Source organism: Anguilla rostrata, chromosome 3 (assembly GCF_018555375.3).
Source record: "Anguilla rostrata isolate EN2019 chromosome 3, ASM1855537v3, whole genome shotgun sequence".
Taxonomy (NCBI): Eukaryota; Metazoa; Chordata; class Actinopteri; order Anguilliformes; family Anguillidae; genus Anguilla; species Anguilla rostrata.
Genome location: NC_057935.1, coordinates 19033435 through 19105523, shown reverse-complemented (window position 1 = coordinate 19105523; position 72089 = coordinate 19033435). Strand labels below are relative to the sequence as shown.

The window sequence follows — 72089 nt, the reverse complement described above, 5'->3', positions numbered from 1 at the left end:
GCTGGCTGCACGTGGTAGGTGGTGGAAGGGGTGAGCTCCTGAAGCGCCAACTGCTTTTCAATGTCAGCCACGGGAAGGGACTTAGGTAGATCCTGCTTATTGGCAATCACCAAAAGTGGAGTCCCTTGGTTTTCAGCGAATTTGGTGACTTTGTGAAGTTCTGTTTTGGCCTCCTCTAGCCTGTCCACGTCCACAGAGTCCACCACATAAATGATACCATCCGTGCACCTGCTATAGGATTTCCACAAAGGCCTTAATTTCTCTTGTCCGCCGACGTCCCAGAAGTGACAGCTGATCCCCTTTGCAGTGCCATTGCTCAGTTTGATCTTCTCCGTGTTGAACCCAATCGTGGGCACGGTATTGACAAACTCGTTGAATTTCAGTCGGTAAAGAACGGTCGTTTTACCGGCAGAGTCCAAACCCAACATGACAATATGAAGGGACTGAAATGCGGATATATTAGAGAAACTGTTACCCATTTTGTACCGACTGCTGACAAAGATAGTTTGCAAGCTAAATACTAAAATGTTTACAGCACATATACGGTCTTTACCCGTTTAAAAAACATTTGATGTCGTCAGCTTACAGTACTGGATGCACGTTTGATTCAATCAAGTTCAACGGTGCCTTGTATTGTTTACAAACCAGAACAGAAGAAATGCTCCACACCCGTGAAAACCGTGGTATGACTGAAACCATCAGAGTCACAGGCGCGATCCCATGGTGAACATTTGCCTACTGAGCACTCTCACTCTGCAGCAGTGAACGAGGTTGCTTCGTATCGGCGTGAGCGCAGTGTCGTGGCGTTCAATTACATTCCCCACACAAACACAAATTAAAATCCAATTTCGCCGCGCTTGAATTCCACGAGATTGTTGGAACGACGGGAAAATGTGCTTCAGTTGTAGAGGTTTGTTCTCCTTCGCTTGCCCTTAGCTTCGAAGAGAGGCGCAACGCTTCCCATTCGCCCTCAGTCAACACGTTGATATCCACGCGGAGTCGCCTGCGCCAAACAGAGGAGAAATAAAACTGGTAGTGTAGCTCCAATCCACTGCTCGACTGGTGTGGACGCGAGCTCTACTTCGCGAATAATCCAGGAATTGGCAACCTTTTATCGAGGCACGTCGCCACTTGCTACAGCGTTATCCAAATCACACAAAATAAGGAGACAACGGGGACAATGTCCTTCCCCCACCGCAGCCTAATTCAAACTAGAGTAGCAAGTCCAGCAGCTGACTAAACCAAACCTACGAGCACAACATTCAGTAACTCCACCCATAGTGGGCCAGGCTAAACCTGCCGCGGATTTAAAGCACAACTGCGCTTAAATGCAATTAAGATGCAGTCTCAGAATATACATTATGTGATAATATCACAAAGACAGACAGCAGTTTAACTGCATCTTTTTCATCAGTTAAACGAGTGTGATTATATCTGCGTACTTTTCCCTTGGGTGGAATGTGGAGGCCTGTTCTGTTATCTGATAAAGCCGGCGATCAATAATAAAGACCCATTGGATCAGCTGTCAACAACTAGATTTAGCCGCAAAACCTGATCTCGCTGATGCAGTCAGGCACAAGAGATTTCCTTAATCAAAAGGTAGCGTTTAGTCTGTTTATAGGGTGTATTCGCCCACTTATAAGCACAATTAAACAATGTACAAAGTAACTAGTTTATTTCTCAATTAATTGCTATGTTGATAGTTGCACTTTGCGTAAAATACATTGTTAAATTTCCCAGGTGAAAACATTCTGAGGTAACAAACCGATACTGCAGTTCGCGTGTTTTTAGTGTTTAACATTTTACACTTTTGGTTACAGCCCCAGTGAAACGCATTTTATGAACCATGGTTCCACCTGCCGTCAGCAAATGGTAGGGCACGAATTGTGAATGAAAGAATGTTATTGGAGGTGAGCAATACCCCTACCATACTACTGTTACTATTGTAGCAGTTGCATTGGTGAATGGCCTTGGTCCGGTAGTTAAAAAGTATATAATCTAGCCTGAGCACATGGTATTATGGTAAATAAACCTTAGCATTCAAGGTAAAATTTGGCAGGTTTTCATTTCACCTTCCATTCGAGGGTTCGCTCACCCCTGATAACTTGCATATTTGAATACTCGCATAGATTCGGCCCCTAATTTAGCTACTGTAATGCTTTAATTTTTTTCAAGATTTTTCATAACAGTTTATCCGAGGAACACAATAAGAATTAATAATTTTGTCTATACAGTTAACTGACTGCTTTTGTTAAAAAAAAAAAAGTGCATTGCATGGATTTGTTTCATATAAGGTTGTGTTTGAGTGCTGTGAACAGGAGATTAGCTGTTGATCTTGAAATAGAGGCTGCATAGATGGCAGTAATTCACAACTTGTATGACAACACAGGTATTGGAAACTCAACTGATTCAGGATCCAGATGGCCAGGGAAACTAATTTCATCACACTTTTGATTAAAGTGTTTGACATGGACTCGACTGAGAGGGACAGTATGTCTACCAGGCGAAAGTATAGAGCAGGTGCTGTGGAGCTGCTGAGCTCCACAGTATCTCATGAATAACTGATGCAAAATGCAAGTTGCAAGTGCACCTAAATCTAAATTATCTGATTGTTAACAACATAATAAAGGGTGTGCAAGCACATTCAAATAATAATGAGCTGGGTTGACAACACAGCAAAGACAAAAATAAGAAACGCTGAACACATGAAGTTCCCAGTGTTAGAAATGCAACACGCAGCTACCCAACATTTTGACCCAAAATGAGGCTTTGTCTGGACTAACGTAGGCTAAGAAACACCTGAGATAAATAGACCTACAATATAATTTCAAAGTGCAACCAGGTGTGCTTCTGCTATCTGAAATACCAGCACCACCTGGAACATTCCAAATCAAAGCCATTAAAGGACTATCAACTACAAAAATGAAAGTCCCTAAACCTTAGAACATAGGTGACAAACTCAGGCCCTGTAGGTCTCCAGTGTCTGCTGGTTTTTTGTGTGTTTTAGCACCAATGACTAATTTAAGTCATTGATTGGCTAAAGAGTCCCCAGACCTTGTTCTAAAGGCCTTCATTGCCTGCTTATTGAAAGGAAACCAGAAATACCTGCAGATACTCCGTGACTAGAGGTTGACCCTCTGCCCTAGAAATTCCAATGTATCAATTGACATTAATAACACTTAACGCCAAACACTATGCACCATTCAGATATTATTTTATTTTTTTGGTGTAAAGTGTCATTGATGTTGATTAGTATACTGAGAAATGTAGAGTTGATAAGTTGGCTCAATGACAGACCAGGGGAGAAATATGATGGATCATTTGAGATCCATCTCAAATGAGCTGTCTATGTATGTTAGTATGAGATACATACTAACTTGAATTGGAACAATATGAGATGAGGAGTATAATACATTCCCTTTTCAGCATTTGTAGGAAGTGCCAAAAAGCCACTGTAAATGTTCCCTAGGATCCACTGAGTTGATTTAGTGTGTATAGAAGGGTTTGGTTTCAGAAAAAGGGTTAATTATGGGTTCACAAGCAAACCATTTTCTATCTCCGCGGACTATGGAGCGTTTTATTACATTCTGGCAGAGGCCCAACTGGTGCCTTTCTACGGCTGAATATTTCACAGTAAAAAAGTGCCGCTTGGCCTCAGGGCTTCCTGTGATGATTATTGTAGGCATTTAGCAGACGCTCTTGTCCTGCAACTTACATTCTTTTACATAAAATCATTTTTATAAACCTGGATATTCAGGTTCAAGTATTTGATTGATTTTTATTGATAGATTTTTTTGCTTTTCAGTTAATGTCATGCATCATAAAAATTCCCAGCCTGAATGGGCTGAATAAGACACTAATATTTTGAAGAAAAGTAAATTAAAGGTATGCACAATGCAAGTAAGCATCTTGCTCAAGGGTACAACAGCAGCGCTTTACCTAAGAATTGAACCTACAGCCTCAAAGTTATAAACCCTGTTCCCAAACCATTATTCTACAATCTGGAAGACCACTAAGAGTACAAAATGGGCATGTACGGTGATGAGAGTGTGATTTAAAATTTACAGTAAAATCAACTTGCTGCATGGGGTAAAATCAACTTGACAAAGCAGATTTGACCTTTTTTGTATTACTCCTTGTGTGCTTATAATGTCCACTAGAGGGCAGGAACATACAGGAAACAAGTTATTTGTTAGTATGAGTAATCATAAATTGCAAGGACACCTCGGTGCCCAAGCACTAGTGTGGATTCATAAATTAAACATTTAATTCTGTGCATGTTTCAATAAATGAATCACCAGGTTATTGTATGTGGACATAGTGTTGTAGACTCAGTGAGAAACAATAATTTGTTACGTTTATTTCAGCGTGATGATCTCTTACAGATCATATTTTGTAATGACTCTGTGTGACATTAAAGTTTTTAGAAAATGTATTAATGTATTTGTTTATTTATTTTTATTTTTTTATAATGGTAAGCACAAGCGGACAAAGGTTTCTTCTTGCATACTGTACTAAAAGACCAAAGCCACAATTTGTACCACTTTTCATTAAAACAGTAGCACCATACTAACTGCCTAGGAAAGCAGTTGCATTAGGAAATAGCTAGTTGAGTACAATGACTAATGTCTGCACATAGATAAAATGAATTACAGGAATGCATCGCTTTAATTTCTGGATTTAATACTGGACCATGGGTTCCATCCACGCCCTAGAACAGTGCCTTAACGGTATGAGTGACTTCGCAGTCACCTGAAATCACTGCATTACTGAACTACCTCACATCCCTCTGCCCTCCAACACACCCAGATCATTCAACCCCAACAGTTGCCCGCTACTTTTAAGGCATCATTCAACACAGCGCTGCTTGGAAAGCTGTGATTTAGCATATCTTATCCACTTTACTCCCTCATCAGCAGCAATATAAACCCCCTGACACATTCCAACTGGCTAACACATTGAGATATGACACCTGTGTGTGTGTGTTTGTACGTGTGTGCGTGTGTGTGTGTGTGTGTATGCATGTGTGGAGGAGGAGATTAGACAGCTTGACCTTGGATGTATCTGAACTGGCAGAGTGAATCACTCCTTGCGGTACCAGTCACCACAGCTTCAGTAGTTTGCGGTTTCTGAGCCCACGCCTTCGTACCAGGGTGAGAGGGACCCAGCCTCACTTTCAATATTCAGCTATAGGAATGGATACTGTTATATGTGTAGCATCTGGTAATGTCTTACATGTGATCTATTCTTAAAGCTGGATATTTGAAGTAATGCAGGTTGCAAAAAAAGTAAAAAAATAATAATAATAACACCAATTCTGACAGTTGCCTGGATTAGTTTTCAACAGTGACACACCTGACCAATTAAAATGACAAACCCAGTTTAGCCCAGATTAATTGCTGGATTAATAATGGGCATGACAGTGACAGTAGTGACTCAGTTAAGCCCATCTGTGAACACAAGTGTTATTGGTGGCCTGAAACAGATTACAGCTATTATCACTACAGCCTCCCACTTCCTGTGCTTTCAGAGACGTGATGCTTGAAAGAGGAGACCCTACTCCCGGTCTAATGCTGTATGTAAGTGTTTCCGCATGGCAGTAGCACTGAGAATCTCATACGTACCAGTGGGGACATTCCAGGTCAAGCTCAAGGGAACCGGGTCCACTTCTTAGCCTGTTACAACTTAATTAAACTTCAGTGTCCTGTGAATATCCCATCGGTCCGGATTTTGCTCAGCCAAAAACTTTTAAATAAATAAAAAATGGTTCTTGGCTGAATCCTGCTAGGGGGCCCCTTGAGGCTAAGCCAGGTGGATTGTGGGAAATTGTGCTGGACTTTAAGAGGGGGCAGGTGCGCAACAAGCACAGGTGCGTGGAACAGAGTGATGGAGGAGATCACTCATCTCCCCGGGCGTACGTTCCCATAATTACAGCAAGATGAGTCTCCTCATGTCTGATCTAGAGAGGGATGGGAATATGTCAAAAAACACAAATTATGGCTCAGTTTTCAGGCTGCCTAACACGCACTCAAAAATACATTCCGTATGGAATAGGTTTTCGGAAACCTCTCAGAAATACCATTACCAATTTTCCCCCTTATCAGGCTAAGAAGAGGACATTTGTAGTCTTTGAGGCAAAATAAATTTAGACATTACACACAAGGAGTAAAAGGTTCCGGGGCTGTTTGAAATTTGCTATGTAAAGCAGATTCCCAGATTCTGCTTTCATTTTCTGTCGTGTCTCACGGTGAGCCCATGTACCTTGTATAAAAGAGAAAGGTTAATATCTATCTGAAAGCCCCCATTTCAAAATCACATCCACCTAGAAACAGTCAACAGACACATTTTAGATGGAGCTGCAGGATAAGACAGGAATGCAGATAAGAGCCTCTCTGAGGGTCAATAATAAAACATAAAAGGGAAATCGTTGCCAGGGCTGTGTTCCTCTTTCGAGACCAGAGTTTTAAGGCAATTAAGGTGCTTTTCTCTTTTCAAAACTGCGCAAATTTTGATGTTTTCATCTCAGCCCGCTTCTGGGGATAAAACAGTTGTCCCTGCGTGACTGGTGATCCAAACCTCTCAACGGACCAAAGAAAAGTGTGATGATGCTGATTTAATTAGCAAGCAAGGCCATGTTTGGAGAAGAGACTGAAGTATGGGCTTAATAGGATTCGCTTCAGGCAAAAAATAAATAAATAAATAAAATAAACAAGAGGGGGGGTCTGGTAGGGCTAGTCCTGTTACATGCGACATCATCACATTGTTTTTAGTCTGAAAGGTTGATGTAAATGGGAGCAATGCATTATATGAGACATTTTTTTAAATTTAACTGAGAGAACGACTTACTTAGCTCAGTTTCCTTATGCTGTCCATGTAAACAGCTGGAAATGGACTGAAACTATGCTAGTTAGCTGCTTGGCTCAATGATACAATAGAGCCCCATTCAAGACTGAGGCAACTTCCTGTTTACAACTGTTATTGTCTTACTAATATATATTATCATTCGATGGGGCCAGAGGGGAACATTGGAACACACAGGCTTTGCTCCCAGTCTTCACTTTGTAAAGATTTATATTAAATTTCAGTGAGCTGCATGGCAGATATTAGCTGGAGAACAGTCACCTCGTAATGCACAAGTGCTGTGAGAATTTCACAGCAACATGGATGGCCTACTGCAAGGCATGACGGGAAAACTTAGTTGAGCATAAGGGATCTGAGGGTCTGAAGGGGGGTGTGATGCGTGATCGTCAAGACGTCCTGGAAACGTGAACAAAAGCCATGGTTCCGGTCATTGTGAGAGCCAGGGAGGGGAGGGCAGGAAACCGGGGAATTGGGGGAGGGGGTAGCAAAGGCAATTCTCCTCCAGCACCATGATCCCAGTTATAATTTTCATCTGTAGACTGTCTGCTGCAGTATCATTTCGATTTTCCTAGTGTTTCTTGTTCGGACCAGAAATATTAACAGCTAAATTTGTACATGGCCATATCACGAGACTGGATGAAAAATAATGAAACTGGCTCATACAGGACTATAACTCAGTTCATTGGTAACTCAGGCTCCAGCTCACCCTGGCAATCACAGCATTCATGGTGTTCCCCCTTTCTTTCTTGGAGAAGATCAGGAAAGAGGGGCTTCATAATGTAATACAAAGCGTGATCAAAGGAAGTTTTAGAAAGGGTCAGAAAAGGCAGAAACTGAAACCCCCCACACCCCTCTGACCCTCTGTTTGTATGACAGGTTGCTCATCCTCCCTCAAACTCCTTAGGGGACACTAAAATGTCCACAGAAGTTTTGAATTAGGAGAAGGAGGAGTCCTGTCTCAACCACACATTGAAAAAGGACCCTACAGAAGGAGTGTGTAGAAAGCCGTGTGTCGAGAAACATGTCCTTTGGGAGACTGTGTACTACAGTCCTTTGAGAAACTGTCTCAGCCCCAAATATCAGTCCTCCCATTCTGCCATGCTTTAGTTCACCACTTTGGTAGCCTCCATACTGTGATCCCATTTCTATCTGTAACCCTCTTTGCTTTTCCCTTGTCTAAATAAAGTGAAAAAAGCACAATGAGTGTGGACTGCCTGCTCTCCTTTAAAAAAAGTTTATTCCTTCCTGTCAAGAAAAACTTTGATTCCAGAGTTTTCCTTTGTGGGTGCTCATTTGTTTTACCACAATTGCTCTGTAGCAGTTCACAGCTCCTGATAAACTTTGGGCAGGGAAAGTTTTACCCCTCGCCCAGCCTGCAGAATAAACTGTTTTTTTTTTTTTTTTAGATTAGATTAGAATTACTTTATTGGTTACATCTGTGGAATAGTTTCTTAAGCCTCACGTGCATACATTACTCTACACAATTTCCGACAATATATCTAAAAATGCATGTGATGGCATGTGACTTACGATGGGCACAGGTGTTAAACAGGCCAATGAAATGGTTTTGTTTTGCTATCTTCCGAAGATGCTCATAACCTGACAGCGTTTCTATTTTTGATACTTAAATTGCCATGTGATAACACATCATATTGAAGGACAGGGTGATTTCCATAATACATAGAGTGAGGGGCTGCAGGGTGGCTCATCCTGTCAATGTGTTAATGCGCTGTTACAGTGTATGGATGAGCCCTATGGTGCTGTCAGCGGTGCCGTCAGGGAATTTGGGCCAAATAGAAAGATCTCACAATGGGACCCACCACCCTGGGCCACTCCATCCCTGAACAATTACGACTCAATTTTTTGAGGGCCCCTGTCAGTAAGGGCCCTTGGAACCATCCTAACCTCCCACCCCCTCCAAACGGTGCTACCGGGTGCAATATTGAATCTGACCTGTGCCAGTGCCAACTGTGTCCAACAGCACTGCAAGGTAACACACAGTCGATGATGGGCCAAGGGTTTCAGCTGGCTGGGACTACCATGTTTCATCACGCATCAGCAACCCCCACACAGTAAAATGTACGTTTACACAACTTTACAGTACATACTCCATTGACTTATACATCCGTGATTGATACTGAACAATTCTTTATGTGACGCTGCACTGAAGCATCTTCCACGAGGCGACTTCACTGCGTAAAGAAGTGAACACGACCATTGTGTGTGTCTGGAATCAACGAGGTTTCGAAGGCTACCACTGTAGCACAATGGCTTTACCATGGGGTTCATACGAATCAGCAATGTCACACAGTTAAAATGCTGTGTTTTCATTCTTGCAGGATTACATAAGCTCACAGTTGGACTTATACATACTCTGTTGGAGTTGAATTAACAATGAACATTTTACTGTGCACCGGACCTGCACCTGAAGCATCTTCCTTATCTCTGTATGAGCTTGACTTTTTCAACTGCGGTGTGATAAGAAGTGACAACGACATCAAGTGCATGTGTGTGCTCTCCGGAATCGAGAACGGAGGTTTGCGAAGAGCATCGCAACGTAAGCACAAATGGGCTTTCCAAACTAGGGGGAATCAAATAGAGAGGAATGCAAGCAATGTCACACTTTATGGCATTGAATCTTATCCCATAAGCTGGTGTCTTTCTTTCTGCGCAGGATTCACAACAGGAAAGAGTTCAACTGAAACCAAAAAGTTATTTTTCTGAGGATGCGTTTTATTCTGTGCACAAAATCAATATTCATGTCCCAGTCAGTCGGTCACACTCATCTCAATTTTACCATCATCCTCAAAATGTAATCTGTCATTCTGCCAAAACGAAAATAAATCTCTCATTGATCGCACCTTGTCGGTGTGTCAGAGCAGTAATGGGCACAGAGCAATTCTGCAAAAAAAAAATGCTTGTTTGCCAGCCAATCTAAAATGCCCACTCCATTAATTTCCTGGTTTCAGTCTAATTTGGTTATAAACATGTACACGGAATGGCAGTAAATGGCAATGCATTAACATTTCGATAACATATCCCAGCAAATGAAACCCATAAAAGTAATTATTTTCTGTTGAAATAATGAGCTGGTTGTCAATTGCGAAAATGAGGTGGCCACCTGATATAGCAGCTTTGTATACTCTCTGTAAGTTTATTGTCTTTGTGCTGCAAGGTCATTGTCTTGTTGGCCTGCATACATGAGATCTGTTATTGGTGGGGGACTGGTTATTGGCATGACCTGGTTCAATGGGGCCACAATAGTGTTTCCTTTATTTATTTAATGTGCTAAAATCGCTTTCTCTTCCTGTGCGGGCCATTGATTTTGCATGCACTGTGAGCCGGGTCGATAGAGCAGAATAAGAAGAAGAGGCAGGAGCTGTTCTCAGATAAGCACCATGCTAATGACCCTCCTCTCACCCAAGGTCCTGCTCTGTCTTGCGCTTCAAAGAGCTCATGATCTTATAGGATGTGTTAGCACCGTGCTAATGACCCTCCTCACACCCAAAAACCTGTAACTGCATGAAATACACTGTCAGCTTTAACATATCATTCTCTTGTCATCATTCAAAAGGGGTGCAAGTGCATCATGGGTATGGTTTTTGTACACACACACGCACGCACACACAGCACTCCTGCAATGCAACAGTTCCACTGCAGAATGAGATCAGCCGTTTTCAGTGAGCTGTCAAATAGCATTAGCATGTCTGCTGTTGTGCGTGTTGTTCTTGCCAATAGCTCAATTATGAGATTGAAGCCTATTGTTTATAGCCTTTAATTTGCCAATACTGATTTAAAGGTTCTGTGGTGGGGGGGGTTATTATTGTAACAAATTAATTGATAATTCCAGGTGGCTGACCAACAGTGAATGAATCCAGATAGATTTTTTATCTAAATAGTCTTAATAGTAATAGAGATTATGTTGTACATTTTGTTCATCGGTTAAATATTATTTGTTATTCAATTCAGACAAAACAGAACTAGCTTCACAGTTTGACATGAGGTAAAATGTCGGAGATGTAGTCTGATACAAAATCCTGACCACTCTCTGGAACTCCATGCAAAAATTAATGTTCACAGCAGTCTGGTTATGAAAAGATACCGAGAGACTTCTTGTTCTCTCAAGCTTGGTTTATTACAGAGTGTCACTGTCTAGCAGTCAAAGTAATGTTTTTCCACTTTGCAACTAGCCCTAAAAATTGCTGTAAGGATTTTATTTATTTATTTACTTACTTATTTTTAAATATCATATTTCACCCAACTTCTTTAAAATATGCCCATTAAATATTAAAAAGGCTTCCTTTTAGTTATTTGTAAGCAAGGAGTTCTGCTCCTTAGTTACAAATCTCCAAAGGATTAGCACTGCAATACCCAAGCAACTTCATCCACATAAACCTACTTTAGTAGCTGACTGCTTGCTCGTCATCAGAATTTTAACAGTTGAAAGAAAGCGGGGCTTTAAGCTACAGAACCGCTGAAATAAAAATTACATTCTCTCATCTTGTGGGTCAATTAGAGTCCTTCTCCACATTTACTCCAAAACTTAGATTAGTTTGTATAGAAACTTAGGTTAGAGTCCCTACCACAAAATGCAGTGTTTTTCCTCATAGCTACGTGCCTGTAGTTCAACAGCTGCCATGTTTAGACGTGCCTCCTAAGTGCTGGGTGATGTATTGCCTTGCTCTTATTTGACACGCTGAGAGGTGGTTTGAAAAGGGTAGTTTTGTATTTGTGTTGCATTTACACAGGTGTATCTGACTCATCCGTCAATGTCAGAGGTCAGCTGCCCTTAATCTACCCCCACTTGCAATAATAGCGCAAGACAGATGGGTAAGGAAAGGAGAGGAAAAGGAAATCAGCTCTGTTGGCCGGCTCAATTTCTACCGTTTGACAGCATAGTTTTGGCTGACCTGTGGCAACTTCCATCTGTTGCATCTGTTACTGATAACCCTGTTGCATGTTTGCATCTGTTACTGGTTAGCTTCTTTTGTAGGTTAGTCGAACAGCTTATGTTTTATTGTTTCACTGCTTTCAATATTAATTTGCTGTAATTTTGTCTCTGTTGCCAATGTTTAGTTTCCTTTTCTTGTGTCACGTGGTTTATGTTATTATTACTCCCGCTTGCATTTTTTTGTCCTTGCAGTGCGCTCTGTTAGATCATTTGTAAAGAGCAGTCTAATAATGGGTCGGCTGACACACACATAAACATGCACTCACGCGCACACAAACACGCACTCTGGCACACACGCGCACGCACACAACAAGCCCTATTCTCTTGATGTAGCACTGGGGGTGGAGATAAGTCGCTGTCTGCTCCAGCTGTTGCCATGGTTTCAGTGTGTACAAGGCACACCGTGTTCTGTTTACTAGGAGTGAACTGCTTTTCAAAAGGTGCTTCAGTCCTGTTGTCACAAAAAAGAGAGAGACCTACTACATTTTCCATCATCTTCCTACTTACTCGGTCCTTCCTGCTGAACACTTGAATAAATAGTGTTGGGCCATCACCATTATTATGAATTAATTGAACTTACATGACTGTGTATGTATCTCTTTCCCAATTGAATCCTGTTAAATTCAATTTATCAGTACTGGCTTGATAATAACAGTATTGCATTTTGAAATGCAAAGTAACAAAACAAAAAAATAATAATATTCTCTCACTCACTAATCCCAGGATGATTTTAGTCTCTCTTTTGGAGTTTATTGTGTGTTTTTCTTTCTTAAGGATCTCTAGGAAATGTTTAAATTATTTATAAAATCCTTTAAAGGTATAAAGAGAAATCCTTTCTCATATAAATGAAAGCAATCCAGCAATAGACCTGTTTGCATAAAGATGTTGTTTTTACTTTTTTTAACCTCCCCGGCCCAGAATTAATGTCGACTTACAAAGAAAATGGCCCCTGATGAAAAGGATGTCGGCAGAAGAAAGACAACATCTGCCATTCGCTCAACGGTAAGCCGGGAGAGCTGCATCCGGTCCCCACTGGGCGTGGCCCCAGGGGGGCTCGAGTTCCAGTGGCTGGAGCCAGATACTGAAAACCACCCCCCGCTTCCCTGACAACCAGCTGTGTCACAGTAATCTTCAATCTCTGATCCCTGAACCTTTGATCAGAATGTTACATGGTCGGAGTATGGATATCACACAGCTCATTTAAGATGGAGGGCTTCAGGGTTTATTTTCCTATTTGTGTGATGACCTTTTTCCCACCACCACAGATTGAAATGTAAATATTGTTAAAGTAATAATTTCACCATTAGACCCAATGTGCACAACAAGAATGTGAATAAGAGGCAATTCAATGTTTTATTATTATTAATAATAATAATAATAATAATAAAATGTATTAGTTAGATATTTTAGTATAGATTATTATTATAATAAATAAAACATTGAATTGCTCTTTGTATTCAGTCTAGTTGTCATCAATAATCCTATAAATGTTGAAAGATCTAATTAAACAATATTTACATTTTTAGCCAGATCAAATAATTAGATCAAAATGAGTTTATTTACATAGAGTTGGAAACCACCCTTTAAATGGAATGGTTCTCCCTATTGCATCTGTAGATAACGGCCAGATGCTCCAGAAAATGTACTGGACAGGTTCCACTTCAGGTGCAGTAAAATCAAATTGCAGAAGGTTTCATGTAATGTAGCTCTTCTCATATGACATTGGAATGAACCTCCAGTGAGCAGAAGAATGCTCACGGTAGTAATAGTACAGTAGAAGCAGTTCAGATGGGCTGATGCATTTTTTAAACAATAGCAGGTTTCTTTTTCTGTAAACACAGTCAAAGGAGTGCTCTGTTCAGGTCATTAATGGAGGGGCCTTTTACGAGCGCTAAATTAGCTGCATCTGGCCCGGAGACATGACATAGACCATTACTCCTCCGCCCCTAAGGCTAACAGCAGAATTAGCAAACCTTTCGGTCAGTTAATCTAAAATGCCCGTCGTCCATCTCCCGAGATCATCGCTGCTTTTGCGCTGTCGAGGAGGGCCGCGGTCTCTTGAGCTTGGCCAGATCAGGAAGCGAGCTCTGTTGTTTTGCCTCGGGTGAAGCAGCAAAACACCCCGCTGTGCGCCACGAGAGAGCCGCTTTACACCCCCGACTTCCTCGGCCCTCGATCCTTTGAAACAATCCGGCCCTTACGGGGTATAAAAAGACAGACCGCAGCCCATTCCAACGAACGCAGCCGAGGTCAGCGCCACTTCTCAAAGACGGTTAGAAGCATCCGGCTAATAGGAAAGGGATACACGGCCGGTTTTAAAAAACGGAACGGAGTTCTACAGAATGGCATATCTTCCTCGTTAAGTTGCTAGGTGATGGCTGCTTCAAGGACCTTGAAGTCTTCCTAGGCACAGAGACTGGAATTATGGAAATGTGCTGGGGGTAATTAGGCCAGAGGGAGAAGCTCTGCTGGGATATGCTCTGTAAATCTTTACATTGCACACCGGGCACCTCTTTCAGGCTAGAATATACAATATAAATGTAGCGCAGCATAGATACAACCCCACAGATTCAAATAAAAAAGAAAATACCTCACTTATCTCCGATGGAGGAATAAGTCTGTGTCAAAGTGCAGAACCACATTCGTGATTAAAAATAACAGTCATTGTTGCTGTGGAAATACTGCGCTTTCAGCTTGGTGGTCAGCGTAATCAGCTTGGTCAGGGCATATATTTTCACCTTCGTTGTGTGACCTGTTTTCCCCTTAGAAGGCCGTGGGTGTCCTGAACGTGCCTGTTAAAGAAAGCATTGTTTTTTTTTGGTTTTTTTTTGCTTGATCTGAAATGGTCCAACGCCTCCTTCGCTTCTTGGTGCTTTTTGTGTCTCAGATGATGGAGACTGCACTCTCATGACACCCCTTGGCAAGTCTGCGTATGCCGAGGTTACCAAGGACATGAGTAATTGTCACAGTAGTCCATTCAGCAAGCTGCTCTTTCTCGCTCTAGTACTTTCTCTATCTCTGCCTACCTCACTTTCCAAGTACAGAAGGACAACCACTCCCACCATCCCTCAGGAGGTGATGCACACTACATAGGAAGACTGTCAAACAGGAAGTGAAATTGACTGAGCCGTATCCCTGCAACCATAGACGTTGGGGAAACAGAGCAGAGTGCCACAGTGACATCTTAAAAGCTTTCCACCACCACCCAAAGTGTGATAATAGTGTCGAACAGCTAAAACGATTCCATTCACAGAGCAGCCCTCGACATTAGCCATGACATTGCCAATGTCACCCTGAACTTCCTAATGGACATTGCTGTCCCATTCGTGGCTGACCCCAAACGGACAGGCTCTGTGGTGCAGTAATAACTCATTTCCCAAAGGACCAGAAAAAGCGTCACACAATACACAGGTCTCGCTGAGACAAACGGGAGTTTATAAAAACCCTAGGGGGGCAAATATTATCTTTTCGCATCTATTCAATGGTATGTATGGTGTACTTTTTAATTTTGTTAAAATGGTATATATTGCAAAAAAAAGAATACATAAATCTATTCAAGATATGCAGTTTTATGTAATGTTATGGACACATTTTTGGATAAAATTCTATCACTAGTTGATGCCAAAACATATTAGATTTGAATGAACAGAATACATAATGCAGTCCAAGCATGTGCAAAAATAATACAGCCATCTGCCTATACAAGCATTCCAATTATTTTAAGACACTGAGAGACAGTACTGATTTAGTACATGGTTCATTCATTTTTACAGTTACAGTACATTTTGGTCATTTAGCAGATATTCTTATCCCAAGTGACTTACACAGCTTACATTCTTTACAGAGAATTTGTTTATATAGATGGATGTTTATTGAAGCAACTGAGGTTAAGTACCTTGCTCAAGGGTACAATGGCAGTGACCCACCTGGGAAATGAACAGCCTTGGAGTTATATTTCCCAACCCTTCTCTTGGAGTTACAAAGAATATATTCTGGACTCCAGTTTCATTGGCTTGGTGGTGGTCAGTGCCATTTCTTACATCTGTCTACCCCTGGACATGTTAATGCCAGTCAGCCAACTAGTCCACTTCAGTCTACAGCCAACTAGTCTACTAGATAGGTTAGGAGCTAAGTTACGCCACGAGTAGGTTATAAACATGTTTAAACTCTGCTAGGGTGGGCAGCAATACCAAGGTTTACAAGTAGGTGCTGATATTGTTATAGGTGCCTATATTATTATTATTATTATTATTATTATTATTATTATTATATTATTATCATCATCAACAGGATAGTAGTTTACCTCTTTTAGGCAAGTCTATTGTGTAAATGTGACATGACTGAAGGTTATAATCTGTGATGATTAGTCTTAAAAAATAGACAGGGATGGGTTAAGGTAGTTGAATGACACCTGCCTAAGAAATTAAGATTTTCAATCCAGGATTTCAATTAATGGTCACAGATTGCATTCAAACTTAAAAGGAAGATGACATTTTTAGCATTCTTTAGCCAACTGCATCTCTATGCTAATAGTTTGAGTGTCCTGTATCTCTTCCGGAGGGTGGTAAAGTCATAAAATTCTGAAAGGAGAGGAAACTCTCCAGGACAACAACCTCCAGCATGGTCCTAATTGCCCCAAAGGCATTACTTTGGCGTTTGTAATGCGGAGGGGGGGCAGATAAACAGTGAGGGAATTGACAACATTACTGTAGTCACACAGAGCAAGTTTGCCTGATCAATTTACACCGCCTGTTTCTTAAAGGTGGTAATCTAAAAATTTGATATCTGACAAACCCACTATTATGTTCAAAATAATGAAATTCATTAATCATGGTCACTCATTTTGTGGTAGTAATATTAGTTCTAGCTATCCAGCTAGCTACGTTAAGTGGGGTAACTTAGTCTGAATGAGTGGGTGGTGTTGAAGACAGAGGCAAAGACTTATTTTGATTCTAAACACAGGCTAAGAAATCCTGCATAGTATGCCTTTAAGGTAAAATCCTTTCAGTTACAAGGAAGCTTGAGTGTTATCCCAGATCCCCGCCTGGTCTCTAAATGAAGTAGATCACTATATTATTTTAAGTAAACTGAACTGAAGGAGCAACATTTCAAACAGAGGGTTCAATGTATGCTTTTGTACTCTCATAGAACTGGCTATGGTAGCTACCAATGTCCTTCTCACGTCTATAAGATGTGAACGTCTCTGGATGTGCTTTGACAAACTTGACATTGTCAGAATGAAAAGGTATTCATACTGGCTTCACTATCGTGATAACAATAAAAAATAGTTAGAAAAATAAATCTAATCATTTAAAACTGCCCTCTGAGTCTAGGAAGGTAGCTTTTAAATTGTTTTTAAATGTCAGCGTTTCCATGGACAGCTGGAATGCAGTGAAGGAATCTGAAATTAAAACTGGTGAACAAAATAAATGGTGCATAATGATGAATATGACACGCCTGGTTTTGAAACATTTAATATATACCATTGTTGTCGTAGTTAATAATGAGTTCCGATCATATCCTCATTCTGTCTCATGTTCAACTGTCTTTTTGCACTTCTCAGCCAATTCTGGATTGGAATCACATTTTTTATTTAATTTTTTTTACAAAAAGCTTGGAATCACTTTTTTTTCAAGCACTTAGCATGACACCAGCCAGCCAAAGTAAGACACACAGTTCAAGAGATCAATGATGTGAACCTTTTATTGAAGAGGAACAGGGATGTAACTAATCACAGGGATGGGGGGATTTCTGCCTCATCCATGAAGGAAACCCAAGGATGGAGACAAATGAATTAGCATTCTGGGGATAAACAGGACACCTTCTCAGCCCACGACTGGAACACATGCACTCACAATCACCTTGTGTGCAGCCAGCAAGTGGCAGCCAATTCAATTTTCAGAACAATGCCCACTGGCACAGGAACTGGGCATCTTTTTGTGCAGAATCAGCACCTCACCACCACAGCTACACTGCTACCCAAAATATTCACATAATTTCATACAGTATGCAGTTATAATTCAAGCAAGATAACTGCCATTTACATTCAGTGTGTACTGTATACAGTATACAGGCTAAGGGCCAATAACATTTTGCATGCAAGCATAATGCCAAAATCAGTCTTAATTAGTTTGACTAATCATGAACATCAAGTCTATGAAGACTCTAACAATCTATATAGGTCGTTTAGTTTTACTACTGAAAATGGCACTCAACTTTCCAAAGTTATAGAAGCGTGACTGTCACACGCCAGCGTGATACCCCTGGGAGGGAGATGCCCAGTTCCAGGAATGCACAGTTGGTTGCCGCATGGAGAGAGAGAGACCGCACGTACACAAAATACAAAATTAAATAAACGGACGCCTTCATCCTTCCCCCTCACGGGTTCCAGGCAAAAACAATGAACTAAAACAACAGACTAAAATAACAAAGACAAAAGGAAGCAAAACAGAGTGGCAACTTTTCAGTTCCCCGCTCATAGCTGGCCAGATTTTCACCTGACCAGCTCCTCTTTTACTTTCTTGATCTTGTGTGCTCAAACAAAAACTCCAAAATAAAATGAACTGAAAATCATAAACTTGATCCCAGTCTTGGCCCCGAACGGTGGAGAGAAACACACCTTTAAGCACCTGGGCTAATTAGTCAATGCAACTCAGGTGCGTGTGCTCTCTCCACCAGCCGGTGTGACCGAGACCAATGCGCTTCTCTGACAGACTAAATTCCACAATGACATTTTGCATATACATTTTCTACAGTTGTATCACTCAATATTTTTTAAATACAGCTTTTATGTTTTACTTGAAATGTGTGTTATTACAGTTATTAACATTACTTTGAATAGATATTTGCTGGATGTGTGGTCAGTACATCCCTCTGTGTTAATTTATGCTTATTTTAACTATTTTCAGCCCCTTTGCACTCACTTGAATGTATTGCAAGCATCACATTTCTTGTAGATCGATCCAGGCATTTTTTTAAAACTGTGAATAGGGGCAACATTGTTAAATATAATGTTGATGCGCTTCAACAAAATGTTTTAACACCTAACCTATAGACATTGCTACAAATTGGCAAACATCTATTCATGAATAGGCTATAATCAGTGAAAATGTTAAACAAAGTTAACTCACATTAACTCTAATCATTTAAAGCCACCCTCTGAGTCTAGGAAGGTAGCTTTTTAAATTGCTTTTAAATGTCAGCATTTTTCAGAACTGCTGAAATGTGTAGAAGGAATTTGAAATTAAAACAAAATAAACTGGGCATTATGATGAAAAAAAAACATGCCTGGTTTTGAAACATTTAATATATGCCATTGTTGTTGTTAATGATATTGAGTTCCAATCACTTCCTCATTGCGTCTCATGCTGATCTGTCCTTTTGCACATATCCGCTGATCCTGGATTGGCATCACATTTAATTTTTTTTTTTTTTTTACAAGAAATGGAATGATATCAAAACCTAGGACAGAGAGGGGTGGGTTAACTCAGAAATATAATTTCCAAGCACTTCTGAGACAGCCAGCCAATTTGAGGTACACAGGCCAAACAATCAATGATGTGAAACCTTCTATTGAAGATGAACAGAGATGCAACCAATCAGGGAGGTGAGGGATTTCTCTTTCATCAAAGAAGAAAAGACAAGCATGGAGGCAAATAAATTAGCATTCTTAGAGGAACAGAATTCTAAACAGGGCACCCTTTCAGTCCTCCACTGGAATGCATGCTCTAGCTTCAACTTTGTTTTTAGCCAGCAAGTGGCAGCCAGTTCAATTTTCAGAACAATACGCGGTGGCACAGGAATTGGACATCTTTTGTGCAGAACTGGCCTTTCTCACCACCACAGAATAAAGACAGTAGAGCCATCTGTGCAAAACTTCAAGTGTCCAAGATAATCCCTCACGTATCAAGATTCAATTCCTCTGTATTTGTGAGGCTTTTAACAGCTCAGTGGGACAGTAAATCAATGAATAGGTACCCCTGTCTGACCTTCCCACACCAGTCACTGTGGCAGTGGCTGGCAAGAAGAAAGAAATAAGTACTGGAGCAAATCTGGATTCTGTGGTGTGTCTGAGCCACAGAAAAGCGGGACAGTGGGGACGTTGGGGGTGGGGGTGGGGGTGGGGGGGGGGGGTGTAGTTTTTGGGCTCCCCCCCCATCTGTACTTGTGGAACTTGGGTCTGGTAGGATAAAACAATAACCATGGCAACTGACAGCCTCCTGCGTCCAACTGAAGAATCCAAATGGGAGACATTAAATTAAATTAAATGAAGAATAAACAAGAAATATTTTGATTCTCTGTTTTTGTCTTTATTATTCTTATGCTCTTGAGGAAGTCTTTTTCAAAAAGCCCACATTTTAAGAAAGTCTGTTCTACACTAATACCACTGGGCCTTTTGGCTGTGGCAAGAGCTGCTTTCAATACAATATAACGATTCAGAAATTTCTGACTTACCATAGTATCCTATGGCTATTCATATATATGTGCAAGATTACAAAAATAAAACAGCGACAGTAGGGTGTGTGTGCGTGTGTGTGTGTTTCTGTGTTAAACCTCTATTCTCTTCATAAATGTGTCAATAACTGTTACATACACAGAACACATGGGAGACTGACAATTAGATGAGGTTGGTTTCAGGGAAGCTAGTTGTCTTGAGGCTAACTTTGGAGATGAGTTGTAGAGAAGCTAATTGTCTATTCAGTTCTGATTCCCACAGGCATGACTTACAGACTCAGATAAAAATGTCCTGAACTGATATAAATGCTGACTTTCGCAGCAACGATGGTTGGTCAAAGAGTAATGAACAAATAGAACATTTTTTGTGAAAAAAATCAATCATAAGAACATTATAAAATATGATTCATGCAGCAAATCCTACAATACCCTATTAAGTTTTCTGAGTGATCAATCCTTGTATCCTTTGTCATTTAACTGGGGAAAATGCACATGCAGCTATCCATTCTGAATGACTGGGAGCATTCCATCTGCATACACTTCATACATATACAAGTTTAGTTTAAGGTTCAAACCAAGACTGAACTAAGTGCAGATAGAACACTGTCACTGTCGCCGTTGTTGCCATTGTCATAGTCGTAGTCGTTGTCATTGCTGCTGTTGCTGTTGTGGCTCTTGTACTTGACCCTGTGCATCTCAGGTCACCCGGTTTCAATGCAGGCAGCACATATCAAGGTTAGCACTAATCACGTAACTGCCCACAGCTGCGACTGCCGCCCGACTAATCCACTCCCCCATCTCTCCGCCTGCAGCCAGCACCACGACCACGCCGCCCCCCTCACAAAGTGTTAAACACACAGTTGGGTTAAAGGCCATTCAGATTTAAGGGGAAAACAGGGTCAGCCAGTCTTTTCTGAAAGGGTGAAAAACAGGCCACTTCAGTACACTAGTCATACATATATCAGTCAGTTAGATGCTTCTATTGAAGGGCAACTTGTTAGAATTTGTAAGCAAACTATCCATTTAGTTTTTTTTTGTTTTTTTCAAATCTGTAAAGTGACACAACAGTTCACATTTCAAATGGGTAGGCTATTAACAAGTATTTTAACCAATATTATTTTTTAAAAATATAGGTAAATATTGATTTTGCTCTTATTTCAGGCTTTTGGGTGAGGCTTAGTTGATCCAAATAATTCAGTAGCTACTTTTAAGGAAATAGTCACAATTATGTTTTTATAGTAAAGGTGAGGCTAAATGACATGAATGTTTCAACATTCATCAGTGAAATGGTGTGTGCTGATAGTATTTATACATCTTAAGTGGAAATGGATTGCGCTTTAGTCTTAGCCCCGGGGTGCACAACTCCTGTCCGGGAGGGCCGATCTGCATGCTGGTTTCTGTTCCAACCAATTACCGTAGTTTTAGTTTTCTAACAGATCATAAACTACAATGAACTTCACTCCTGAACTTAAGCATGGTTAAAATCTTTAGGGGAGTCTGTGGCTGTACCTTGCACATATACCAAAGTCAGATGCAAATATGAGTGAACTAATGAAATAATATAGAGCAGAATTTGGCACGCAATCCTAAACGGATCAGTTCTTTTGCATTCTTGATTGTACACCTGGCTCCTTTAGCACGAGGCTACGCACCGCTGACCTGTACAAACCTTGCAGCATTCATTATTTCTCAAATTTGGTTTCATTGCATGTCCGAGACTGTCCACTGTGCCTGAGACCACAATTTAGACCCTAAGCCCTGGAAATGAAATACAGAAGAATTGAAGAGTCTATGTTGCTTTACACAAGCATTCTTTTTCCCTTTAGACATTTATGGCTTTGCAATAAAGAATGTTCATTTCATCAGGCAACAAATACTTTTTCTTTCTCACCACAATATAAAATGCTTGTTCAGTTTGATTCCAGTTATTGACTTTGAAAAACTTCTTTGTTGTTCTAGCAGTATGTTTGAGATCATTGTCTTGCTGTAGAATGAAACAACATACCCTTTAATAAAAGCTGAAAACCTGCACTTCAACCAAATGTGAATTGTTTGATTTAAAAAGAAAAATCTAAAATTGTGGAATAGAGCCAAAAAAAAAAAAAAAAAAATTGAAATAATCTATTTGTCACATGTAGTAACATCAAGGATCTGGCAAGGCTTGAGCTTGGGTCACCAGGGGTGAGAAACGGCTGTGCTAACCATGGCACTAAAGTTTAATTCACTGTTTACAGAGCAGTTAGGCAGCCTCGGCAGTGGATCGCTACGCTACATACAATAAACACACATTTGTATGGAATTGTTAAATCCATCCTGTCTCATTAAAAAATGATGTTTCATGTTTAAAGGACAATAATAATAATGAAAAATTTCTTGCAAAATAAAATAATGGTAGAGAAAGCGAGTTATACACTCCTGAGCCCTGTTCCATAAAAGGTAATGGTCCCCGTCTGCATCAAGGGGTTTACATCTGATTAAAAGAGACGATTAAACAGTGACTAGCAAAACAACAGAGATGAAGACTCTGAGGAAATGGACATTGTGATGTAAAGATCGTGATGCAAACGGTTCAGCATCAGTTGGCGTCCACAGGGTTGCTCACCCCAATGTGATACGTGACATATGGCTGCCTGCATTCTACTTTATGCCTTTGCAATTAATTCCAACTTTATTTTAATTTGAATTCCTTATTTCTCCCGCAGTCATCCGTATATTAACTGCAGAATCGTGAAAAACATGCCCTTGGAACCATTGCTCCAGTTAAAATACTGCATGTGACTGATTTTCAGCATAAGAATGAATAAAGTGCTGGGGAAAGCATAAACAAGTTAAATAAACAAACGGATAGAACCCAGGAGCACTGAAACACATCACTCCCCTTCCATTGCTTTTCCCTCTGAATTGGTCTGCACTTTCAGTCAAGCACTGTAAATTTGCAGAACTGTCAGCGTTTTGCCTGTTCATAGTCTTTTTGTGGATCCTGAGGTGTCTGACCGCAAACACACAGGAGCTCTCTGCACAGTAAACCTATTCAGATTTAATTTTGCTCTATTGGAGTACGATCCCTCTTGGACTCACAAACACTCAGTTTGAGTTAAGATAATACTGAAAATTTCAAAACAGTAAAATTTTTAATACTGATGCTTTGTCAAAACATTGCATCAGTGAAAAGGGGTAAGTGCATAAGCTCTGGAAGCTTTTACACAATGCTCTGGAATACATCACAAGACCATAATTCAGAAAGTTGCACCGCCAAGTAAAAAAAAGAAATCTGTGGAATATTTATCCATCAATTAAAAGGAAAGAAAAATATTAAAACTATACAGACAGTCCAATTTCAGTGATTACAGGAGTAATCGGCAGTAGTAGTCCATTACATAATGTAATGTAATGTAATGTAATGTAGTAGTCTTCCACACAGACCAGACCAGGAGTCATAATCCAGTCCCGGAGGGCCGCAGTACCCGGAGGTTTAATTTCAGTCCTGGATGGCCACTACATCTGCAAGTTTAACTCTAGCCCTGGAGGGCTGCAGTGCCTGCAGGTTTAACTCCTGTTCTGGAGGGTCACGGGGTCTTCAGGTTTAATTCCAGTTCTGGTGGGATGCGGTGTCTCTGTGTCTGCTAGGTTTCAGCACCAGCGAATCATTCAAGTAATTGAATGACCAAATAACACAACTTGTTCTAAAGCAGTTGACTGACAGCTGACCATTAAAGAGGACACTGCAGCCCTCCAGTACAAATTTGACATCCCTGGCTTGGACCGTGCTAAACCGTTTCAGCTGTTGTTCAGTAGCAATGTTTTCTAAATGTGGAAGTAGCATTCTTAAGTAAGTACCTCTTTAGCACAGGGGAAATGAAATCAAGCAGAAATGTTCTGCTAGATATAGCAAGTGTTTATTAATCTGGCCTGCAGGGTCATTAACTTTGTTTTTGCTTGATACATCCAACATCTAACACTTGATTTTCAAACCCATAAGCTTTTCCAAATAAATTTATTCATCATTTATTGTTGACATGAAGTCAGAACTCTTAAAAATGATCTCTCACATACAGTATCTGCATGTTTATTTTAATGAAATTTAGAATCCAGGGGGAAGAAACTTCTCCAAATAAAGGCCTTGATCAGGTGTTTGAGTTCAGAGGAGGAATACATTTAGGAGAGGAACAACCTCTCCCGGAACTGCTCTCCCTGAGGGGCGAAGAAATGTAAGGATTGTTAGAGTGGTTTTTTGCACCACACTTATTTTTCATGCGTCATTACAGAGGCTCCTGAAATCACAACAAGTCAAAGAGATGTTGGTGAAGATGGACCTTGGGCTTTTTTTCCCAAATGAAGTGTTTAACAGTAGCGTGACATGATGGAACTGGGCTTGTAACTTCAAGGTTGTGCGTTCAGTTCCCAGGCTGGGAAACTCTGAGCAAAGTAATCGTTCCTTGACAATAATGGAAAAACTGGAGACAGGCTGGTTCACTCACTCAAGTTCTGGCTGATTATCCATTTCTTTTTGTGTGTCACACTTACATGTTAGCCAAGACGGATGGCGATGATGCGCTGGCCTACTTTCAAGCTACAAAGCTGTTTCATCGGATACTGTCGGCATTAAAATCAAAGTGTCAAAACCATGAAAGAAGGAAAGAAGCATACTACTATGGCTGACCACAGCAAACGATCAGAGAAAGCCAGAAGCGGAAGCTTGATTTAAAAAATAAATAATAATAATAATAATAATAATATGAATTCACCAGACTAAATTCAGGAAGATAAATGTGGTTCCAGCTCGCCAGTGCAGAAGAGATATTAATGTGAATTTTCCTCGTAAGAATTATGATCAGGATACAACGATGTAGCAAGAAATATTTCCAAATGTATCCACTTTATTGAATTAATGGGGGAAAAAACTGACAGATGGCTTTAAATGACTTGTCTTTTCATCAAACATTTTTGGCAGCAAATTAACAAAAATAATGTTGACTCGGGTCATGAGCGCATCCAATGTTATGCCTCAGTGGACTACAAAATAACCACACAAACACAAATGACTGAAAATATCTTGCACTCTTCCACCAGAAAGATGTACACATTTTTTCATCCAGACACCATGGAGACGTGCTTGCGAGACTTTTCAGAATATAAACAATAAGTCCAACATTAAAATATCCCTGTAACCATGTGTACAAATATTTACATTCATTTTTTTTTATTTCCCTCGAAAACAGATGCAGTCATAAAATAATACAACCCCACCCCCCCACCCCCCAGCACTAAACATTGATACAGTACTCTGCACTGAATACACCACAGAAAACAGCTGAAAGCCTTCAAATGAAGGGCAAATTCTTGAAATAAAGGTAGTTGGCATTGATGACAGACACTTGTTTTCAAAGCATATAGGCTACACGTGTCAAAAAGCCTTATTCACTTGTTTGATAAGCTTCCATACAAAATGTACAAAATCATGTTTGTAAAAAGTGGATAAACCGGTAGAAATGTCTTCTGGAATATTCTATAAAGAGCTGCAGCAGGAGCAAAGGTATGTGGAAAAGCTTTAAAGTAATAAAAAATACGGAGGTCGCTCTTCAGAAGAATCAGAAGGTCTCACTTACACGCTGTTTTTCATCTTCGCGTTTAAGGTTAAGCAAGTAAGAATGAAATGTAAAAAGACCAAAAGTGAGCAGAAATCCGACAGTTGAACACGGTCATTGTGTTTTCAACATAAAAATTTGAACGTATATAAATATACATATATATTTCCCATTTAAGACATGACAGGGTTAACATTTAGTTAAACTCCACCCCCCCATAATTAGCATTCAGTCTCTACGTAAATGATGTTGGATAGTGTCACAGTGGTTCTAAAAAACTGGTGCTGTGCCATTTTAAGAGTAAAAAAATATATACTGTGAAGGACATCAATAAAAATACCCTTTTACAAATTAGCAAAAAACCAAATACTGAGACCACAACAGTGATTGGCTAGGGAGGCTACCCACAATTGCTTCTGAGTTAGGGGGGAAAGGAAGGGGCAGGGCAAAGATGCCAAATTCTCCCATAGGAGCAGGGCAGAAGGCAAGAGCCTACTGGGGATTGGGCGGGAACAAACAGCCATTTTGACGGTCGATGATGAAAGGCGGGCGTCAGGAAGAGGCGGGGCTACAGTCACAAAGACCCCGCCCCCCTCCCTGGTGAAGTGGGGGCTGGGGGCGGAGTCTCAGGCATTGGGCGTGGTTCAGATGGCGAAGTCATCCTGAGCGGCGGGGCTGAAGGCGGAGCTCCGGAGGACGTCCAGGCAGTTGACGAGGATGAGCGTGCCCGTCAGGTGCTTCCAGCGCTTGGTTATGGGGCTCTTCATCTTGTCCAGACCCATGTGGAGCTCCTGGATCACGTCCCTGTAGCTGTCCCCGATCTGGGCCGCCCACGTCAGCAGGAAGTCGTACGCTGGCTTCCACATAGCCTGTGGCGAGAGGGCAGAGGATGGGATCAAAGGCGAGACAATACCCTGGGCTTAATATCGTCCTTTGATCTGCTCCCTATTAAATTCCTCCCTCAATATTCCTAGCTTTTCTTATCTTTTCCATCATTTCAGTCCCCATTCTGTTCATTCTGCCTCAGTGCCTGTAACTGTACTGTGTAATACTGTCATTGTCAGACTTATTATTCTTATGGTTGTATCCATCCGTAATAACTCCTGGTCTGCTATCTTATGAAAATTATATAATACCTACACAAATTCATCCTAATTTGTTTCTAGCCTTGATGTGCCTGCATTGTTACATCCTAGGCTGAGGAAATTTGGTTGATGTAAATAAAAATGTGAGCTCACATGGTCTCCACAGAAACACAGTGAATATTAGCAAAATAAAGCAAATAAAGAAAACTATCAGTCAATACGTAACAATAAATTATCTATCTCGTTATGCTGTGCAAGGTCATTATGAATAAAATAAGCAAATAAGTAAATAAATAAATAAATAAATTCAGTGATGAAACTAGAAAACTAAGCCATTAATGCAAACCAATGCCATCTCTACAGAGAGAACTGCCTGCAGAGAGAAATTCATTTGGATTTTGGTAATAATTACTGTTTTTAAAAATGAAACCCACTGTTTACTGTAACATTGTTCATTTTAATGAGAGGCGGAATGCTGGCTCGGCCTCCATGGGGCGATATTGACCCCCCCCAACCCGCCCGCCCCCTCCCCGACGCGGGGTCCCACTGCCCTCACCTCGCCGTCCACCACCCCATTCTTGTCCCGGTGGGGCGCCTCGTAGGCATCCATCTGCTGCCGGGACACTTTGGCCAGCTTGTCGGCCAGCTCCCTCCAGCGGGCCGCCACCTCCACGGCCGTGGTCAGCAGGACGAAGTCCATGACCAGCCGCGCCACCAGCCCCTGGCAGTCCATCTTAAGCAGGGCCTGCGGGAGAACGAGCCGGGCGCGGGGACGCGTTAATCGCCATGGTCACCGCACATTAAGTAATCCAAAAATTATTACCTAATATTACATTTACATTACCGTACTTATTCCCTTACAATTCACATTTTAGCCATTTAGCTGACACAGCTTAATTTATTTACATACCGTACATTTATACAGCTGGACACTTTTGGTAATTCAGGTCAAGTACCTTGCTCAAGGGTACAAAGGCAGTGCCCCACCTGGGAATCAATTCTACAACCGTGCAGTCACAAACCGAGTTTTCTAACTATAATGCTACTCTACTGCCTCTTGCAACATTAAGCAGCTTTACATTGATTTAGACACACACAGTTTTATTAGGCTACATTCTATTTGACATCACAGTTTTATCCACAGCGAATTGAAAGGGCACATTTCTATTCAAGCGCTACCATCTCAGTTACATGAGCCACAGTGGCAGGCCTGGCTAACACCCTTCCCAGACCTTCCCAGACTAATACAGATTATATTATACCGACCCTTATCTATCTGGATGGTAACAGTAGCAATGCAGATTTAAGCACCTTAAGGCTAAATATCTCATTCCTGGGCACAATAGCTTTGGTTCTGCCTGGGAATCCAACTACCATCTCTCTGGCAGTCTCCCTTTCAGATCCCCAATAAAGCATCTGGGATATGCCATTAACTCTGTGAACTTACTTAATGTTGACACAGGCTTCCAGTAATCTAAATGGTGCAGCAGAAATCTTATAATGGATCTGGTTGGCTGGGGCTGCTAAGTTGAATCCACACATTTTGTCTACCTAATGATGGGATATGGAAAAGTTTGATTTATCAAGCCTGGCCTATGCTATGCAGTTTATAGCAGTTTGTTACTGAAGAATTACCGAGCAGTGACCAAACAATACTATCATTTGGCAGTATGCCCTTTATTTTCAATCACGGAGGAACATGTGACATGTTTGAAGGTAAGAGTTCAAGGGGTCATTGCTAATGGACAGTATTGCATTGTTTTTGGGCTGTCAAAGTGACTGATTTGAGTCTAATTAATAAATCGAGGAAAGCGTTTCAGACTCTGGAGCTTTGCCAGATGTGTACACAGTGGTTCGATTTTAAGTCTCACTTGATTAATAGTCAGCTGACATTCTTTCACCTAGTGCAGTGACCCCACTGGCTTTTTTGGGGTCAGATATGGAAGATGTTAGCATATATATGGCTAAATGTACATCACTTATTGATGCACCACCCACAGAGTGGCCCCGCTTCGGATTGCTACCTGAATATGGCACGCTGCCTGCACAAGATCACAGTTTATAAAAAACAGAAGCCGACCATTGGGTCAGTAGCAAAGCAGAGCTGCAAAGCTGAACATATTCATGAGCCTGACAAGTGAGGTAAGCTCTCGGGTTACGAGTAGAATTCTTGCCCTGGTAACTTCAGAAATAGGCCTCACCAACCGTGATAAGAACAGCCCGGAGCACACACATCTTTTGTGTCTTTCCACACAGTCAAACACTGCAACAGTCAAACACCGGAACTGCTCTGAGAGATACTGCTTGTCTTGTCTGCCGAGCGCCAATCTTCTCTTCGCCACAGCTGGGCTGAAGTCTGCTTTTCACACTGGCTGAAGTCCCTAATGGCCGTGCCGCACCGGCAGCTGGATTTGCTAGCGAAGGTGCGGCGGGAAATCAAACCGCGGGCTGCCCACTCCGGCTTCAGAAAACCAGCCGCCGCCGACGAGCCATTCGGACACCTGACAGGAAAGCTCTTCCCCGTCGCGCGGTGTGATCCCATCCAATTCAGGCTCTTGCGAGGTGGGTTACTCCACACCGCACCTCGCCGGGCACGCTCACTGGGTTCATTACCGAATTCCACACAGGGGTAAGGGGGGGGGGGCAGCAAGGCGGCGCGCTGCCAAGCGCATTACTGAGGGGGATAAATGAATCCGGAGCGATTTGGGATGCAATTAGTTTGCTCTTGCGGTAGAAAACAAGCGCCAGTGATTACGCAGAGATAAGGTGGAAAAGGAGCCGAGTGCGGGCAATTACAATGCTGGGGCAGCGCCGCGGGGAACACACGCTTTTCTGTCCAGGGAATTATAAAGAGGACGTTGCCGGGGTCAAACTGACCCCCGTTTCCATCGCCTTGGTTTGTTTGCGCCCACTTCACCCCCCTCTGTACCCCTTGGCCTGAACAAAGCAGAGGCTCTACTGTCTGTTGACAAAAAAGATTTGTGTTTCATTCACAAATATGTTTGCTGGGCGGAAACCAGCGAAGAGAGCAAACACACGCACCCTCACACACATACACACTCACTTGCTCACACACACACACACTCACCCACTCACGCACTTGCACATGTGGACACACACGTACGCGCGCGCGCGCACACACACACACCCATCTCTTGGCGGAAGCGGAGAGTTAAAGCGGGGCAGAGCGGCCCAGTCACGGACAGCTCTGACTGGGGCAGGAATGCGTGGAATGACAGGAAGCGGTAATCCCCGTCGGCCTCCAGGGCCTGACTGGCAGCCCCATTATCATCCCGCTTCAACGGCCGTCTCAACGCCGTCCCTCACACACACTTTCACTCGCGTCTTCCAAATGACCATGTTATTCATCACTGCCAACTTTAACAGCTGCCCTTTGCCAAGGGTATCAACCTTGGCAGAGGAGCGAATAGAGCCTGTCTCATCTCTAGTGTGCCTCCATTTTAATCATCCTTAGGGAATGGCCAAGACACGTCTCCTCAGTGGACAACCGGAACTGGTCTTTAAAATAAGGACTCTGGCCCTCTTTTGCAGCAATGAAGTACAATGCACAACTGCAGACCTCCTGCAATGTCTACAAAATCGTACCATATTTGTGTAGTGCTGGGTTATCAAACTAAAATCCTGTAGGATTGTAGCATCTGTTGATTTTCATTGTGTTCCGGCAAAAAGTCTGCACACCCAAATTGTCTACTTTGCTGCTCACTAAAAGCATACCACAGAAACCAGCAGACACGGAGACCATCTAGGACTGGAGTTTGACATCCCTGGTTGTGTGTCATTGGTCTGTAGGCTTTGCGCTAGGAACTAAAAATCCAAGTCCAAATCTCAAGATTGACTTTGAGCTCCAATGGGGATAAGCCTGGTGGCTGAATGACTGAGGTGATGCGGGAATGTCTGACCACGCCTCCAGGATCCATGAAAGGGTGAGGCTCTCTCTTGCCTGGCTTTAGAATAACAGTTATATTAATTAATATTCATATATGCAAATATTGGACCACCAAGGCAAATCATAATTAAAAGTACATGTGCATATATTTCAAGATAAGAGGAAGAGGTTAAAGTAGAGAAAAAAAAAATGTACACTGTGGATTTTATTTCCAAATCCAAAGGAAATGACCGAAACAAATTGTAATGCTTTAGTTCTGGGGAGAAATAAGACCGTTACTCAGCAAACTGTAACGGATTAAGGAGGCGAGGAAAATGTTTTGTAAAATTGTCTTTATAAGCCCTTCCTCCTCATTTGGCTGGAGTCATTTCTGCTGAGTAATTATTAACAGCATGGAAAAAAGTTTGCTCATCAAAAAATAAAAAAGCCAGTTCATTACTCCAACTCTGGTGCACAAACATTTGTTTGATCGGATACACTGTCTGTATTTTAAAATTGTTCATTGGTTTTTTAATGAATTTTGTAAAATGATCCTCTCCTGAATCTGGAAGCTATAATGTAGCTAATCCCTAATTGATCTGTGCTTTGTCTTCCTGATATAGGGTGACTGAGGGCAGCTCTCAGAGATTTGGAAAGCTCTGGAAATTGTAAAACATTGAAGCAGAGACACTGGCATTGCTGACCTTCAGTGAATCCAACATTCACAGTGAGGTCATCATTCTCCTGAAATGAGCAACAGCCTTATGGGACACAGGAAGAGGAAGTGGGTACGTTAGAGAGGGATCCTGCATCACATGACCTGCGTTGGGATGGCAGTGTAGTAGAATGGGTATGAAACTGGCTAGGCTATACCTCAGAGGATGCGAGTTTGACCCCCAGTTGGGGCACTGTCAGTTGTCCCCTTTAACAAAATACTTAAACCAAATTGCTTCAGCAGATATCCAGCTGTGTAAATGGACTGTATTAAATATAAGCTGTGTGCATTGCTCTGGATAAGAGCATGTGCTAAATGTAATTATATTCTTTTAATTAGGCTACCAGGCAGGCACCCTAATTCAGTTTTTGTGCACTTACGGGCCTAGCTCTTCTTGAAACAAAAACATTAGAGAGACGGTCACTACTTGGGGCACAGTTCCAGTACTATCTCATTTAACTAAAGCCAGGAAGAAAAAAAAAATCAGTCTTCATTATTTTCTTTCCATCAATATTCATGAAATACAGAAATAAGATAGTATTCATTAATATGATATATTCTTCCTGAAAATGTGAGTGAATGTCATGAATGCAGATCACTTTGCAGTAGGTTATTACAAACACTGACAAACTGCAGTGCTTCAAGGGGCAGCGTTGATTATTTGTGTATTCAATCTTGGGAGCCTTGGAATACAGGCTAAGGATATTAAATCCACAGCGAGTATTTCTCATTTCTACATGTGCGCGGGTAAGTGTAAAAGTCATTTTGGCGGGGGACCCCTACTGCTTGCCTGTTCTGCTCTGGTACTGAAAGCATGTCAGCAATCCAAGCACAGCTCCACCCTGTGGTTTGCCTTCAAGTGTTGGCAAACTTTCTGCCAACCGCACAACAGGAAGCTGCAGTTGTGATGACACATTTACAGTACACACAGGTATGCATGACATCACTGACCCAGATACGCTGAGTCTGGTCAGACCTCTGGAGAAAACAAACTGGAGACAGGTTCCTTTGAAGGAAGGCTCAGCCAAACTGCATACATGTTTTTAACACCAAAGCCCCGTCGCAAGACTTCAGAGCAAAGTTCTCCTCAAAGTTGAAGCTCCCTGGAGGTGGATAGGGTGTGTTCACAGCGCATCTGGAGACACTTCCTCCTCTTCCACTGAAAGACAGCTTTCAGGGTGGAGGCGACTAACAGTATCTCTCAACCCCACCTCTCAGTACCCCCCCCCCCCGTCTTTGCACAACCTATCTGTATTTTTCCACCAGGACGCTTGCACAACAAAGTAAAACAGGATCTTTATTGCCCGTCACAATGGACCATCATATCCTGTGCTAATGCATGACTGGTTAATGCAGTCAAATTTAATTGAGTTCAATGTAAATAGGCTACACGAAGGGAAATCAACACCATTAAAGCCACACCCCCTGAATAAAGAGAACTGGAAAAAGCTTCCTCAAACAGTTCAAAAAGGCATATGCTGCCGAAGAGGCAATGATCACAGCTGACAGCAAAAAAAAAAAAAACTAGACTAAAAAAATAATGTACAACTGGCGGCTCAGCTGTTTCTTAGCCAGCTGTGCGTCGCTGCATCATTAGTTCATGCAGGAGAAAGTTAACAGAAGGTCTATAGTTGATTCAAGCGCGCCATTAGCATTTGGAGTCGATTGCTGTGGTCTCTCATCTTAAGGACCAAAGACGTGTCAACGCCAGCAAAACAGGCCATCATGGGGCCTACAAATCCAAATAAATCGATCGATCAGAGACAGCCAAAACATTGTTTGTGTCAACATAAACTATTTGGGGCACTGTTCAGAAGCAAAAATGCTCTGGTGAGCTAAGCAGTTGCAAACGACCTGGTAGGCCACGGCTCAGATTAAAGTCAGAAGAGGCAGAATTTCGGTTAACACATCTCCTAATGAAATCCTGCCAATAGTTACCTTATTTAATTACATCTGCTTTGCAAATTCCCTTACAGAGCCCTACCAAAAGCAGAAAGCACAATTTACATGTTGTGTATATATATATATGTATATATGGCATTAAACGTACTGAGTTCCCCACCTGGGAATCAAACAATAGCCGCCATCCCACACTGCCTCTGCATCATTCAGAGCCCCGCCCACCTCGCCCCCGGAGAGACGAACGGACGAAAAGAATGGCAGCGGAAAACAGGGAAGTGTAAACAAACGGAGCCGGACAGACGGGAGAAATGACACGTAATTGTCGCGAAAAAGCCGCTCGACCTTTGAGAGCCGTGTTCCTGAAATAAAGTCCATTATAGGTCAGAAATGCTAGCCGGCGCGGCCGTCCATTTGAGGGCTACGCAGAGGAAGTTTGACGCGACGCTGACGCGGTTCGGGGTACAGCGTACTCGCTTGCAGACCGGCGGCTGTGTCCTCTCACTCCACCATATGGCTATCCCAGCTTTCAGTAAAGACAAACTTGCTGAGCAGGGAAACAACGCCCGCAGCTCCTTAAGCAGTCGCCGGACTGTTTTCCCATCACGAGGAGGGACCTTCCAGACACCACGACGCCTGTTTGTGTTTCGCGGCTAACAATGCGCAGGAACCAACTGCGGGGCTGAGATTCCCCGCGTCGGCCTGGGGCCCCCGCGGCGGCCCAACCCCTCGGTATTCCGCTGAGACTTTCCAGCGGCGTTAGGGTCCACAATTCAGTTACATGAGAAGCTGCGATTTCATCCCGGCCTTTGTGAGTAGCAGTACGGCTGCTGGTGACAAACCTTGACCGCCCTGGATCTGAACTACAATCATGCGCGCGTGTGTGTGTGTGTGTGTGTTTGTGTGTCTGTAAGCATGCAAGTGCATGCACATGTGTGTATGCATAAGCATGTGTGTGTCACCTTCCATTTTTTTAAATTATTATTATTGTGATAATCATCAGTGCGTAGCGTAATGACACAATCAATGAGACAAGTAGAATATGAACAAAAATGGAATGCTTGACCGCTGTGTGGTGGTGTGTGTGTGTGTATGTGTGTGTGGGTATGTGTCTCTGTGCATGTAATTGTGTGCACATGCATCTATGAGTGCTTTAATGGGCTTTTACTGTTGAATCAGACTTCCTATTAACAGTCCATTTCTAAAAATAGCACGCGCCTGACCATCTGGACCAGCTCATTTCTCACCATCTGTCCCTACATCTACGCAAGAAAACCTGCTACAAACCCCGGCACACACATACACACATGCACACACACGCACTCTGCTAACCAGCTACACACACCAGCACACACTCTGCAAACCTGCCACACACACCAGCACACGCACACTCACTCTGCAAATCAGCTACACACCCCAGCACACATACCAACACACACTCACTCACTCTCGTCAGCTACACACTGCAGCACACACAATGACCCTGCAAATGGGCCACACACCACAGCACACGCAATCACCCTGTCCCCACTGTTACCCAGCAAATCTGCAACCTACTATTCTTTGGAGTGTGGTTGTTTGTTTTTGAAAGCTGTGGAGGGGCTCTCTGTAAAATGCCTAAGCTAAGAACTATTATCAAAAAAAATAACAACACACAAAAAAATAACAATAACTCCACTCATGCAGCTTTCACTTTCATTTCACATAGGCCTATGCATTAATGATCTGCAGAAACGCGCTTCGTAAATGCTTTGTAGGCTACATCCAATTAAACTCTTTCTATGGCTCCTAATTTTTGTAGATTCATCTAAACTAAACTTAAGAGAACTTCAATTACACTAAAACCCTCAGAAGAGATGGTAGCATTTCTTGACTTTCAATGAGAAAACTTGGATTATCCTAAATAGAACTATTCTTGGTCTCTAGCACAAGTTACCTCGACAGTCAAAAAACAGTTAAAGTTGTACTCTCATCTATATTTAAGTTGTGTGTGTGTGTGTGTGTGTAACAAATCATCACATGTGAACACAGCCTCAGATTAACAAACAGCGCTGTGCTTGAACACCTGGACAGAATAGATTGTTTGAAATGTGTCCCTTTCATGTTGCACGTAGCCCCGTACCTGAAGTTCTTGTGATCTAGCCTATACATTTTTTTCACGATAAATGTTCCAGGGATAACTGGAACAACTTTTCTATGTTTTAGAACAAAGTAGGGAGGACAGAGCTTTGCAGCTTTTCATCCTTAAGATTTATTGCACTTAAAAGCTTGTGAATATTGTGCAAATTAATCTGACTTCTGTAGATTTCAGATTCCGCTTCTTTTTAAAACCCTCTACGCCTGTTTCTTATCAAAGATTGCAGGCGGCAAGGAACATTCCACAAAAAGCGTTGACCGCGCACAGAAAGTGGGCCTATATTTCTTTTACCGTAAACACATCATGTTCACCGCTGACAAGATAAACCCTTTCTTTCACAGAAGCAAAAGCTTGCAGGTACGTGGTATTTATCTTTGGAACCAACACGCATTATTTAAGTCCCGTTGACTAAAAGACCATGTTTAGAATCTGGTTTAAGCCTCTGCTAAGGACGTTATTATGAATGCACCGAGTGAACAGTGTATGGAGAGGCTTTGATTTTATATTTCTTTAAAAAGGCTGTCCATAGACCTATTTTATTCATGAATAAAAATGTGCATTGAAGCCTGTACTGCAGAAGCCAGCTCATTCTGTCTGGCAGCCATTTCCTATGTTTTTCCACGTGTCTCAGAAAATGCAGGAGGAGAAGTGTCAGCCTTGATTGATTGACAGGCACAGCCCTCCTAAGGGTGTGGTTCCTAAAATGCCAGTGTAGCGCAAAAGTTAGGGAACTGCGCTTGTAAAGCTGGGTGAAAACGAAGGTGAATCCAGCCGAAATCAAACCACAGCTGAACACGGGCCGCATACAAATGGGTACATTTGTACACTCAATGAGGCTTCAAACTGTTCGTTTAGTGACACTCCACGCCAGTGGAGAGCGCAGATTCAAATTTTTTGAATGGTTTTGATAACCAGGCGAAGCATGGAAACAATGTTTTTTTTCTGTACCAAGTAAGGAAAACAACAATGACTGCGGGGAAGGAGCATACACTTCAGCATATGGAAGAGGATGATCGCTTTAGATTATTTAGCGGTGAAAAAAAAGTATGCAATTGTCATGAAACATATGAGATGAGTTTTTCCACATGGCAATGCGGCCACCCGCATGATATTTTAAACCAACTGTGGGCGATCTCTACATTGACATCATCATGTGATCACTTCGGCTAGTTCGGTCAGAAGGGATGTACACACTGCGGTGGCCAAAGTCAATGAGGAAGGGTCTGTCTGTAGGCCATATGGCGGACTATGCGAGCCGCCATGACACCTGATCTCTGGCGCCCTCATGACTGGGGCCTGGAAGTGACATAATTTCAACAACGGGGCCCGCAAATGAAGAATGAGAACGCGGAACCAAAGATGCCACAGGTGTCTTTTAGATGCATGATTCTACGATTAATAAGTAGCCTATACTTTCCCTGCACTTTATGTTCCAGAGCATGCACCCATTCATACTACAAGATGACTTTATCAATGCTCCCTGTGCCCTGCTCTGAAGACAACAAAGCTTTACAAGATTCAGAAGCAAATGGATGCTCATCCAAAAAATACACTGCATTTCAAAGGTAGCCTAATCGGATGTCATTTAATTTATACAAACAAGCCAAAGTTTCTTTCCGCAGCAAATAGGCTATGCACAGGTGGAGCACTGCGATTGTACCCTTGAGCACTTAATCCAAGTTGCTTCAGCAAATATTCCAGCTGTCTAAAGGGGTCATATGTAAAAGAGCTGTGTTAGTCACTCTGCATAAGAGCATCTGCTAAATGCCTAAATGTAATGTGATAGTGCCTAGGTTCAATTCAGACAGCTACGCACAGCCAATAGTGCTACCGAATACATTCTATTGTTCGCACAACAAAAGTTCAAATGTATTTGGATGTGCGTACCCCCGACCACAACATCAATGCCGGAAGCGCCATCATTTGTGATGATTTTTAACATCAATAACTAAGCCAACTCTTAGTTCCTGCCAAACCTGAGTCAAATTATACTACATTTATTGAGCAAAGCCTTTTGTTCGGCCATGAACCAAACAAGGAAAAGAAAAGAACAAGAAAAGGCCCCACAATTTTCAAGATACAAAGCATTTCAATTCAATCCGGAGATAGGCTACTTTGTTCATATGCTCACTTTCATTTAGCTAATTTTAGGAGGTAGCAGGGAATCGGAGGTCTTTGCTGTGGAAACACATCCACTGTTTTCAGGGGAAACTGTTGTTTTTAAGAGTTTGATGGTGGATGACAACATAATTCCTGAAATAAACAGCCCTAAACCAATGATGAATTACATTTATTTTGACAAGTAAAATAAAATGTAGGCTACATGACCATGCATTTTTTTCAAAATATAGCCTACTTTTAACTTTTTCCAAGACAACCCAATTTCATACTTTATTGCTTCATTTATTGAGATGGGGGCTGTCCGAGTGCATGTTTTTTGAGATTCCCCAGACATCACAAAAGGGCTACTTAAATATTAATACAACATTCCCTCCATCACTGAGGGCCAAGTTATATCAGGATAAAACCCCCCGGAGGGGGGGGGGGGGTCGCAGGAGGGATTTTGTTTTGCAGTTAAACAGACATAAATATGGCTGAGGTGAAGGTTGGCTATGTAACACTCTATAGTGGGGGCTGGCTGTGTAGTACTCTATAGTGGGGGCTGACTGCGTAGCTCTCTATGGTACGAGCTGGATGTGTAGCATTTTATGATGGGGGCCAGCTGTGGAGCACTCTATGGTAAATGGTAAATGGACTGCATTTATATAGCGCTTTTATCCAAAGCGCTTTACAATTGATGCCTCTCATTTGCCAGAGCAGTTAGGGTTTAGGTGTCTTGCTCAAGGACACTTCAACACGCCCAGGGCGGGGTTTGAACCGGCAACCCTCCGACTGCCAGACAATCGGTCTTACCTCCTGAGCTATGTCGCCCCATGGTGGCTGTGTAGCACTCTATGGTGGGTGCTGACTGCATAGCACTCTATGGTAGGAGCTGCCTGTGTAGCACTCTATGGTGGGGGCTGGCTATAGAGCATTCTATGGTGAGGGTAGCACTCTATGATCGTGGCAGTGCTATGGTAGAGGCAGCTATTGTGCCATAGCAGGAAAGGCACAATGCTATTATCTTCTGAAAGTTTGTTTTGCAAAAGATGACCCTGTGTGACACCATTCTCCCCCTGCCCCTCTGTGAAGCAGTGTGCATTTAGTTATGAAGTTTTATTCACATTGCAGAAAACCCTGATAAAATACAACGCTCCAGGATTTAGCAGCGAGTCAGCATTACACTGCATTAAATTACTGTCATTTAGCAGACACTTTTATCCATGATGACTTACAATGCAAGCATGTGCAAAGATCAGGGAGTGAGGTTCAGTAATTCCCTGGAGGGGAGGAAATAAACTGAAATATTGTCCCAAGAAAGACAGCCAGTGCAAGAAGTGCATACTCCATTAACAATTCATATCAGATGGTCCACATAGGATTAGGCTACTTTATAAAACATGCGGTAAATAAAATGTAAGTTAATGTATGAGCTATATATTCACCAATGTCAATAAGGTACATTTTCATTGAAAAAAATTCACCAATCAAAAGCTTGTAAAAACTACATTAAAAACTACGAATATCCACCCTGCTTGTATGCTTTCAATATCCAAGTCTAACCCTACACTAACCTTCTTATGTGGGGTTTCCTGGTCCTTTGGGCCCTCTTGAGTATAACCTCATCATTTTCCATTTGTCCACCATGATTACTACAGTAATGGCCTGACAGCACAACCAATGGCTTGACAGTGTGGCCAGTAGCATGGCCTATCAGCCTGACAGCATGACAGTGTGGCTGATGGCCTGACAGCATAGCCAATGGCATGATAGCATGGCCAATGACCTGACAGTATGGCTGGTCATAATCAGTGTCAGGTGGCATGAGAAGGAAGAGTAAGACTAAAAGATGGAAAGAGAGTGCACCACACAGCACAGCCATTTGAGGACATGTAGCCCATAGCCAGAGATACCACAAACTCAGTCCAATTAAATACGGAATTTTAAGAGCAGATGTTTAATTGAGATTCCTTACATGTTTCAAATACAACCGGGACCCAACAGTGGTAATTACCAGCATGGCATTCCAAAGTTCATCTCAGTACTTTTTTTATCATTAGATCAGCCATGACTATGTTACACCCACATCACCGCTCCTCCACACCACCTAAGCGCACCAGAAACTAAATTTTCATTTTAATAAGAAATTCCTTTATGGAACACAACCCAGGGTAAGTCAATTGCATCATAGCAACCCCCTCAACACCCCCCCCCCCCCCCCCCCGCACCCCACAGCAATAAATTCTTCACACCATATCAGCTAGATTTACTGTGACTGTCAGTCAATGCACAGCTAATCTCAGCTCAGAGCTTACTTTGCACAGTGCATTGCCAATTAATCTAAATGCATCCATTAATTAGGAGCATGCATAGATCTGAAACATTTCTACAAGTTCAGACAAAATACAGATGGTCAAATGATAGAAGCAGGAGGCGTGTGGAATTTATAGGTGCCATGGGTTTTAAAAAAATAAGGAATAACACTGACTTGAAATGGGCAGGACAAGCCACAAATTTTCTTGATTTGGCTCTGTACTCTATAATTTAGGCTACATAATCAAACAATTAATATGTGGTTAAAGTGCAGATTCTCAGCTTTTATTAAACCTACATTTTGGTCTCACCATGTAGCCTAGAAATAACAACCCTTATACATACGCCCACCCCATTTCAGGGCACCATAATGCTTGGGACAAATGGCTTCACAGGTGTTTCTGATTAGTCAGGTGTGTTCAATTGCTTCTTTACTGCAAGTATAAGAGAGCTTTCAGTATACAGCCTTGGTTCTAGGCTTTTAATTTTCCTTGGAGTCTGTTATTGGCGTTCGTCAGGACCAGAGTTGTGCCAATGAAAGTCAAGGAAGCCATTATGAGGATGATATAGGCCTATATAAAGAAAACATAGGTCAAACATAAGCCAAACCTTATGCTCACTACAATCAACTGTTTGGAACATCATTAAGAAGAGAGCACTGGTGAGCTCAGTAATCGTAAAGGGCTTTCGAAGGACAAGGAAGACCTTTACAGTTGATGACCAAAGAATTCTCAACTGCTCCACTCTTTCCAGAACAGTGGATGCTGTTATAGCTGCAAAGCGGGGACCAACATAGGCCTATATGGCAGACCCTTCCTTTAAAAAGCATCTCAGGAAACAATGGCGCGCTTACTCAGTCGAGTGTCCGACTGAACAGCAGGCAAGAGAGATAATGTGATGGTATTTCCACAGCTAAAAACCTGCCTCAAAAGAACAATCACTATTCACCATACTGATCTGTCACATGAAAATGTGATGGGCTATTATGGGTAACAATGTGAAGTACTTTTACCAGATATAGGAGCATAGATGTTTATGATGTTTCTTAATGGGGATAACAGACATTACATTACATTACACGCACACTGCATCACTTAGCAGACACTTAGCCTATCAAGAGTGATGTACAAAGGTAAAGAACATCACTGTTAAGTTCATAAATGCAGAAGTGTGATATCCCTAAGAAGGCACGGAAAGCCCATTTGTACTAAGTTTGTATTAGGCTAAATATAAAGTAAACCAAAAAAATTTGACAATTAGTATCATAAACAAGAGTACGTAGCTACACAGCTATCATATAATTTACAGTTATAGCCTACCTCTAACACTATGATCCCAAAAGGAAATTAAAAAAGAAAGCAGCTAAGAGAGTTAAAGAGGATCCGGGGAGTCATAGTGCAGTCTGAAGTGGTCTGCATAAACTGAATGCATATAAATCTATCTTTGTTTTTTACCATCAGTACTGAAGAAGCAGCTCTAGTGTAAATTGATTTTCTCTGCATAGATTGATGCTTGAGTCCCAGGCTTCACTCAGACCATTGCTTCCTAACCTTTTGTCTTGCAGAGAGCTGCCTTGATTGGCCGTATCTCAGGCTGCCCCATCTCACTGATCACGTAAAAAATAATTCTACCATATAGGCTATTTATTTCCAGTGGCTGGCTGGCTGGCTGGTCATTTGGGATTAGCATGGTAAGATATACAGGGTCTTTCTTCCTCTGTCAAGTAGGCTATGTGTTTACACACAACCCCTTGTGTGAGGTCGCTTGTGTTAAACCACATACTGCTACGTGGCTAGCCCTGTCTGTGTCCCCGTCCCATCCTTATCCCACTGTAGCTCAGGCCAAAAAACAAAAACCAACACAGAAATAAATGAGCTAAAACCCGCAGCAAAAATGATACACATTCCGTGTTACTTAATGACACCCCTGACCTCGAAGATGGCTAAGAATATCCTAGCTCACATCCGCACGGCTATAATCGCATACTTCCTGGGAGACGCTACAGTGGATGTGTGTACACTGACGTCTGGAGTCTTCTACGCTGAACCTAATGGCTGCTCACAGCTTCTAAGTGCCCCACCCCATCATCCCTCAGGGCGAAAACGGTAGTATCAGGCTGTGCGGATGTCGCATGTCAGTGTGAGCGATGCCGATAAATACCACTTTCAAAGGATTTTTCTGCTCACGATAGCATGGAGAGCAGTGCTTCAGACAAACAGGGCACAGATTTATTAGGCCTAATACTGAGGGGAAAGCACCAGACGCAAGCATGAATTCACAATTCTGTTTATGTCTTTCCTGTTTTTGGTAATCGCTTGCGTACACCCTCATCTTCTACACGTATGATCGGGAACAATTCAGCGGGAAAGAAAGGCAATTCGGAGACGGACAGCCATGGCAGCGGAAGATAAAGAAAAGGGACCATGGCAAGGAACATAAAAAGTTGTGCATTTACAGACAAGAGTTCACCGAGGACCTCAGTTCTGAAAATCAGTTTAACTTCTGCTAAGGAGATAGTGTCCCATGCCTCTGCATTATACAAACTGCCTTGTGTGAGCCTGATAAATAGCCTATAGCATGTCAGATGCAATCGCCTCTCACTGTTTCTCTTTGTATCGCACACTAACAATTGATTTTCTTAATTACAAGATCATTTATACACCTCTGCTGCAGACTTTGACAGTTAAGTCTCAGCAGGACAGTTACACACTTAATTTGACCCTAAAAAGCTAACACAGTAGTTAGCAGTGTGTTCTCAAATAATGTGACATCAGGGATGGAAAAAAGTCTGTGCACTGAAACGCACTGAAATAACACATAGTCACTAAAATATCGGCTTACCTGTGTTTGTATAATAACTCACGCATAGATGACAGTGGTGGACAGAGCATGTTTACAACGTGAACTAATAAATGTGTACTTTACTGTATAAATTTTACAGATTACTGAATAGATTTATTTATTTTTTTTATCATTCCAGTTGAAGAAAACCTGTTGTACAAAACCAATTGAAAATGTTCAATGCTCCAAAATTGTATTCTGCTCAAAATAGGCCTAATAGAAAAGAAAAACTAACTTTCACAGAAAGTTACTGATTGCGCCTTACTTAATTACTGATCAAGCCCACTGCCAACAACCATATTAATTTTAATTTTGCAAGAACATACTAACATTCAATTTTAACTTGAACAAAAAGCCTGATTTACTGATGGCTGTGGTTAAAACAATGTACCCCCTTAAGCATGTCTGCTGCCAGCGTAAACACACTGGAGTATAACCCAGGATGGTCTCGCCATGTCTAAAACCTCCAGTTCATTTTAAGCACGTTTCCCCCAACACCAATATACATTTGTGTCTATAAATGTTTGCAACCGGTGTTTATGACTACACATAAATTATAGCTCTTACACCCTGCCTTACCCCAAAGCCTCCCATTCCAGGGCAGAGGCCTTTAAATGAACCAAAGCATACAAAGCAGGAGAGTCAATAACACGGTCGTCTGAAGCAGCGGACAGACAGCTCTGAACGTTAGCCTATTTTTCCCCCTCCCCTGAGGAGACTGAAATGCGCAACTTTCGTTTTCATAACCGACTCCACGAGCAAAGATTCTTATGAAAAGCCACTCATTTCCCTTCTATGAAAAAAATGCCAAATTCTGGTTTCCCAGACAGCCTCTAAGCGGATTCAAGTTCAAAGTGGTGCTGTCTGATTTGCCTGTGGAAACACAAGTGCACACGGCAACGGCACGGATTCCACGGAGGAAACGCAACCCAGAGGGAGAGAGGAGGTCACTGCACTCGCTGCGTTATCCTTAAGAGTTCCACAGAGTACAAACCTCACAGGATGCTGTTATCTCTGTTTGCGTTCTATTCACAGCCGACGGGAAAGCAAGCCTGGTATTTCAACTTACTCATGACGCCCTCGCTCAGACTGGAGGAGCCATTTGCATCCAATCGCACTGATTTGGAGGGACTGCGCAACATACGCTAACCCTCTGCTGACTGAACCTAGGGGCACACACACATGAACCACAGCCCCTGTGCTACCAAACCCGATGACAATCTCTGTTCTTAACAATAAGGCTGTGCATGTAAAGCACGGTACTGCAAAAACTGTGTTGAAGGTGAAATCCCTCTGCTGTTTGACTCTTAATAGAATTGAATATTAATGGATATAAAAAAGTAAGTTTTAAATTAAAGGAGCAAATAAACAGATAGACTTCTCCACTCATTTAAGCATGCAACGTGCATTCCTTATCCAAAGCAATTTACGAAAGAGGATGGGGTGGGGGTGGCGGGGTGGGATTATGGCAAAATATTTAAATACTTGCTGCGCTTCACAACTCCCACAGCCTCAAGCAACCCAAAAGCCATGCAGCGCTTATCAACTAAATTCAAAACAGAATTAGCCCCGTGGACCATAGCTTCACGTAGCACTCTGCAGATAACAGCCTGGCACTGTCACTGATGTCCTTTTCCGTGCTGAAACAGTGGAAACGAGGCAAAGACACAAACACACACATACTCCCACTCACCATCATGAGCTCCTTCTGAAACGACTTCTTCTCCTTGTTCTCCGCATTATTGCAATCCTCCTTGAGCTTCTCCAGCACGGACGCCACGCGTTCGGGCTCGCTGTCCAGCTCCGCCCGACAGAAATACGTCAGAGGCAGGTTGGTGTACCCGAGGGCGTCAGCGAAAGCCCTCCAGTTCCCGACGTTCTCCATCAGGATCGTCCTCACCGAGGCATAGATGTAGGTGAGGAACTTGCAGGGCTTCAGGATTTGCTCCAATAGCATAGTGGTGGTGAGGTCCGGTCCGCAGAAATATATGGGCTTAACCTTCCCCACAATCAGAACATTTTTTGCGTGGACAAGCCCTGTCTTGCCCTGATAGTATCCGATGTACCACTCTTTGGTCCACAGTTGTCCTTTCAGTTTGATCTTCTCCTCACTAAGCAGCGCAATCACGTCCCCTTTCTTGTACTCCAAGAGATACTGGTTCTTGGTTTGTCTGATCACCGTTTTGAGTAGCTTGCCAAATTTCATGTTGGTGACACAGCGATCCTGAAACACTGGGTATTTTGTGGTTATAGCCAGTGGGGACAAAATTATTTTCCCAACTTCCTTCTTCTTCAGGAACCTCCTCTGGCCTGTTGTCCGCATACCTGTTTTGGGAGGCGGTTGAGGTGTCTGCACGCAGAACTGTGCCAGGATGGAGTCATGATCATCTTTGACCTGGACCCGCAGGGTAAAATCGGAGATGTCATCCGGATTCCGAGAGGATATCATGAAAATGAGCCGGCTGACCTTGCCCAGTTTTACCTGAAAGCCTCGCACCACCCTAGCCTGATCGTTGACTTTGACCTCATAGTTGGACATGTTGGAGTACACCCCAACCTGCAGGTCCTGAGGTCGCCCCAGGACAAACTGATGCTTACCCCACAGTTGAAGGGCCACTGGAGGAGCAGAGTGGATCTGCTTCCCTACCTCACTCACCAGCAGAGTCTTTGGGGCACAGTCATGGCCGAAAATGGCCACCACCGTTTTGAAGGAGGGATGGATGTGCTTGGGCCCATACACGCCCAGTGTGACCTTCTTCAGAACATGGTCCCAAACGGTGGAGTTTAGGGACAGGTGCTGGGCCTGCACCACAACAGCAATGTACATGCAGGGCTCCAGATTGTCCAGCTGGACCTGGACCATATCCCCATACACATAGGCCTGAGGGATTGGAGCGTAAGGGCCTTCCTTGCAGTCACTTCTAACGCACACGATATCGGCCGTCTGCCTGCTCTCCTTCTTCACCACCACTGACACCTTCATCTCCAGTGTGATGAAGGTCTTGACCTCCATGTTGCTAAGCTTGACCTCCACCACAGGGCTCACTGTGGAGCAGCGGTCGCTGTTGAGCTCCAGTGGGGGATCCAGGAGAGCTTTCATTGAGATCTGCTGGGTCTCTCCTGGGGCAACGTGGCCCTCGGGGATGTGAATACTGATGTTGGTGTCCGGAAGCTGGACGGCTCCACCACAGCTGTCCAGCTTGCACACGATGTTGGTCTCTACCGGCTGTGTCTGACCCCAGCCCGGGTTCTGTCCCAGGGAGTCAAGGTCATGACAAGACCGCGCCAGCTTTCTGTGGTTCAGCCATGCCGTCCTGAAGTCTTCCCTGCTTTGAAACTGCTCTGGGGACGGAGCTTTCAAGCCACTGAAGAAACTGGAGGAGGTTTGGGGAGCATTGGAGTTAGCCTGGAGGATGGAGAGCTCCGACAAACTGTAGGACCGCTTGCTCCTGAAGAAGGGGTTGTCCTTGCGGAGAGAGTGCCCAAATTCTTGGTTAGGGCTCATTGGGGTCAAGTCAAAAATGCTGTTGCCGAAGCCGTTGGCAGTAACCGCGGAGCTGGAGATGGAGCTTGGGACGGTTGGTGACAGAGTGTCAAAAAGCAGCAGGTCCACACTGTTGTGCACCTTCTCATTGCTATTCTGGTCCAGGGCTCCGCTGAGGAAAGGGTTAGTGGAGGAGCGGTTGGTAAATGGGTTGCTGTCATGGGGCAGGCTGGACTTCGGAACCACCCCAGTCCACTCGCCAAGAAGATCCAGCTCCTTGGCGCCCTCCTCAGGGCCATCCCCGAGATTGTCAATCATCCCACTGTCACTGAGAGACGAGTTCCGGTAGTTCACTGGCTGGACGTAAGCCGCGGGGATGTACCCCATCTCCGTGTTATTGTGGGCGTACCACCATTCTCCCCCTGACGTGTCCAGCACGAAGAGGCGGTCACCCTTGGAGAACTTCAAAGTGGTAAAGCTGGAGGGACAGTAATCCTTGATGGCAACAACTTCCCGGGCCGTTCCAAAAGAGGCCGAGGTGTCCAGTCTTAAGGCACTGGGAGAAGGCACTGCAAACACGAGATAGGAGAGGATAAATAGCAAAAGAAGAGAATCAATCAACAGACGTTTTAGTTCATTATTTTTATTGTAAATCAAAGGTGTTCTAATTGGATAATTTATCACACTAAGGGCCATATTTACTAAGCATTCAGCAAATTATCATCGGTGCTACAAAATTGCAATTCCAAAAAACAGTTTTTGAGCAAGCAAAGTAAAAATCTGTTCTGGAAGTAATTTTGCTTCACAATTTGAGGATGTGGCCGATCTCACATTACCACTGGAAATGTGTTTCCATGATTAACGTTAGTATGTGCAGGAAAAACCTGTGTACGCACATTATAGGGCATTTTCATTTACTGTTACAATTATTCCTCACCTTGGATACTGTCATACCAACCTTGGTTTTAATTGTATCCGACTCAATTAAATTGTGAATCTAATTGGAACGGCTAACGACTTGATTATGTGTCAAAGCAGTCTGAGGTGAAATTCCATAGTGCTCGGCTAAATATTTTCTCAATAAATGAGTAAAATCCATTTATGGCGACTCTCCCCTACTCAAACACACTGATGATTACTTCTCTTACGAATGGCCAGACTGGTGCAGATATTAAAAAACAGATGCAAATACCTTTGCCGCAATGGCCACCAGCCCTGATAAATCAGCCCTAGCAGACCATATGCATAAATTTCCATTCTCTCCTCCCATATTTTTGCGGTGTAACATGAGATCGCCCACACCATTTTACCAGCGCAAATCTCCAATGCGACACCAAAGTAAATATGGAAAAACATCTGTAAAAGCCCTGTAAATCCTTAGTAAATATAGCCCTAAAACTGTTACGCTTTGTAAATGGTGTGAGATGCTGACCTTTGACATCTGTGAGGCTGGCCTCAGACACCCCCTCGCTGAGGTCAATGAGAGTCCCCTCAGATTTGCAGCGAGGGAGTGCATTGTTGTTGTTCGTCGCTCGGATACGGTGGGCGGCCATGTTGTTTCTTCTCAGGCTACGCTTCCTGGTCCATTCCACCAATGAAGACAATCGCTCATTGGCGATCTTCCATTTTGTCTGGAGAAACAAAAGCAGACCAAAAAAATCCTGATTAGTAAAGGCCTAACAACTTTAGCAAAGATGCTCAACAAAACCCAACAAAATGCTTTGGAATCTTTCTTACAAACTAGTTTAAGAAAAACCCTTACACACAGATTAACTGGGCAGAAGGCTTATTCTGCTGCATACATGCATGCTGTTAGCATCTCAGTGAAAGCTCACAAATTAAAAGTGTAAACATGTACTTAGGGAGTGTTGTACAAATATGAAGTGTTATATATAGAAACAGACACACAGACAAACACACATAGTGGTCAAGGGCTGAACATTTATTTATTAGGCTATATGTAAATTAATTAATATAAATGAATCTCAAATGAATCCACCCAACAGCAAAGTTCTTATTGTATTTGAAATGCTGCAACATAGCCAAAGTATGCAGTTTCACTGTGCAGAGGCAACACAAAAAACCAAGCGGGCCCCTGTGTTTAGTGGTTAGCGCAAAAAGGGAAAAAAACTGAAAACTCCTTTGATTTTCTGCTGGGAAACTGCAGCATGTCCTGACAAGGCTCTGGGGGTAGCCTTGGCCTGAGGTGAGAACAAATGAGACTCTGGCAGATGCCAACCCCCACCCTCACTCCCCCTCAGGTCATGTTGAAATAACAAACACCTCCATTCCCCCATAAGCCCCAGCTCTGCCACAGGTGAGGGCGAAACCGTTCATGTTACATTCCTAAAACTGCAAATATCATGGCGGTAATAAGTTTTAAAATGTCACAAACGTATCATTGCAGAAACACGGCCTGCTTCGAAGGCACTGCTCCACAGAGAGTGCATTTCAGCTTAATGCCGAATAGCTCCTGATATCACATATTCCTTTGTTCATAAGCCAAGAACAGCCGACCTGTGAGGATGGGAGACATTATGAAATAGTCCTCAGCTGGGTTTTTTGTTGAAGTGTATCTATCAATGTCTGGAATGTCCTTCCCCTCACTGCAAGACTCTTGATATATTAAACTCCTAAACTTAAATCCCACAGCTATTCCACTGAGGCCACAGGGCTTCATAAAAAGTCTGAAATGTTATATGATGTTTAAAACTTTACTTTACAGAGCATAAGCTTACTGCAAGGACCTTGTGCCATAGCAGGAACAATTCCATTTTCTTCCTGTGGAATGCTATACTCTGACACCGACGTTTGACACCTTTCTGATGTACGAGTCATCAATAAGCACCGAATTTCTATCTTCCTGTAACAATTACTCTCCTCTTTTCTCCTTGTGATAATTCACAGAACAGATGGCTGCATTCAACCATCTACATCCTCTTAATTGCTTCTAAATAGAGAAGCTCGTAACAGGTTTCGATGAAATGGAGTGTAGATTCTTATTAATCTCCAGCCTGTTTTTTTAAGTCCCGGGGAAGCGCTCTGGACGTTGCTCTCCGCAATGTGAGTGCACACTACACACAAAACTTAACAAATGTGAACTCAATGCAAAAGATAAAACAGTCCGTCAACCAGCATATAAAAAAATGTGTCCATGATTCCCTGTTCTGCGTGATGTATTGCCTGGTTAAAGTAGGTAGATTTTTGGAATCCTAAACAGAAACAGGTATGGCACTTAAAATATTTAACCCTTCAATACATATTTAAATTGTTCCAATTTTTGTCAAGCGTTTCATTTTTATAGCCTACATCTCAATCTACTGTGGTGGTCTCTTGAAGACCAGAACTTGTAGCTAAATATAGGGAGTCGACACGTTGAGTTGACAGTGGCAGTAAAATATTAGCTGTCACACAAACTCACCACCTAAGCACGAGTCAGGAAAAACCCTGTCCTAGCATGGGGGAAAATCTATTTTTAGAACACATTTTGGCTGGGCCTAATAGAAAATGCATGCAGGCATATCACATCAACGCACATCAATACTCAATTTTTTCCATCATGATAAAGTCTTAATGCTTAGCCGACTGTGTCAATAAATACAGTCAGTGTGAGATTTGATATAAATAATTTTACTCACAAATGCTGTGTGGCCACAATAGCAATATATAATGGCGTGGCTGAATACTCAATTTTGATTGGCAGGGATTTTGATTGTGAATTATTTTCAACATATACCCAGCTACGAAATAGCTCCTACAAAAGTTCAATCACCATTCTAAATTCATGTGCATTGTTCTGACTTGATAAATAAAGTGGAAATGTGTAAAAGCAAGCACGCCAACAGTTAGGCTATAATATACTTATCAACAGTGTCAGCTTGTCCATCAATGACTGTAGACAGTAGCTAGCCTACTTATAGCTTGACTATGTTTACAGTTTAGCCTGTTTTGAGCAGTTGGCTAGCTATAGGCTACATTAAAACAAACATGCTGTGAGGCCATTTCTTCTTAAAACCAAACAGAATTTTATTATTAGGTAACCCGGTTGAGGTACTAGAAAGACGCATTCTTATTTGGGATGGGTTGCTTGCTGGAATACTTAAGTAACGTTTCCATTCCAATAGAATTGTTTATTTTGAAATGTCTGTTTTCATTACAGTTGACGGAGGTAGTAAATATGCCTTGGGCAAATTTCCTCAGCTGGGGGTTCAAACTGCATAACACTCAGCCCCTCAGACATTATCCCACTTTTATAACGGCATACCAAAAAAAGTTAAATTGCAATCAAAAAATATTTCAAAATATATCATTTCTTTAGTTTGTTCATATTAAATGAAGAAATATCTACACTATTTTTATGTGTTTCTTCTTTTTTACATACTGCATGATAAAGTAATAAATGGAACCAAGTTTCAACACATAGGCTAGTTGTACATGCGTAGCCTTTATGAGAAAATGAAAAAGATAAGACTGAGCACCTATACGATGAGTAATCGATCAATCCATTACTCGTACCCATCACTACTTCCTAATGTCTCCCAAGGGCATGAACAATCAAATGGAAAGAAGCAAGCAAACCCTGAGGTGAGGTTCCATGTGATGGGGCGGGGGGAGGGGGGGGGGGTGGCTTTTTGTCACCACCGTTTTATACGACCCATAAACCAGTGCGGTGTGAGGAAACCTTCCAAGCCAGGGAAGTGCGTTCCCGTCGCGCGCCGAGGCCTCTGTTCACAGGACCACGGTTTTTTGGACTGCTTCATGCGGTTTTATTAACAGGTTTCCAGAGGCCTTCGGGGACGACATTCACACACACACCCACAGGGTTTGCGCGCCAGCCGAGCCTCGGAGCTCATTACTGCAAACTCCTGCCAAGACCCTGCGACAAGCTACGCTAACACACCCCCACACTTCACAGCAAACCAGCCTAAACCCTCCTCTCTGTCTTATTTTACAGTTCATTCATAATTCATAAAAAAATGTCAGTTCATGAGAGGGGACTTAAGAATCTCAAAAACAATACCACTAATTAGTGCATATCATTTTGGAGGTTGTGGTGGGGGTGGGTTGTGGGGGTAGGCCCTAATCGGAGGGTTGCCAGGGGAACAGTCCTGTTTGGCGGAAGTTATATCAACACCAACCGAGGCACAACAACATTTTGACCTACGTACTGGATCATGATGTCTGCATCTGATACGGTCTCGGTAAACTGAAGCTATTTCATTTCACTAATTGACCTGAAGGCAATTTATGACCACGAAAAATCAGGGCGCAAATTTCACCATAACAACAGAAAAAATATGATCAGATCGGAGAGAAGCAGCACACACGCACACAGATACGTGCACGCACACACACGCACACATGCGTGCGCACTGTACACACAGTGCCGAGCACTTCCCTTTCAAACAAGAGGTAACTCCCTTAAGAGAGGCTTCCGGTTCAACAGGATGAATCAGTATTACACAGTAGCACACTTCCAGACTGACAAACTATCTTCCCAAACAGTTCCAACAGGTCTTTTCTCATAGAAACGCAAAATGAACATTCACTCTTTTCATTTTGAATGGTAGAGAAATTAAACGTTAAGAAGACATAAGTAATTTTCCTTAATTTTGTAAAGCCAAATGCCAAACATTTAACTACTATTTTACACAATGCTAAATAACACAGGACTTTTCAGCATCAGGTCTCCCCGAGTTCTTCCAACGTATAATAATAATAATAATAATAATAATCATAATAATAATAAAAATAAAAAAAAATTATTATTATTATTATTTCACATAACAAATGCAAAGTCAAATGAATGACTGCAGCACAGCCATGTCTTCTGCATATTTACTTTCCAGCGCAGGAGCTGCAATGTACATGTCATTGATGCCCAAGTGAATTTTGCATATCTAATTCTGAACAGGCCATCAGGATCCTACATGTAGAATCTTACCAAACATATCAAATATCCATGTGTTACAACTGCACAAAATATATTGTCAGAAAATGTCTGTTTAGCCATCGTAGTACATTTACATTTACAATATTTAGCCAGCAGTATTACATTTTAAACAACATTACGATGGCTAATAAAATATCTGCTCAGCCATCGTAGTACATTTACATTTGTGCGACCAATCATGCTACAGTTTGAGAAGGAGGTGAAATGAGCTGCATCCTGACTATCTCTGAAATAATAACACCTATCAGTGCACTCTTGCATTATGAAGGAGACACGGGCTACAAAGCTGATGCTGTCTCAAAGCCCCATAATTACTTCATTGACAAGCTGTCACATCTCCTCTACTGTATTATGCAGTTGCTCTAGTGTTACTAATCTGGGAATGAATAGGCCTATATATACTCTCAGTGTCTGACGGATGTTCAGGTAAAAAGATGGCTAGGTGCTGTCCAGGTTACGAGAAGACAGATTTCAGATGAAGTAAAGAGCGGAGATTGAGCATAAAGTGCGGATTTTCCTGCAGTGTAGAGATACTGACTGGAAATTTGACGGTTTACAAAATCGTGCGAGGACATCACTGTTCATAGTTAGGGGTTGAGGACAGCTCCTCTGTTGGTGGAGCAGGAGGGGGGGGGGGGGGCTTCTCTGGTAGGGGGTGCCCCAGGGTGCCAGCCCTGGTTGCCAAGGACGAGACACAGGAGGGCACTGCAGTGAATCGATACTGCAGCGACTGACAAGCGATGCAAGCCGTCCGCTCTGATACAAGTACCCGATCAATGTGCTCGAAGCTAAACCGCCTTCCCCCTTCTCAGCCCAAAAAACTGGTGCAGTTCAAGAGTAGGGTCTTAAGATAAAGTCACAGAAAGATTAATTCACTGACGCTGCGAGTAGACCTAATACATTATAAGCCGATGCACCCTGTCACAGCTTTCCAGCTCCAGACTTCTTGAGGACCTGAGGAAGGCTGCTGCAGTCTTATTCCTCTCCAAAATGGATGGCCGTGGAAGTCACCTTAGCGAAATCAACACCCGTTCTGGGTGCCACAAACCTGGCCTTCTCATTTCTACCTGGTTAATTTCAACTGCCGAGCCATGAATGTCTCAGCCCATTTTTTATGTAAAAGCTGGCCGGTGCAGAGGGAAAAGCCAAATTTTTGGCCACCTGTCTTCTCATTGGTCTCTGTGGACCGCTCTACAACTTTAATAACTGCACTTGTTAAACAGGCAGCTGCTTCTGAATTGACATGAGTGAGTAAGCATGAGTGGACGGAATAAACACCTCCGGGGTCTGATGTCGAGAATGTAAGACAGAAAAAGGCCGCACAGTCCACCGGAGGTGCTAATTAAACGTGACTCATTCATATTAGCGTTGACCTCCTTGTCCCTATTGGGCCCTGACAGGTTAATTACATCAGTAAAGTTAAGGGAATTGGGCAGACTATGAAAAACTTAATAGAACACCAGAATTATTTATGAGAATAATATAAATGTCAAAAACAGAGAGGAAGGTGAACGACAGTGACTTGGTTTCTCATTATTCAGAAAGATATGCCCACAACAGGCAGCCTAATGTGTAAACTTAATCATTTTATTGTACGTTTATTTTCTCAGTTTTATTTGTCTTTTAATCCAATGGCCTGGAGCTGTCAGTTTGTCCACAGCACAACATTAGAATAGAGAATAGCCTGCGTGGTGGGGGTTTGAGTGCATAAGTCACTGGGTGTGTGAAGGAAAAAGAGAGTCTCTCCTGGCCCTGCCTCTTTTCCTGCCTCTTCTCCCAATGGTGGAATGACCTTCCCCAATCAATCAGGAAGGCTGATTCATGGCTGTTTTCCACAGAGATATGACACCCCACCTTTTTATACACCACCGCAATGTTTCTAAAAATTATAATAATAATCCTTCTCTCCCATTGTTCGCAGGTCTCGAGGCATTTCCCCGCACAGTGGCACCGGTTTGACTGTAAATTCGCTTAGCGTGTTAAGTGCGCATTTGTAAGTCCCCAAGAGACTCCCCCCGCCAAATGAATAGATTGTAAATTGGACAGCATCCGTCACGAGGTGCTGGCGGGAGGGAAATTATCCCCATGCTAATTCCGACTAAAGCACCATTTTTTAGTCAACCTACCCGCCTCTCAGGCAGACACATCATCTGTGGGTATGTGTGTGTGTGTGCGGGTTTGTGTGTGTTTGCGGGGACCGCACGCTAGCCTGCCCACCCCCCAACAAATTAGCCTTAGTCTAAGGAAATTAAACCTTAATACCTCACGCCCATATGTCACTCCGAACACGGGTTTCTGAAAGCGATTCCCCATTCAGGGTGTGTTGTGGGATTAATGCGGACTCAGACAAAGCCTTTCAGCAAATTAATAATGCTGTTTTTTTACACAGCCTAAATCCATTCTGAACAGCAACACAACACAATAATTAACCGGGGTCGGTGCTGCCGCTGATGGCTGCTCTGCCGCCGCAGCGGTAGTTTCCACGGCTACGGCCCAGCGTTTGTCGAAGAGGCTCTCAGATAAATAAGAAAGTAAGATGACCTTCTCCACCGCTGTGGATACCTTCTCTCACAACACAGGCCCTTTATGATTTTTCTAAAAGAAAGAGCAGAGGCCGGTCTTGTTATGAAACAGAATGCAGGAAGGCTACATTGTGTTTGTCCCTAAAAGCTTCCTCCCACCTCCCTACTCTGGACAGGAAAGTTTTTCATTTTTTCTTTTATTTATTTTGTCGCCGGAACCACAAATTAGCAGAAAAAATGCTGAATGGTTTTGGAAGGAACTTCTATGCCACAGACCAAGAGGGATAGGAGCTTAGCCAGGCTTCTGTGCCTCAGGATGTAAGAATGTGTCTGTTTGTGTGCATGCTTGCAGTGCCTGCAACCAGAGGCTACGTGAAGAGTGTGAAAAGTTTGCCAGCGGACAGAGTGTGTGTGTATGCGTGTGTCAGTGCGGGTTTGTGTGCTTGTGTGTGTGTTGTGTATGTGTGCGTGCGTGTGTTTATGTGTGTGTATGTGCTTATGTGTGTGTGTGTACATACGTGTTTATGTGTGTGTGTATGTGTAGTTGTTTGTGTGAGCACATGTGTGCATATATGTTTATGTGTGTGTTGTGCGTGTGTTTTATGTGTGTGCCTCTGTGTGTGTGTGTGTGTGTGTACCTGTGTCTCTGCGTATCTGTGCACTGCTGCGTGTTACTTTGTGGGAGCTTAAGTGCGCGCGTGCGACTAGGCCAAAGCCTGCGTGTAATATAAGAGGCACAAACGGGCACAGCCGGCACTAGGAGGGCAGGAGTGCACGGCGACTGTGAACAGTAGCCCAGCCCCGGCACTGGGCCGACGGCCTCGCCACGCTACGGCACACAGGCCTCGAGAGAGAGGGCAGGCCAGAAAGCATCTGTCATCTCTCCTCTCCCACACGTTTACTGTCCTCTGTTCTTTTCTGTGGAAAAAAAGTTCTTATGAAATACCTTTGACCTTCAGCCTTTTTATGTGGGGTCCAACTCACTTTTAATGCGAGCAGGTGTCAAAGCAGAGATGAAATAGCCTACCTTATTCAAGCTCAAGGCTGATAACAAATATACCATGATTATGTGAAACTGAGAACGGATTGTTGATTGCTCAGTAAAAAAAAAAAAAAAAAGTCTGATGGAATACATTTTACTCTAATTGGGTATTTTTAGACCCATTTAATCACTAAGATGCTCTGGAGATGAAATAAAGCTACACATTTTTCGGTGTAAATTTTCACATAAAATGTACAATATGGACACTGTTTGCTTCTTGACACGTAAGCTGGAGTTACAAACCAAACTCATGCCTTTTTTTTAAAAAATAACACAAAAATAACACCGGTTTTTATGAGGAAATGGCAGCGCAGAAAAACGGTGGTGGCAGATAATTCCCGAAAAGCGTTTCCCATGAACTTGTCACTCGATCTCTCCACGCTAATGAATCGCCAAGTTCATTTCGGCTATCGTATAATCGGCTGAATGCGAGTGGGGAGAGGAGAATGGTTCCTCAATTTGCATTATGTCCCCGCGTGACGTCATTCATTTATGAGAAATTCAGCTGGACTGGCTGAGAGAGATTCCATTTTTTTCTCATAACCAAGGACAGAAGCACACTTAATCATCTGTCGCAATTTTCTGTCGTTGTCCACACACACACACACGTCAGACCTATTCAAGCATCATTATACACACAGGTGTCAATTAAATATGACTAATCTGGCTAATAAAACCAAGCTTTCGCCTTTTCCTGATAGACAGCACTGTTTTGTAATGACAAAACAGCTGTCTCCCAACATTACTGAAATAAAGCACAAAGGCAATGTGCTATGTCAGGCTAACCATTTAACCTCGATAGTGATATTCTCCCAACCCTTTAAGGGATACATCTGTACTCTGTACATTATTCACTGCAAGACAACTGTCATTTTAAATGCCTCAAAAAAACCTGATAAAATAATTACTTTGACTGCAATTGCAGTTTGGGTCTGGTCTGTTTTAGAAGCTACTGGAACAAGCAGCCACACTGAATGGTCGGAGTTACTATTTCAGTCACTAAAAACACATTTCACAATAATAGCTGATACGATGGCAATAAAACGTGCACTTCAACACTGTCGTCAACTTTGGAGCATATAGGCCTAGGCCTAGGCCTAATAAATTATAATAATAATCACCATCCTCATCCATCATATTTGAGTACATACAGGCTATTACTTAGCTTATCTGATGCTAATATCACTAATTCAAAGAGTTCATCATATTCAGTGGAAATTCAAGTGCACTGTAGTGTATCAGCTGCGCATAACCCAGTCAAACTGTTGGTCTGCACAGCATGCTAAGAATGTAGCCTATATGACTCCTCTCCCTGGGGCATATGTAACATCTGCCATTTGCTAGCCTGTGCTAGAAAATCCCTGTTAAATGCTTCCACGTGCCTCCTCCTCTTTCCATAAACTGAAACAAAAAAGGAGCCACACAATGTTTATAATCAGAGAGGCGAGGAACCAGGGAGGAAGAGAAAGAGAAAAAGAGAGAGAGAGAAAGAGGCAGAGAGAAATGTTGGGGGTGTGGAACTAGGGAACAAATGGCCTGTCCTCCGGTGGTGGTTTCGGCCCCTGTTTATAGATTTGGGAGGGTTGTGCTTGGGACAGGAAGTTCCTGAGCATCAGGAAATGCCTTCCTGAGGTGGAACTGCCAGCTGTAAGCCTTTATAGCTTCAACTCCAGCACGATTTTAAAGAAACTGTTTCTTATTCATGTGTATCTACATACGTGACAAAAACATTGGTGAAAGTGTACCCCTAGGCCTATATCGCACCTGTGGATATATGCTTCTAAAAAATATCCGAAGAAAGTTTCCTCAAGGGTGTCTGAGTCATTTCCCTGGGAAAAGGAATGCCAGTAGTTTACCATACAGATAGTCTTAAAAATCAACATATAATTACAGCTCAAAATATATTTGAAGATTCCAGGAGAAAAACAAAATCGTTTGAGTTCCACCATTCCACTGACTTTCAATATCAAAGAGTGAAATGAATGAAACATTTGTTTTTCTGTTCCGCATAATATGCAGTCATGATGCAAAACAGAAAACCGAATGTTTCATTTATTCAGTGTTTGATATAGAAACTCAGGGAGTCTCCTGTTAAATGTATCAAGTCACTGGCTCGCACAAGATTGTTTGGAAAATTGCTTTCCCTGCATTTTATTTTCTTACATAAGCGACCGTTATAAAGCCGCTTTAAGCTTTAAAGCCCACTGTGTCGTAATCCCTGCCATTCCCCTGAGATGTCACACAATGCTTACAGGAAACGGGAAACAGGAAATGTGAAGGTGGGAGCGGCGGACGGGGCGTGCTATGTCTCCGCCCGCCTGCCCTGACCCTGGCCCTGCGTAAGTAAGGTTATCTGATGAGTCCCAAATCCCCTCGCCGTCCTACGCCCTGGAACTCTGCCCTGACTCATCTCGCAGACCAAGCCGTCGGGAGTGACACCTATAATAAACTCCCACGTGTTCTGCTGTCACACTTCCTGCCCGAGCCTGCCATCCCTCTCCTGTTTATCACCTGGCAGCCAACACCTGGCTCACGTTCACATGGCCTACATCAAACCAATGGAGGAAACAGCCCTGTTACACACACAGCCACACACAATCACACACGCACTCCATGCACACACACACACACACACGCACGCACAGACAGCGGTATTAGGACATTGTCTGAAAATTTAAACCCTATCGTCTGCTGAACAGCGCTATCTGTTGCCCAGGGCATCAGACATGCGTACTCTCTCACAGGGGTCGTGGAGCAGCGGAATGCGAGGAAATGCCTCCCAGACGCCTGCATGTCTCCCCCTCTGAGGCTCACTTTACTCCAGGAGGAATATCTGAGTCATGAAAGCCAAGGCAAATCTCCCCTCTGAAGTCCGGAGGATCGTTGTGCGGACCGACGAGAGAAGCAGTGCCCTGTGGGCCAATAGGAGAGCAGCAGATGTTAGCGGAGCTAGTCACTCAGACGAGGCTGTATGCAGCATCGGGCAGAATTACTGGGCATCACCTACTGCGCCCGTTTGCTGTGTCCTCCACTTGGAAAGTGGGGCAGAACCATGCAGATGATGACATCACTTCAAAGCCTGTGGGACCATGTGACCAAGGTTATTGTCGCTGGCTAGGTGTCTGTTCTTATCATTTCATGAGCATTTTTGTCGGGTGAACGTTTGGCAGCTGGCAGGATGGCTGGGATTTGCATGTAATGGAATCTCACCTGGGGATGGCTGCTGGAATGGTCTGTGGGGAAGGGGGGCGAGGCTGATTTCTTCATTCAAATATGTGCTGTTTAAACTGCAGATTCAAATTGGACACTGCTAAGGCTCCAATGCAGCAAATCTTACAGCGGAAATCTGATAGAATGCCAGTTTGCAGAGATGCATTAGCAATGTTCACTAAGGGTGAAATTACTAGTCTCAAAAGTTCCAACCACTGTAATCTCCTGTGCACTTCCAGTGACCCTATTGCACAAACCCAAATCAGTGATTAGTTAATCTCACTTAAAAGGGCCAACTAGGCAACTGGTGTGTTGCTTGGAAAAATCAACTAAATTTTCTGTGGAGCTCATCTTTGAGCAGAAACAAAGCTATGTATCTACAAACAATTTTGTTCAATAGAGTATTTAGTTACATTATTCAGGAAACAGCCCCAGGTGCCCTGGAGGGATATTTAAAATGTTCCAGTGCCTGTACACCGTAAAAATGCACATCTGTAATTAAACTCACATTGATCTGTTAAGAGAGATTCTGCGTTATCTGATATTATTCCACAGCTACCAAAAAAAGTAGGCAAATTAAATTAACTTCAAACTCAAAGAAAGATCTGCCCTCAAAAACTGTTCATTGAATTCACAGTCAGATAAGACTTGGTCCTTATGGCTTAAAAATTCAAAGAAGACGGAAAGATCTCAAAGAGGTGCGAGGTTAACCCTATGCTTCTGGAGGCCAACAGAGGCCAATGGATGCACCCTTTCTGTCCTATAAAAAAAATGTCAGCATCACAAAAGGGGTGAACCTGAGGAAAGGACAGAGAGGCTGCCACTGGTGTCCGAAACTGTCATTGAACTCAGCTTCAAATGTCTTAAGGTCTCTTTCTTTTCCTTGTTTTTCAGTGATAGTTAGCTTCTACGTATTATGATTTGCAGTTGGTCGTAACTGGCACCTCATCAAAATGCATTGTGTGCAAGATTTTGGTTCGTTTTTATTTTATTTATTGATTTTTTTCTGACTTCAGCAGACAAATTTTAAGGAAGAGTGAACTCCCACCCAGGAAAAGTGTGGCAACATGCAAACTTACAGGACCACTTAAAGTGGATTAAAAGTTCAAGCCTAATTGCCTGTGCTCTCCTTAACCAATCAAGAACATTGTGGCAATGTGCACTAATAAAACTACAATTCCACGATGGGAAGCAAAAAGGGGTAAAAGCAATGCAGAATTGTTTAAAGTTCCTTGGACTCTTTAGGTAAACAGGTGGTTCAATTACAACATTTTCTTTTAGCAAATTAAGAAATATGTTCTCTTTAGCCTAACCATTGACTCCCCCCCTTCCCTTTCCTTCTTTTTTCTTCCCATGATAAAAATATCAGACCTAATGTTCGTCTGGGACAAAGTAAAAATAAAAATGTTTGGAATGCAGTAATGAAGTCATGCATTCTTGCGCGACAGAAGAAGACCAGAGCAGAAACATGGCACCGGTGGGCTGGGCCATGGGGATCAACAGCTGGAGGAAGACTAAAAAGGCAATGCGCCAAAGCCATTTGTGGTAGACGATGGAGTTGAGTTCAATGAACTGACCTTTTCACCTTGTCCAGTTCCTCTTACACCCACATCACCTGTTTCCTTCGCTATAATGTCCCCTGTCTGCAAATCCAGTGTGTCCGGAAGCTGTGACTCAGTGAGGAGACACAGCACAGAATTTAGCCTATACAGTGTTCAATTGGAAACTGAGAGCCCAATTAAAATCTGTGATGGGCTCAAGGATTCTAACAAATATTTAATGTTCAGCATGCAAATCTTGACAGATGGGGGTGGGGGGCTCTGCCATTCAATCATGCTATTACAATGACCAATCATGTCATGTCTGTACTAATTCAAAACATCATACTAACTAGGCCTATATCCTTATGCAATTCATACCGAACTTATACTAAAACAAAATAACCACATTGGCTGATCATATGAGAAACAAACACTTTTGTAGTGATTTTTTATGCTTACTGTTTTATGCTTGACCACTTAATGGAATAACAGCTGCAAAAATGATATCAAAGAAATAAATTCCATACATAAAAAGGACAGAACCACTGAAAGCATACTATCACACATTTTATTACACCCTTTTATGAGCAGCTAAAGGGATGGACCAGCACATGTGCCCAGTGATGTGGTAGTAAAAAAAATTGGGTAAACCACAAGTCATTGGAGAGAGACAGCATTAACTAGCTAGCCTTTTTTTCCATAATTGGTCAATACATTAGATCTGAAAAAAGAGCAAACAGGATCATTCTGAAAAGGTGTGTAAACTCTGAGTTGACAGAAAGTTTGTTCTAGGTCTCAGAGCAATCTACCACTAAACAACACGGCTCTACTGTTAAACAAAACACACAACCCACCGGAACTTTTCTGGGAGTGCTGACATCACTTCCTCAGTTTGTTATAAACAATTTAAAATGGTCTACACCCCGTGCACGTAGCCATTAAATTCCACCCCCTTTCACTCAAATTCAGCTGCGCACCAACCGAATGCAAAATTCAACATTCCAAGCCGTGTGTCACAATACAAACCCCCGTCTAGAGGACTGGGCGGCACAGTCAAGTTACTACAAAAGCAGCTTATCTCAAATCACATGTTAATTCATTACACAATGTGCTAATCCAGTTGCCACTCAAACTGCAAACTAATTTTAATTTATTTCTTTATTTTTTGCTGAGGCTGGACCCAGCGCACACACAGACTGTGTGTGTGTTTACCATCAAAAAAAATCCTGTAGAACTAGCACAAATCCTTTAAAACCCTTTTGCAAATTCACCGAAATCAGACATCAGCATGACCATTTTTACATCGCAGTGTCAGCTTTTTTTAATGTCGTTTTCCCCCTAAATGTGACAAAAAGGAGATTTCCATTAAAAAAAGAAGAAAATAAAACCTTACAACCTTCCAGATCTGTTGTCTCAATTAAACATACATGCTGTATCAATTATTCAGCATTAACTTGAAACTAGTGTAAGTGCTCAGCAAGGGGCAAAACAACCCCCAGCAAAGATTTCACTGTCTGGTCCTCTTCAGCAGGTTCTTGATGCCCCAGGCAAGGTTACCCAGGTTTTTTAAATTATTTTTTTAATGTGGGTAATGGTGCTCAGGGATGTTACCATATTGATTAGAGCTGGACGCCACACAGCTGTAAATCTGATTTATACTGTAATATAATGAACAGGGCCACGTCTATCACCTAGAGACGTTTGTAACAACTGCAAATAATGGGCGGCAGGGAGTGATCAGCAAAACAGCCAAATACTCAATCGGGCAGTTTATGGAGATCCATCCACAATGTCCTCAATGATAGTCACTAGTTTATCCTTTGCTTCTCCCATAAAAGCATTTACTAAATAATAGGCTACGTAGGCTACCGTCTTTCGTTCCAAAAACATGCCTACCGTAAACGTGTTTAGAGCACACCTGGAACGTGCGGAAGGGATAACTGTATGTGAGCAAGTCCACTCAAGAGGAGATAAAACGGTTTTAAAGCACGCGCTGGCGTAACGCGCAAAAGAGCAAAAGATGTCAACACAACGATCTCGTTCAATGGCAATGCATTCGGTAATTTTCACAAGCGTGGAAATCAAACCAGAAGAGTATTAGCCTATAACACAAAACCCGGACCCCCAACCAATCAACGTGCTGCATATTTAAAAGTAACAAATTCTTTGACCGTGAGAAAAGGTTTGGGAAAGTAGCATATGTGTGGGTGTTCAAATCGTCTGTGCACTATTCCAGACGGTGGTACGGTAAAGCCGGCGTGTCACTGCTGCATTCAAATTCTAAATGGAATGTGCTGGTCACAAAGGGGGGGTCGGGACTCGGGGGGGTTCTTTCTGCCATGGTAACGACCGACACGCACGAGAGGTCTGTCAGGTAGGAATTAACCTTTAAAGGGGGTGTTTCTCGATAAATACATTATTCATGAGCTACAATCGTGATAACGGTGTAGGTAAACACAGACTTTACAGCAGCCCAATAATTTAATAGTGGGACTAAAGTTACAATTCTGGCATTGCTATTGGCAGGTTACAATATAATGGTAACAAAACACGCATTTATGCTACACACAGTCTTATAGGCTAGCAGGCGCAAATTAAATAGCTGGGGGGAAATAGAACGAACACAAGAACAACGAAGCACATAGCCAGGCTACGTAAATACATACACTCAGCAACAGATGACTGAATCAAGCTAGCGAAAATCAGTCAGTCAGTTCGCTAAAGTTCTTGAAACGAAAGACAGTCCAAGTTATTGTTGAATAACGGTAGCTAGCGCATTACCTTAGGCTACAAAGACAAAAGCTGTCAACTAATCGCGCTGCGTGGTGGGGCTGGAATGTCAAAGAGAAATCCATTCTTGTTCATTAATTCCTTGCATGTATTAATAGTAGGCTAAACAATCTACAAAAGCATATACGTGCAGAAATCGCTACATAGCCAACAGTTTAAAACAGTTTTTTTTTAACAGTGAGCTTCCCATTCTTTCCCCTGTAATACAAAGTAAACAAGAATGATTCCGTTAAATTCACTAGATATTAGCTACGAGAAAGACAGGCTACGTGTTCAAGCGCAAAGCAAATGTTCAACTAAGACATCCCGTTTTCCTTGCGAACTGCCCAAATGTAACCAACAACTGTGTATAGCAAAGAATAACCCGACACACAGGCTACATTAAAATATGAGCGAATAACAGGAGGAAACTTTATAGTCACCTGTGTAAATGCCCGTGAAGTGGTCGGTTAGTGTTGAATGCATCCAAGCGTCAGGTACTCCTTTGTGAGACTTGTGCAGACACTCAGCGCTGGCGAAAAGCAGGCGCTCAGTGATGTCACTGCGAGGGAGTGAACGGGAACCGTCCGCTCACTGATGTCATCCACTTGGAGTTTCATATTACAACTGCAATCTTTCGGGCTAAACCTACTTTGCGATAGCCTACGTGAATAATCTTACTTTTGAATCAATACGAAAATAACTCTTTATGTTAAGCGGTTCTATGTAGCCTAGTGTAGGTAGTGGGTATATGAATCCTGTGTAACTGCCGACGCAAATTAAATATAAGAGTGGCGTTTTAGGATTTTACTTTCAGGTTTATATGATCACTCTAACGGAGTAACAGCCACACAGTATTTTTAAAAAATATATTATTTTACTACTTATCAAGACCACCTTACCACATCGTCTTTTTTTTACAGTTTATACTTTTGGCAATCCAGTTCAACCTGCTTGCTTCAACATAAAATAGTGTTTGTATGCAAAATAGGATATGCGGTCGTGAATACCCTTTGCATAGAGTGTTGAAGCATCGTTGGCTAAACATGCAATGAACGTCAACGTGCTTCTGACAACCCTGACTGTACTGCAAAAAGTCGGTGTAACAAGTGTTTTAATCTGGTAATGAGCCCTTTTTTTCACTCAAGTAGAACATATTCGTTTGTTTTAAATTACTTTTTGCTTTACAAGTGAAATTGTCTTACTCCACTGGTGAAACAAGTAAAACGGTCTCACCTCATTGGCAATCTATTGTCTTATTTAGCAAAAAAAAAAAAAAAATGAAAGTGGAATAAGAAGTCTAAATATTCAGACTAAAATACTTGTTAAGATTGACTTATGTTGGGGTTTTGCAGTAAACTGAAACATCTCCCACTTCATTACCAATCTCTGTACGCCAGGGTATGTTTGTTGGGAAACGGAAATACTTTAGCAATAGGTGTAACCAGAGGAAAGGGTGTTTAACATATAGGCTATACTTTACAACTGAGACAGCTAAATGGGACTTCAAAACAAGCACCTGTATTAGCCTATGTCCTAGTTATTAATAGTTGAATGTGAATTTGCTGACCTTTTTATCTTTTTATTACAGGTATCAGACTGTCAGATACCATACCACTTTCATTTCCTCACATGTGACTCATGTGTGGAATGCGTACAATGTTTGTTCCTGGCACTTACAATTAATACTTTAATTGTATTAAGGTGACACCCTGTCTTATGCAACGAGTTTCAAAAATGATTTGACCGCTTTCAGAAATAATTTCCTTCTGCACAAGTTAAAAAGCTTTGTTATCATATGGTCTATATTAGCAACAGATAAAGGGCAGTCTCATCTGTTTGCAGAAGGTAGGACAAGGGTGTTACTGCCCACTGAACATGCTAATGGTAATTACATTATTTAAGAAAATACTAATTGGATATTGGATATACTTGTGAGACCACCTTATCACAATTCATTGACATTAACATTTACATTTTTTAGGCAGTATTAGCTGAGACTTTGTTTGCATTTAGTAGTTCCTGGAGTAAATCAAACCAAAAAGAGTTTACCAATGTGTTAATTTCACATTAAGATAATACATTTGGTAGGATGTGTCTAGTGAATGATAAAGAAGCAACATACATTTTTATTAATGTTTTTCCCAATTAGCTTTCTATAATGTATGCAGTCAAGCTGTGTCTTGAAGTTGGACAAATTGGATGTGTGGTGTCAGCAGGGTTCTAAAAATTCTTAACATTTTTAAGCTAAAAACCAGGACACAAATTAGTGGTAATATGGTCACTGGTGCAAAACAATGAGATTTTTTGCTTGTGTTTCAAAAAATGTGCATAATGCATTTGCCTCAGAGAAAAGGGACGACCATTTCATATAAGAGGTGCTGTTCAAGTATTTACTCAAAACATTCACTGACCAAAAGGCATGGGAGTGTTTCAGCTTGCAGATGTTTATGTTCTGTTTGTTTCGGTTTGTTTGACTGTCAGCATTATTCATGCCAGGAAAACATCCTCGAGGCCCAATAACATTCCCTTTCTGAGGGCTTGCCTGTTGCCTGCGTTTACAGTCTGTTCATCCATACAAACAGGTTTTTTTCTGTTGCAGTAGTAACGGCTGCAGCTTTGACTCATTCCACAGTGCTGTTGCAGACACAAGTTGGTTCGTGTCTTAGAAGTACTGGTGGGAAACTGTTGCAGACCTCTGGGTACTGGCCATACTCTGGTGAAGGAGAGACATTTTGTCTTAAGGTACTTCAGTTTACACAAGTTATTTTTTCACTTCATTATAATGGAAGAGGTTTCTCTTCAGGGACTCATTTCTGCTCTTTCATTGCTTGCGTGAATTTTTTTTTCGTCTGCTTCTTTCTTAGCCGTTTATAGCAGACAAAATTGCCCCTGGGGCCTTACTTACTCATGTCCTCAACAGGCTGTTGCAGAACCCAGGTTTTTTTTTTTTTCTGTGGCATCTTTTGAATCTCCACAAAAGGAATTTGTTCAAGCTCAGGCACAGGGCAGCTAGTCTTTTTTTTTCAACACATTGTTGCATTCATCCCCTGGCAGCAGAGGAGCTTGCCGCGAAAATGCAGGATAGCCATGGGACGTGCTGTCAAAGGGAAAATACAAACAGCAAAAACGTATGCTTTTTGTGTGAAGATAATGTATAAATACATTATATACAGAATGCCCCCTGCCCATTAAAAGAGGAACAAATCCTACTCTACCCTCCTTCCCAGTCTCAGGATGTGCTCCAAGTTCAAAAATAAAGTAGAAAACAAAAAAGACAAAATTGTTAAACTTATATTTCACTCAATGGGAAGCTGTTGTTTCATGAAAACACAAGCGACAGAAGACAGGCCCATGCACAATGCAGTTAAAGTTTATATGAGTCCAAGAGGGATCGAATGTACTCTATTCGAGTTGATTTAACACGGAACATTTTACAGTGCAGGAGCAAAAAACCCACAAACAGCAGGAATAAACACACACACACACTTACTTTCTCATAAACCCAATCACACAAACACCAACACAAGCTCATCAATGTGCACACTTGCATGCATGGTCAAATGCGCATGAATGACAACACGTCCACGTAAATATACATGCGTGCGTGCCCATCCACACACATCACATGCACAGCACACAGTTTTCTGAGCTCCCTTCATTTTACAGCATTCCCCTTTCTGAATGGAAATCGAATTTACTGACTCGTACCCCTGAAAGAGAATCTGCTTTGTGCCTCAGTGCTTCTCATACAGCTCATTAGGTCTCAGTGACTGGGCATCTTGCGCTGGTTGCCGGGCGGGGGTGGGGGGTGTCAGGGGGGATGCTGAGTTTCTCACCATTGACGGCAGGCAGGAAATGCGCCGAGAGAGGGGGCGTTAGAGAGCGGATGATTTAGATGCAACGTCTGCAGAAAGGAGTATTAGTACAGAGGAATTCAAACAAGTCGTTAAAGCTTATAGACTTGACTGAGTAACGCACGCCCCTCCTGCCCACTCCAGATCTTCAAGGGAAAAGCATCCCAGTGGAAACACAATCCTCCGTGGGCTTACAGTGGCTACGTCAAAAAAGGATAAACCTTGCCTTTGCATCAACCCCACTCTCCACTAGCAAAAGTCTTTTACCACACTTTCATTGGTTTATAGGAGGACTGGGTTGTTGCCGAGTGGTTCCAGTGTTGTTATAGAACATGTTACTTTCTCTTCCCCAATGTACTCCATGAAGCGCGTTTAACTTTTTTTTTAGATGTTGGACATTTCGTTAACCTTGGACTCCAGCGAAACACTGGGGAGCATGACGCCCATGGCAAGCCAATGTTTGGCAGCTTTTTACTCAAGCCTGGCAGAAGGATTAACACCAGACTCAACTGGTTTATTTTGGATCTGCAATATACACAAAAACCCCTATCATTCCACCCAGCAGAATATTATCTGAGTCATTCACTGACTGTTGAGTAAGACCAAAGGAATGAGAATAGAAACAGCCGCTTGCATTACCTTATCCGGAATTTTGTTCTGAATACAAAATAAACTAATCTAAACATTGGTTGGAAACGGTTCCCTGTATAGTGGCCTGTTGCACAGACTCATTATTGTCTTTCATTATGACTTTTTTTTAATTAAACCCCACTGCTTGTGTTTTCAAGCCCTAACATGATTATATTGTGTCAGCAATTTAATTAAGCCTGGTGATTGTCGAGTACTTAGAGATTTAGCTCCAAGTTTTGAGTTTTATGAGAGAAACAGAGCACAAAAACCTGTATTGAAAACCTGTATTATTTTGAAAACCTATATATAAACATTGAACAAAACAAATGAACAAACAAACAAAATGAAATCTCACATTATTAGAACAATCAATCAACCGATATCCAGTTGACACACCAGTTAAAATTAACTTCTCTGAATTCTAAAACTAAGAAATGCATGTGGTTTTGACAGAATAAATAAAAAGATGTTGAAAAGCAGCAATTAGTAAATACAAGAACCCTTATTAAAATTAGTCAACCTGCCACTACATACTGGCTGCTTCCCTGACACCTGGAACCAAGGACTTATATCCCTGATGTACAAGAATGGAAATAAATTAGACCAGAATAACTACCAAGGCATTTGTGTAAGCAGTAATATAAGAATTATAAACTTCCTTATTGAGCACTGTAAGATTCAAATTGGCTTCCTCCCAAAACACTACATAACTAATCACATTTACACCCTCACCCTCATGTTCACCAAATTAAAAAAGACAAAATCTGTGTATGATTTATTGACTTTAAGAAATAATTTGACTCTATCTGGTACCAGGGATTAAATTATAAAATATTCAAACTGGTCTAGGGAGCAAAGTATATGATATTATTACATCAATGTATTCAGAAAACAAATGTGCAGTGAAAATTGACAATCAAAGAACATCATTTTTCACTCATGTCATGACGTCATGAAGTGAAATGGATTATTTAACATTGACATCGGCCACAATGTTGGAACAATATGCCAGTCCTGGACTCACTCTACATGACACTGAAATTAAATGTTATGCCATCACAAAACAAAGTTTTACAACATTAAAATACCTGTAAGAATATGGTTAAAAATAATTGATAGAATATTACAACCGATTGTGTGAAGTGAGGTCTAGGTCCTCCTTTGCCATCAAGACTACTTAGGATGGGACAAAAACCCAGTGGAAACCCTGTATGCTGAATTCTACAAAACATTCCAGGTCCACCGAAACACACCAGACAATGCAAGCAGGGCAGAATTAGGCTGTTACCCTTTACATATAAACACATAAAAGAGCATTAACACTGTGGATTCATCTAAAACAAAGCTAATCAAATTCCCTCCAAAATAAGGCCTTCCTATCCCATGAGCTAAGACCCAGTAGAAGTCCTCTCATCTGGCCTTGGAAGTATCAAACTATGCAACAACTACTGTAACAATACTAAATATGACCAGTTTCAGACCAGGACTGCTATGCTTAAAACCATCCAATTAATAAACTGAACAATAGATTCTTATTTGGGACATTGTAAGATAATGACAAAACTGCAAACAAACTATATTGTTATAATTTATAATGTTAATACATTATAAATTGGCAGAATATCTCTCTGATGTCAGAGATATGAAGCAGAGACAGATCACAGCCTAGCCATTGAAGACATAAACAAACCTGGCACCCCCCAAAGAGGAGAGGACATGTGATCACTGCACTTCCTTCTACACTGCAATAAATATACAGAAATTCCAAGAACTTCTTTGAAAAATAAAAACAATATTTTGCAATCCAAATTTTTCCGCAGTTCCTGATAAACAAAAGTTACCCATTCCCCTGGGAGAAATATAAAGTATGCTTTGTATGTGGTAACCTGTCATTGACACTGAAGCGCCATGATTATCAACATGTGCAGTTAAATATTATTTGCATTATGTATATCATGTGGCATAAATATGATGATAGAGAGAGAGATCTGCAGCAGTTCGTTTAGTTTAGGGCAGGCAAAAATGTGAAATAAAGTAAGCTCAAACATGCACAATCCAGGGATTATCAAAAAGGAATTTGTATATCCACCAATGCCAGGAACCCTACGAAGTGCATTTGGGGGCAGAAAACTATGCCTAAACCAAATACTCATGGCAGGCAGTGGTATATTGTGATTATATCACAGCTGAGGTGTGTTGTGATAATATCACCCCCTTAACTAACAAGAGTTGATGCCTTATTGATGTTTATTTGTATGTTCCCCTTGATTGGGCAACCACTGAAAAACTGTCCGACATCAGTGGGATCACATTGCGTAGGTCTGCTCATTTTGTTAAGTGGAGTAGGTGCAATTCTCGGCGTGGTGAAGATGCCTCTCCAACTACTGTGGTCCCCGAGTTTTGGTCAGAAATAGCTCCGGAGAGAGCTCACACACTTGTGCCTGGACACAATCTCTCTCAAATAGTTTCATTTTGTGACTGACGATGATTGTTACATGTAACTGTTTTTTTTTATTTTGACTTTAATGACTGCTTAGCCATGGAATGATAATTGAAATAAGTGTTAGACATCATAGGCCTGGTATATGGTTATTATACCGTGGCTATTAGCCAGTCAGATTGCAAGATTTGCCCTACCCGTTTTATAATATCATTTAATGTCACAACTGATCTATCTCTAGATCTGAGTGTTCTTTTTTTTTTTTTTTCTAATTGAGGAACCTTGCAAATAACGTTGCGGTTTTAACCTTAATGCTTTAATATTTTCAACTTAATTTCACAAGTTAAGTAGTGTGGCTTATAAAATCACATAAATTATTTTTAATCCACCAAATAACAAATAACATATGTGTCAGTAGTTTGTACACTTCACATTTTTTGGAAACTCCAAAGATATACAAAATATGATTAAAAAAGACAGATCTAAACAAAATATGCAGTGAAAGTGAAGCCAAAAAAACACTATTAAATATTGATTATATGATACCCATATGAATACTTACTAGTCTTTAGAGCAAGGAAATAAATATGCCCCGAGCGTTACTCATTTGCACACCATACGGCCTGCAGCACCTCTGCAGAACCTGACTACACTTCCCTCTACTTTCCCCACACAGCATCCTAAATTCAGAAATCTTGGGGAGGAGACCCGCGGATTACAATAAATGCATGCGCGATTCCGTTTGACGGAGAAAGAATCCACTCTCCAGGGCTTTCTCGTCTTTTCTGAGACATCCTCCAGTCCTTTCATGAAAGCTTCCCTGTTACCATGGTGAGGGAAAGCAGCCCCCCCACCCCCAGCCCCCACTCCCTCGCAGGCTAATCAGTATTCTGTTCCCAAGGCAGAAGAGGGAAGCAAAGCCTTGTGTGCATAAAGAGGCCTCCAGCACCCCCAACAGAAAACTCCTAACCTGCCATCAATTTGCCACCACCAAAAACATGGCTTTACTCTCTGGTCACCTCTCTCAACATAGATGGATGCTGACCAAATCCTGTTTAAATGGTGATGTGGTTATCATTTCATAGTGTTCTGGCTTTGTAGACCCCGTTACCCTTTTTATACCCAGTCTTAAAACATTTTGAAAACTACAGAAACAGAGCTGAGAAGAGCGTCTGTCAGGGTTCTCCACATATTTATTATTCTGCTTCCAATAGAATAGAATAGAATAGAAACGTTAAAAACAAGGATAAAGTCAGTACAGGGAGAGTCTCCACATCTCACAGTCCAAATATGTCAAGTGCAACAAAGATACAATGTATACCTTCAAAGAAAACACATCAAACTTTGGCAGACTGAGATAAGAGCAACTGTGTTATGCACTAAGCTTCCTGTCAGAAGACCTTTATCTGGGAAATGATTAAAAAGGTGGGTATCTGGTATATCTTCCCTGAGAAAATTCTGCACACAGTTCCTGCATTTCTATATCTTCTGAGGAGTTAAATTATTTTTTTTAAAATGAATTTCAATTTCAATAATACACTGGCCTATTACTCTGTGCTTGAAGTTAATTATAACATCACTTGTCAGAATAACTGCACCAAAAAAGCAGCATGAAGAAAAGGCTGATGTTAGCAAAATAAATTACTGCTTGGTAATTTAGCCTACTAGTCAAACAAATGCTATTGCCATGATTTGTTGCCTGACAAAGACATTGGAAAACATTCAAAAGAAGTTACAACTAAACTTTCACTAATATTTAAGCAAATTAAAATAGCACTATTCCAAAGCAACCAAGGTTTTCCTTCATTTGTTCA

General features: G+C 42.0%; 2 protein-coding genes across 2 annotated transcripts in view; both read right to left on the bottom strand.

The window, feature by feature from the left end:
* Positions 1-1276, bottom strand: part of LOC135250404 (ADP-ribosylation factor-like protein 4C) — a 2217-nt gene extending 941 nt beyond the window's left edge. The window contains exon 1 of the mRNA XM_064326643.1: positions 1-1276. This exon is cut by the window's left edge and continues 941 nt beyond it. Within this exon, the coding sequence (XP_064182713.1) occupies positions 1-479 (479 nt within the window). The 5' untranslated portion in view covers positions 480-1276.
* Positions 1277-25113: 23837 nt separating this feature from the next.
* On the bottom strand, positions 25114-63932 carry sh3bp4a (SH3-domain binding protein 4a). The gene is made up of 5 exons (XM_064326642.1): positions 63792-63932; positions 47744-47942; positions 44521-46880; positions 27493-27681; positions 25114-26720 (listed from the first exon to the last, which is right to left on the bottom strand). Exons 2-5 carry the CDS (start codon positions 47862-47864, stop codon positions 26496-26498), a joined length of 2895 nt encoding a protein of 964 aa, XP_064182712.1. The 5' UTR covers positions 47865-47942; positions 63792-63932; the 3' UTR covers positions 25114-26495.
* Between the last annotated feature and the right edge of the window lie 8157 nt (positions 63933-72089).

Excerpts from the sequence above, each read along its gene's own strand:
- sh3bp4a (XM_064326642.1), bottom strand. The coding sequence starts at position 47,864 with ATGGCCGCCCACCGTATCCGAGCGACGAACAACAACAATGCACTCCCT. Across the intron at positions 46,881-47,743 it reads CAGCCTCACAGATGTCAAAG|TGCCTTCTCCCAGTGCCTTA; the intron begins GTCAGCATCTCA and ends TCGTGTTTGCAG. Across the intron at positions 27,682-44,520 it reads TTCAGAAGGAGCTCATGATG|GCCCTGCTTAAGATGGACTG; the intron begins GTGAGTGGGAGT and ends GTTCTCCCGCAG.